A 72,089-nucleotide genomic window follows, 5' to 3' on the forward strand; every position below is an offset into this window, starting at 1 on the left:
TTGATTACTTAAAAAAAAAGAGTCAAGCCCAGGTTGCAACTGTTCAGGAGTCACAGATGAGGTCTTACTAGGGTCTTTGACCTACTAGCCTGTCCTGACTTGCCACTTCAAGTGTTAACTGATAAGGAGGTGTGACTAATAAAGGACATTCATTTTCACTGATTTATTTTTAAGTCTTTGCCTTTGGAACCATTGACCTTCTAAGAGCAAAGATATTTGCTTTCAACATACGACTTACCTCATGCCTTTTATAGTTCCTAGAAAGAAGAGAGAGAGGGAACCTTTGTGCTGCAAGTTTGATCATCTCTTGTGTCTCATTCACTTAGAAACTGCTTAACTTTTTTATTTTGCATTTTAAAAATGAGATTTCTATTTAAAAAAACAGGGGAAATAGCTTCTCTCTGACTCACTATTACCTCCATATATCTTGGGCTCATGATTTATGTGCCATCACTCTGCTTTCAAGAGTGAACTTTCTTGGATGAAAGCCTCTTATTTCCTCTTTTCTCCTGGGCCCGCTCTGAATCTTGTGTCTGAGTAACATTATAGAAAGATAAAACCTTTTTCCTTGATTGGAGCTGTCAGCTATCTTTAAATGAAAAGTAGAAAAAGAGGTAGAGGTATATAGTATACTATTTAAGAGCATTGCCTTTGGAGCCAGACTGCTGACGTTTAAATCCCAACACTGCCACAAGCTAGTTGTTTGATCTTATGCATGCTGCTTGACTTACATGTGATTCAGCCCTCTCACCTGTGGAATGGGGCCAATAACAGCACCTACCTTGTAAAAATTTCAGAGTTGATTGATAAAGCTTTCAGAACTGCATCTTAGATATACACCTGGGATGTGTATCCGTTGGGATTGGAATCAAGGTCTGATTTTCTCAGGATTCTAAGAGATAGCATAGGGGCTATGGTGTATGCCTGGCCTCTGACTAATCCTGGTTCGATCCCCAGCTCCACTGGTCCACTGGGTGTTGCTGGGATTAGCCTTGGGGGCCCCACATTGCACAGTACTTTGATTCTCAAATCACTGGGAGGCCCCCTGCCAAAAAAGAATTAGTAACACTTCCCCTTTACCCAGACTATTGTCTCCCCTCATTTTTCACTTATTATTCCACATAAGGATAACAGAAATAGTTATGAGTCTTAACTATAAAACTGATTCTACGAATGTGGAAAAGAAATTTCTCAGCTGCAAGGAAATGTGCTTTCTTTTAAATATGGAAGCTAGAGAAAGACTCATAGTGGTTCCACTCACCATAGGTCTCAAGTTTAATTTCAGCTCATTTTAATAAGGTTTTAAGTGCTAGACAAAGCTCCCATCTGCTCTACACTCATTTATTTCTTTTAAATAATCTTTTTTTTTATTTTTGGGTCACACTCAGCGATGCTCAGGGGTTACTCCTGGCTTTGCACTCAGGAATTACTCCTGGCGGTGCTTGGGGGACTATATGGGATGCCGGGGATCGAACTCGGGTCGGCCGCGTGCAAGGCAAACGCCCTACCCGCTGTGCTATCGCTCTGGCCCCTCTTTTGAATAATCTTTAGAGTTTAGTGAACTAATTTTTTAAGAGTGTAATTTGGTTAAATGAATATCCAAGATTAATACATCTTCCTTTCTTTTCACTATTTAGCTTTACAGAGGTTCAAGTGGTGGTGATATTCTCTAGATTGCGAACTGTAGCATTTCTGAGCATGAGACAGTAAAAACTGCCTTTGTTGCATGAACTACACAGACTTAGAAGAGATTGTTGTTGGCAGGAGAGGCTAGATGAAAGTGTTCTGCTCTAGCTTGATTTTCTTCCCAAGTATTCTGCCACTACATTTTTTTTAAATTTCTTTTTTAAAGATTTTATTGAATCACCGTGAGATAGTTAATTTTTTATATGAAGCAATTATTAGTGCTACATTTATAGCTTATTACCCTAACAGAGAAAAATGACAAGTTCAAGAAATTCTCGCATATTATTGATTATTGTCAATATAGTTAACCTATACAGAAAGTGTAGCTTCACTTGTCAGTGTCCTGATAGTTGTGACAGTGCTGCCCTCTGCTGTCATTTTGAGAGAGAGTAATCACTTTAAAAAAAAAAAGGCAATGCATTTAGGATTTATAGTCGGGCCCCCACTCAACGTTTGATTTTCTGTATTTTTAGGTACCTCCTGTCAACCAATCTGCAAATAGTAGGTACAACAAGATACTCTGAGGCCACAATTCATGTATCTTTTATTAATAGTATATTGTTATTGTTATAATTATTCTATTTTATTATTCTAGTCACTGTGCCTGGTTTATAAATTAAACTTTATCATAGATATGTATGTATAGTAAAAACAGTGTGTATATAGGAATTTGTTATTATCCACAGTTTCAGACATTCACTAGGGGTGTCTTGGAACACATCCTCTGTGGATAAGAGAAATTAATGCACTTATCTGGGAGACTGTGAAGAAATGAGTAGACAGTTAGAAAACAAATATATTCTAGTCTGGTTAAAAGAACTTAAACACTTCAGGGAACCTTAAACTGCTGCCAAGGGCCTGTTGTTAATCCATCCCTGGCTTCTTCTGCAGATCCAGTGCTACCTAATGCATAATCTTTCTTAAGGAAACTATAACACAGTCTTTAAGGGGTGCCTGGAAATGCCCAAGAATTTGTAAAACTCACCCACCTCACAGTCCTGACCCCAAACCATGAGAAACCACTTGTCCAACTTAGTAGGCCTTGGATTCAGATAACTAGTGGAAGTTTTCTCTTGATCTCAGCCAGGTCCTGGCTCAATTTTACTCGCACAAATCCCTTTGCTCCTTTCGCTGCTTCAGCTCCTGGTCACTCAGTAGGTAGTCATCAATGAACATGAAGATCTCTTCTGGAGTAACAGGTTCCACATAGCGTTCCCGGTCAATTCCTTGCTTGTCAATCAGCACCATGTTGAAGTAGGAGCGAGTGAGGCGCTGGAATTGCCTGTAGAGAGGATCCCAGGGAGGTGTGAGACCTTGTATAGGTTCCATCCCATCTGAGTTTTCACAGCTCCCCTGATGAACTAACTCCTGATCCACCCAATCCTTTATCCCTATTCTCTCCACTACCGATCTGAAGTCCCATTGTTTTTTACTGCCTGACTACCCTAGGTTTTCTGCCTTTATACATCTAACTCTGCAAGCATTTGCTTCCTCACCCCAGGTGTAACAGCTTTGCTATTACCAGGCTTCTATTAGAGATACTATATGTAGGGCTATTACATAGTGCTCTGTGGGATGCACAGAATAACTCTAGGGAGCACCAGCCACGTGTGATATGATGTGGACTATCGTTTCTAGAATTGGGCTTGGCATTAGAGAGAGAAGAGGAGATAAAGAGATAGAGGAGAAGGAAGAGGAGGAAGAGTAGGAGGAGGAGGAGAGGGAGAAGGAAGAGGAGGAGGATGAAGAGGAGAAGGAGGAGGAAGAGAATGAGGAGGAGGATGAACAGGAGGAGGAGGAGAAGGAGGAGGAACAGGAGGAGGAACAGGAGGAGGAGGAGGAGGAGGAGGAGGAAGAGGAGGAGGAGGAGAAGGAGAAGGAAGAGGAGGGAAGGGAATAAAGGAAGAAGAGGAAGAGGGAAGAAGGAAGAAGAAAGGAAGAAGAAGAAAAGCACCTGCCATAGAGGCAGGCAGGGGGTGGAAGTGGAGGGCAGTGTTGCTGGGAAATGTACACTGGTGGAGGGATGTGTGTTGGAATACTGTATGACCGAAATCTAATCATAAACAGCTATGTAAGGGTCTATCTCACAATGATTCAATAAAAAGTAAAGAAAGAATGATATAATAAAAGTCATATTTTCTTTAAAAAATAATTGGGCTGGGTATAATATGCAATACCATGCTTGACATCACAGATTGATCAGCTTTTCTATTTGTAGCTGCAAGTCTGCAGTCTTCCTCCTCTGAGTGTTCCCCAATTTCTACTGACTCTTTCTATCCCCACTAAGACTGAACCATAGATGCGAATATTCTTTATAGCACAGGAAATGATGATTTTATTGACCCTGAGTATGTGTGGAGGTATTGAAAGGATGATAATGAACAGATAAGGGGAAAAGTCAGCTTTTGCTATCTGTCGCTTATAGTCGTCTCTTTCCCCAGTTGGTTATGGAAAGATCGATATGGATACATGGATATGACTCAGATTTCAGTGACTTTTGCTCCTTATTTGGTGACTGAAAATGAAGAGAGGAAGGCCACGTGGAAACAGAATCAGAGTTTCTCTTAGTCATCGCTGGGTATAACTGCCTGAGCCCTGGTAGTTCTTCAGAGTCACCTGACATGCCTTAGAAAAGTATAGGCCTAAGTTGGTTTGATGTTGTACCTGGCCTTCTGTATTTGAAGCACCACCCCACTTGATCTTGACGGTCTGCCACTATTTTGTATTACCAGATGCATATGAAAAAGTTGCTCCCCAAGAGAGTAGTGTCTGCTGATTCTCTGCTAAGCCTATGTTGCCAGTGTCCTGCCAGACCCTTTCCTGCAGTTTCCCAGCCTGCACCTGAGCTCCTCGATGATGTTGGCTGACAGTTGGTGTTCCCGGATTCTCCCCACCTCCTGAGGTGGCTGCCCCACCAGCTCGATGATGGTCACGTGCCGCAGGTCCAATTCACAGATGGATTGCTGGAAAAAGAGAATGCTTTATGTCATAGGATCAACCTAAGGCTGCTTACTTGATTCCTTCTGGGAGCTTGTAAGGCAGTGTGGGAAAAGAGGGGCTTCTCCTTCAACCCTCCCACCAGGGGGTTTACAGAGTCCCCCCTCTGTCATTCCTGAGGAGCTTGCCCTATCTTTTTTTTTCTAATGAAGTGTATAAAACCAGTTATGTCATGCAAGAGAGAAAACAGAAAAGTAATTGAATAATTGCAGGAGTGTGATCTATCATTGCTTAGTTTTTCACAGGATTTAAAATGCATAGGATCGTAACAGTAGGGTATTTTGATACCACAATGGGTTTTGTTTACTGAACACATGTACCTAATACTTCACAGAAATAATCTGATTATCACAACACCCCAGTAAAGGTAGGTGGTATCCTGCTTTTTGTGTAAAGAAACTCATTTGCATAAATGTGCATGGCAATAATAAGATACTAATCCATGTTACAAACTGAGGACTGAATAGTTAGGTTGTGCCTACCTAAGTGTACAACCATGGACTGCATGACCAGGGTCATCTTCCACTCTCCAGAATTTATCTAGAATACTACTTTTCCCCCCATTATCCTTTGTTGCTTTTTCTCACACTGGGCAGTAATCTCTACCCTAGATTTTTGTCTTGCTTTGCCCTTTGGGGTTATGTACTTGCCATTTACCTGGGATAGGCTGAAAGAAGCAGCAGACATTTCTTGGTGCTCCACCCCTAACTTAATATGGGTTATTCCTATAAGTCTCAGAGTCCCTGTACTTACTGGGTGCTTCCTGTTCTTGTTCTTGGTAGCTAAGGTAGTGCTAAGGTAGTGCCTTTGCTATCTTTTTGTTTTAATACCCAAGGAACTAGGTTCTTTTTGTTTTAGACACCCAAGGTCATCCTTTTATTAACTACTACCAATAAGTGCTGCCCCATCAGCTCAATGAATATTGACTTGGCAACTTGCAAGATTCAATCTTTAGAATCCTCTCTAAATAATTTCTTCTCTTACGTGGATATGCAATCCCTTGAAGTTCCTCAGAGTTGACTCTTTTCGTCTTGACAGGGGTTCTTGAGTATTCTTTAAGAATCTATTCTGCACTTTTTTGAATTCCAAATGACCATATATGTTGTATCTTAGTCTTCCTGCTCCCACCAGTAGTTATGGCTAGGTATCTTGTAGTATTGCAAAACAACCATGCAACCCTCTCACAATTCTGAATATTACAACACCCTTCCTTCTCTTCTGCTACTGATAATGGTCCGAAGCACAGATTTTATAGTCAAACTGCTTGGGTTCAGTCCTGACTTGCCACTTAGTAACTAGTGATCTTAGGTAGATAAATGATTAGCCTCTCTATGCCTTGATTTCCTTACTTATAAAATGGGTACAGTAAAAGTTCACACATCACAAGGGTGGTTGTAAGAACTAAAGATGTGCAAAGCAGATACTTACATACTTGAGGCTTGTATGGTACTTACCATCTAAGTATTTATTAGTGCAATTATTTCTTGAAATAAACACAATCACATTTGAGCATATCAGTTTTACAAGTGTCTCCAGAGTACCTTGCCCTGTTCTTTTTCTATTCTTTTTTTCCAAAATCTTTTTCTATTATTCACTGATACCCTGTAAGTCACTCTCACCATTTCAGTGTCCTAACTACTTTTTCAATTAAAGATGTTGTAATTTCTTAAAGTGTGGTAAAATTCCCTGCAGAAAAACTTACCAGATTCTATCCACAAAAAGTTTGAAGAAGAGAGTTTCTGCCACAAAAAGTGCAAGTCTTTGACTTGGAAAAGGTAAGGGAATAAGGGTTAGGGGGAGGAGGTATATAATGTAGCTAAACCCCAATTAGGGGTGCAGGGGGGTCTCACCTGTAGCATAGAGATCTGCATTTTATAGTATCTGTTGGAGGAATTAGGAGCTGAGATGATGAGAAGCCTCTGTTTCTCATAAAACTGATCCAGAAGGCCAGCAGCTGAGTTGACATTGACATTAATCTTCATAGCTAGGACAGAAACAGATGGCCAAAGTATATTCTTTTTCATTTTTTGTTTGGTTTTTTTTTTGGGGGGGTCACACCTGTCATTACTCAGAGCTTATTCCTAGCTCTGAGCTCAGAGATTACTCCTGGTGAGCTCAGGGGACCAAATCTGGGTCAGCCATGTACAAGGCAAGTGCCTTATCCGCTGTACTATCTGGCCCCCAAAGTATACCCCCTTTCATCTCAGCATGGCTAACAACATCTTGAGTTCTGGTCTATTGAGTTAGCCTCCTTGAGGGTTTCCCACTTTCTTTGAGGGAAATCCCAAAAGACTATTTGGGAATTTTAAACTCTTCCTCTATAGAGTGGAAATAATCTATGGGGGATGGAGGTGACTTTGGCCTTTAAACTCACCACAGACCTCCCATTCCCACTTCACAGACATTGCTTTTGGACCCCTGTGCCACACACACCAGAAGATCCTCTAAAGTAGCCCTGATCTATCCACTCTTCCCTATTCCCTGGTTTCACTCACGAGCACAGGTAGGAGGTACTCCTGACCACTGGCGGCTGGACTGGCAGACTCGGGAGGGGGTCCCTTGGCGCTCATAACCTCCATCACAGTGGTATTCACAGACGGCACCATAGTTGTTCCCTGCTGAGGTGCAGATGAGGTAGCCATGCTCTGGTGGTTTCAGACTTGGACAACGCCTCACTGTTAAGGAGGAGTTCAAATTAGGGCCTATGAGATCTCTCCTAGACAAAGTAAAGGGCTAAGAAGGTGCCTATGATGAGTTTTCCAAATGTGGAAACCTAACATAGTCACTATAACTGACTTCCCTGTATTTCTAAAGTCCAGAATGGAGTCAGAATTTTCCTTTCTTAACAAATTAAATCTGAAATGCAGATAAGGATATTCAAAAATCTAAAAGCATGAGATTGTCATCAAAAGACCATGAATCTGTCATATATACATATATGTGTGTTTATATATGTATATGTGTGTACATATATGTAGCATTTTTTCAAATTTTGTAGATACTTGCACAAAGGTGACAGCTTTAAACATTTTAATTGTAAAAATATTTAGTGGTTACTTAAATTTTCACCAGTAGGAGAAGCATTAAGTAAATCATGATGTATTTTTAGAAGTAGGTTACTCTGTTATTAAAATATTTGTGGTGCCTAGTACGTTCAGGGCTCTGAATCCATATCCATGACATTACCAGTGTTGCCCTGATGGCCTTCAAACATCACATAACTGGGCATGAGCATTGAACTGTCATACCTGCAACCCTGGGACATCTACAGGAAGAAACTGAGGTGTGGCTAGAGCAATAGTACAGTAGGTAGAGTGTTTGGGTTTAATCCCTGGTACCACATATGGTTCCCTGAACACCACCAGGAGTACCAGGAATAAGCCTGAGTATCACTGGTACTCAGTGGACCACAGTGGTGGATGTGGCCTTCCAAAGATGAAACAAAACACAAAGCCCCACAAAAATTTAATTAAATAAAACTAAAAGCAGTTTCCTTTTTCTTTCTTTTGTGTGTTTTTGTTTGTTTGTTTTTATTTTGTTTTTTAAGTACTAGCAGCGCTTGGGGGCTACTCCTGGTTCCATGGTCAGGAATCACTCCCAGTGGTGATCAAGGTTCTATGCAATACTCGGGATCAAACCTGGAACTCCTGCATGCAAAGCATGTACTCAGCTTTTTGAGCTGTTTCCTAGCCCCTTGTTCCTCCTTTAAATGACTATCAGTGCAAGAAACAATGTGCATAAACTCTGTATTGTTTTCTAAATTTAAAAATATATATTTCAGAAGAATGTGTAAGAAACATGGAAAAATTGTTAGGAAAAGTTAAAAAGGGTGGTCTAAGATTAAATACATGACATTTTCTCAACTTTGTATATTTTAGGTGCGTATAGAAAAAACTATAAGGAAAATAAAATGATTAACAGCAGTTTACTTTGAATGACAGTGTAATAGATTTCCCCTTTGATTACTTCTGTCTAAAATGTTCAACAATGCGCATGATGTTTTTCATGTTACACTCTTTTTTACTTATTTATCTTGTTTGTTTCATGCTTTTCCATCTTTTTAATCAATTTGTATTGGTTTACAATGCCACACAAATTTAGCATCTCTGTCTATGTATAGGATTCACTACACCCACCACCAAAATTCCAATACCATCCTGTACACCATCAAAGGTCTTCCTACCCTCCCCTTTCTCCTTTGCTAACTATCATAATTTTTTTCAAACCAAGCCTAAGAGTTAGTGTTTTTGTTATTATTTAATCAGTTTGTTTTCTTTAGTTAAAATGAATCATTCTTAGTATGAGAACAACAAATCAAAACCATACAACACAAAGCAGGAAATTAAAGCGACCGATACCATCATTGTCAGCCTGGGATGAAACACTGAGAATAAATCAGTAACTGGAAGTCCAAGAAAAGAAAGAAACAGAGAAGTGAGTTTTATCTAGATTTAGGAAAAGGAGAAAGTCTTGAGAGTCAAGTTCAGAAATATGTGTATATGTATGTAACACAAACTTCCTGAATGACTCAGCTGAGTGAACTTGCTCTTCTCTTTTCCTAATATAAATGAGCTTTATGTTTCAGACATAGAGAGAAGATTGCAGTGGTCATCTAGAAGGTCAGGGGCAGGAGATGAAATCTAGTAGAAATGTAAGACTTCGTTCTGACCTTGTACTTTCACAATGAACTTGCAGCTGGCCTGGTTGTAGGCTTGGTCGTAGGCAGTATACCGAATCACATGTTCTCCTTCGGGAAAGTGAGAGCCAGGCTCAGGGCCCCGAAGTGTTACCCTGCATGGGACAGGTTGAAAGAGCCGCTGTGGAAACACACCCTTAAAATTGAGGTTTTGAATATAATCACTATAGCCTTAACTTGTGTAATTCACTGAGAGCAGCCTGAGAGTCTGGGGGAGCTGCAAGGGGGCACCGATTGACTTGAGCTCACCTGGTGATCGTACCATCAGCAGAATCCTTTACCAAGGGTGGGTCCCAGTATACTTGAGCAGTCAGCTTCTCTGGTTCTGCCATCTTCTCACGTGAGTGGGGACATCGGATCTTGGGAGGATCTATGTCTGCCAAAGTGAAAAACCCAAGACTACACTGGGGAGATGACTCAACAGCCCAGAGTGCATGCTTTGCCTGCAGGAGTCCTGAGTTTGATCCCTGGTTTCATATCTTTCTGAAAGTACCATCAGAACAATCCTGGAACACTGGGCTATGAGTATCCCACCCCCCCCCCTCCAAGCACTACTGGGTGTAGTCTCCGCAAACTATAAAAATCAAGTGCTTCATCTTTCCTAGATGCAGTTCCATAGATGCAATGTCATACTACTGTGTAGGCTTAAAACTATCAGTTCAGTGTGGAGGGAAATTGGAGAAGGAAGTGCAGCTCCAGAGAATGCAATCACTTTTTTAAGCATGTGCCTAGGGAGCCACCCTCATAGTGACCAGGAATGCATTCTAAGGGGAGAATTGTCATCCTCTAGAGGGCCAGGGCTCTTTGCAGTAGAGTGACTATAGCATGCAGCGCTTACCTACACATACAGGCTCGCCTCCACTCCATTGTCCATCTTCCATGCAGATTCGACTGCGGTCACCTTCCAGGTGATAACCCCTGTAACAGCTATAGTCACACCGGGAGTCGAGAAGCACCCCATTTGTGCAGCTGTAGGTGCCACTAGTGATGAACTGCAGTACATGGCATCGCATCTCTAAAAGAAAAACAAATAGCAAGCTCAAAAATGTGTGGGATTATGTGGAGATATGCCTGGGCACCTAACAGTGATATCAGTATCTGAGAAAGCAGAAAATACAGAGTCCCCCAATGGACCTGACATTTTTGCACCTTATTGCCTCTTTCGTGTTTTTATTTTTATAGTGTAAAACACCATAGTGCTCAAGGGGAAGCACTTAATGAATTAAAGTACTTGTCCAAGTACATGGACTTTGTTGTTCGTTTTTTATTGTAGTTTTGAGGCTACACCCATTGGTGCTCAGGGCTTATCCCTGGCTCTGCACTCAGAAATCACTCCTGGCAGAGCTCGGGGGATCATATATATGGGTGCCAAGAATCTCACCTGGATTAACTGTGTGCAAGGCAAGTAACCTACCTACTCTACTATCTCTCTGGCTACAGCCAGTACATGGACTTTGGAATCACATCGGAGTTAGTACCCCAACTAACCAGCTCTGTGATTTGTGCAAGTTATGTTATCTCTCTGAGTCTCAAGATTATCCTCAGTAAAATGTGACTACTTCATAGGATGGTTATGCAGATTGAAAAGACACTGCATTGAACCCCTTGCACTCATTTAGGCTCTCAAACATTGTTAGTGTTTGTCTTTTGTTCCTCAAATGTGAGAAGTCATTAAATAAATTCTAAACTCCTTTTATTGAGGGAGTATAATTCAGCTGTTTTCACAAGCATTTTTCAGAAATGGTTTGGCCCTCTACGTAAAAATAGACGTCTGACCAGAACCTGGAAGACCAGCTTTGTGGCATTTGATTCACGAGAAATTGAAGTGTTTTAGTTACTACGTGTGCCACAGCAGAGACTACTGCTGCAAATTGATTGTGATTCTGGGAGTGTCAAGTCTCTTTTGAGATACTTGTTACTTGAGAGAAATTGGTAAGTTATACATTCTTTTAGGTTGTTTAAGTTTTATTCCCACCCAGGTCAATTACTGGAGCTTTGAAGAAAAATTCTATATAAACCAAATGCATTTTGTTTCTTGGCCAAGACATATTCAAAGATTATTGCCCTCTATCTTTTCCAGCATCCTTTATGTAAAGATCTACACAAAAATAAGGTCCTTGAAATCAGGGCCAAGAAAAGGGTTTCTCTTTTCAGAGGAATTCATTTTCTTACTATTACATGATAGTGAACATGATAAAGTCTTCACCTTTTTGTCTCATGAGGAAATACAAAGCCATTTTTCAGTGCTCAATTATAGTAATTAACTCACCCCAGGCACCGGGAACTAAGTAGTTCTCATTTTCTTAACTGGATTTATGTTCACTTTAAATTTATCACATGTTACTTTAATTTTGTGAGGCCAACCCAAATTCGTTTTGGAAATAATGGGGTCTGTCTAAAAACAGATTAATTACAGCCATATAGAGGGGTGTGGTGGCTTCCTTTCTGGCAATCAAACTTCTTCTCCACAGTATCTTCTTTGACAGCACCATTTTTTCCCTCTGAATACTTAGCACTCTGCATCCAGGTACACTATATTCATGTACACACATTTCTGATTCTATCCCATTAACCTGCAATCAGCTTGGGGATAATTTAGGAATTGAGAAAGCTTCCAGAGTGATCAACATAATGGAGCCTGTCGAAAAACAAATTAATTACAGCTACATAGAGAGGTGTGATGGCTTCTTTTCAGGCTATCAAACTTCTCTTCTCCATATCCTCTTATTTGACCACACCATTTTTTTCTGAATAAGTAGCACTCTACCTCCAGGTACACTGTATTCATGCACACACAGGTGTCTAAAAATAGCATTCAGACTGATGGACAAATGGACACACAAAGCTCAAATGCTAAGAGGGTAAGCTGTGATTTGGAACCTATATAGTTTAGCATTCCTCCTTCTAGTCTTAAGAATTGATTTTGATTTCCAGAAGGAAATGAAGTACAGCATATATCTTATGACTTTACTGCCAAGGCTTTCTAAGGTCTTAGTCCAGGAAGTACAGCTGTTTACCACAAGTGGGAAGGAGTCTAAGAACCCACAGGCTTGATAGTTTCAGAGGCAGGCTCAGGTCCATAGGCCTTAGGCTCAAGTCTTAGCTTCTGAAATGCATTCCTGGGCCCCCTGAGCCAGAAGGGATGACTCCTACTGAAATGCCCCAAATTCCTAGGACAATAACAACAGGGAGAAAAAAATAGTTTGTTACAATAGAAGGTCCTATTAGAGGTCTATGGAAAGTTCTCAATTTGCAGTTTACAGAAGGCATACTTTACCACCAGGCATGTCCCTTCAATGATCAGTTGGCTTACCTCTCATATACACATATCGCATATGCACACACTTAACTTACGTCTGCAGTAGGCAGTTCCAGACCAACGGCGGTTTGGCAGGCATTGCACTGACCTCCTTCCAATCAACCGAAAGCCTCGGTCACAGGAGATCTCACAACGAGTGCCCAGGCTGCTATAATAGTTTCGTCCCCTTGGTGAGTAGCATGTGACTTCTCCATCCTGGATATTTAATGTATAACACCATCGGGGGACTGTAGCAATAGAAGAAAAGTAAGCACAGTAACCAAGACAGTATATTGTTGAAAAGACAGACACGAAGGTCAGTGGAACAAAATGGACGCCAAATTGATCTCTATAAGCATGCCAAAGTGATTTTGAAGAAAGATGCAAAAGAAATTCCGTGTAGGAAAGACAGTCATTTGAACAAATAGTGCTAAAACAACTAAACCCTAGACGAAGAAGAGAATGAGGGATGAAAGAAAGAGGAGAAGATAGGAAGGGAGGGAGAGAGGAAGAGAGAGAGAGAGAATTCTCATATTTTACACTAAAGTGGATTGCGACTGTTTAAATGCAAAGATTAAAATTATAACATGTTTAGAGCAAAAATGGGAAACCTTTGGATTCTAGGGCTTGGGGAAAAGTCTGAGACATATCTAAAACACAATTCATTACAGCAAAAGATCAATGAATTGTGCTTAGTCAAAGTTAAACTCTTGTTCTTTGAAAGGTTAAACTAGAAATTAGGAGAACATATCTGGAAACCATATCTTTGACCAAGAATTAATATCTAACTCTCAAACTCAACAGAAAAGGAAATAATTCATTTAGAATATGGGCAAAAGTGATACAATGATATTTCACTGAAGTAAATATAGTAAATAAGCATGGGAAAAGTTTTATTATTAGTTATTAGAAAAGTGACATTAAGGGACTGGAGTGATAGGACAGTGGATTGGGTACTTGACTTGCATATAGACTTGGCTTTGTCTATGGTACCTGGCTTTGATCCCTGGTACCCCACAAGGTCCTCCAACCCACCAGGAGTGATCCCTGAGTTAAGAGCACAGAGTAATCCCTGAGCACAGCTGGGGGTGGCCATCCTACCCCCACAAAGAAAAGTGACATTAAAATAACAATATGATGCCATTATACACACAATAATGTGTCTTAAAGTTAAAAATAAAACAGCCTTGGGGCTGGAGCGATAGCGCAGCAGGTAGGGTGTTTGCTTGCACACAACTGACCTGGGTTTGATTCCCAGCATCCCATATGGTCCCCTGAGCACCGCCAGGAGTAATTCCTGAGTTCAGAGCCAGGAGTGACCCCTGTGCAGTGCTGGGTGTGACCCAAAAAGAAGAAAAAAAACAGCCTCTTGCAGTACAAGTGTTGGAAAGGAGAAGAAACTGGAACTCTTATAATACTGCTGTGAGAAATACAAAATGAAATAGCTACTTTGGAAAATATTTGGTACTTTCATATAAAGGTCAGTATACCCTTATCCTGAAACTCTGCAGTCCCACTTTCAATATTTAGCCAAGTAAAATAAAATTGGCATTGATTCAAAATTCTATATACAAATGTTTAAGTTTCATTTATATGACATTCTGGATAAGGCAAGAATACAGGTTAGTAGTTGCCAAAGATCAGGGGTAAAGGTTAGAGATAAATAATCTCAGTGAGGCAGCCCTGAACAAATTCTTTAGGTGATAGAACTGTTTGAAGGGTCATGGTGTAATATGGCCTTTATACATATGTCAAAACTCATAGAACTGTTTGCCCCGAAAGAGTGAATTTTGTCATGTAAATTTTAAATAGTGTTTTAAAGCCACAGAAATATGTAAGCAAGTGAGAATAAGGAAATGCAACTTCAAAGACTGTTTAGGAATGAAAGTCCAATCACAGTTCACTACTGAGCACAGTAGGTTATGGGGTTATTAAATCATAAATACACCATAAAGATCTCTCATTGATGGGCTGGAGGAATAGTATAGTGTTTAAGGCACTTTGCTTGCTGATGACCCCAGATCGAGCTCTCTGACATTGCATATTGATCCCCTGAACATTGCCAGGAATAAACTCTTAGCACTACTGGGTGTTGCTCAATAACCACCCCTCTCAAAAATTCCCCTCATTGACTATATGAAAAATGACTCTTTACTGGATTCATATTTTATTTTATTTTTTGCTTTTTGGGTCACACCCAGCAATGCACAGGGGTTACTCCTGGCTCATGCACTCAGGAATAACTCCTGGCGGTGTTCAGCAGGCCATATGGGATGCTGGGAATCGAACCTGGGTCGGCCGTGTGCAAGGCAAATGCCCTACCCACTGTGCTATCATTCTAGCCCTGGATTCAGATTTTAAAGGGATACATATAATCAGGCGGAGGACCACCTGCCCAAAGTGATACATACTTGTTTGCTTGGGTTGGGAAAACTAAAGCTCCATCTGAGCTCATTTGGTTCCCAAAAATTGTAATCAGAAAGGAGGCTCTGACAAAAAGCATAGAAAGAGCTAAATTAACAAAAGTTAGAGCCTCTGCTTGCGGGCAGCTGAAGAACAAAGACAGATTGCAGTGAGAAAAACGCTCCTTCGAGCAGCAACATGCTTTTGGTTTCCAATGTTAGCTTTTGAGTTAGCTTTAGAGTTCCAATTCAACTCCTCTGAGCTATCTCCATAGCCCTGTGATGTTGTATTATTAACTGTAGTTACCGTGCTGTACATTTGATTCCCCAAAAGGAGGAAGGTAGGCTTTAGGAACTACAGGCTGGGAAAACCGACAGCAGTGAGAGCAACCTAGAATAGTTGAACCCAAGCATTTGACAGAAAGGGAAGTAGTAATCTTCAGCTGCCCTCAAGAATAATTCCACACTGATGTCATTTCCTTTGGGGATATTGTAACCACACTGGCAGAGCAGGGGAAATGGTAAGTTATACATAGAAGCATGTGGGAAATACCTTTTATACCATCAGTATAAATAGATGAGATGAAGAAATACAGGGAAAGTGACAGTACTGTAATGGAGATTTGTTAACTGGCTAACCAACCAGATCCAAAAACCGCTGGTGGGAAGCAAACTAAGAACATGACTAAATATGGTATGATGAAACATCTGGTAGAAATATGTGTCATTATAAAGTAGCTACTATATACAAGGCGTGATTCTTTATATTGTCATCAGCTCCTCTGCCTTCTAATGTTTTGATCCTAGAAAAACATCATGTAGCGATCATATACCATGTACATTTTTGTAAATCAAGGCAGTTCTCATTGAATGATACTTAGAAAGACATGGGGGGTGGGAGGAGATAGTACAGTGGGTAGGGTCCTTACCTTGCACATGCTAGACCTGAATTTTATCCCTGGCACTCACTATGTAGGTCACCCCGGCACCTATATATGTAGCATCACCCTGAGCTTACCAGGAGTAATGGCTGAGTGTAGAGCCAAGAATATTCCCTGAGTACTGCCGACTGTGGCCCAAACAACAACAGCAACAGAAAAGACATGAGAGTGGGGAAAGAGAGGAAGTAAGTGTACAAGAGAGAGCATAGCTTTGGAGTCAGACCTTGGTTTAAAATCCTTCTGCCACATTCAAGATCTGTGATTTTAACTTTTCTAAGCTTATTTTCCTGAAGTATAAAATAGGGAAAGCCAACCAGTTTTGTTTAGCTGTTTTGAAGAATCAAATGAAGCTACAATGTGTGAAAAACTTAGCCCTAAACCAGTGGCTTGTGGAGATACTATTTCCCATATTATCAAAAGTCTCACATACTACAGGTCTTCAGTGATTTACAATTTGGCTATATCCTGATTTTTTTTAGCACCATGGTTTACAACGTTGTTGACAATAGAATTTCAGGCATACAATGTTCCAACTCTAATCCCACCACCACTGTCCAGATCCCTTCATCAGTTATCCCAGATTCTTTCTTATCTCCAACCTGTCTCCTAGACAGACAAATTTTTAGGTTAAATTATAGTAGTTTGGCTACATACTTATGGTAGTGTTGGCTCTAGTGGTTAGGTATATGCAAATATCTCACCTCTGTATCACAGATGACTCCAAGGCCCATGACTTTTGACCCTGTGTTACCTCAGTATCATCAAAAACAGGGATAGGAGTGGATAATGAAATTCTCCTGATCTTAAATTGAAAATTGTTAGGTCAAAAATGCTGACTAGGAGCTATCCTTGCTGCCACTGTCCTGAATAACAAAACAACATAGTACTGTAATTTTGACTGAATGTCATAATAAAGTAAGAAATTTGTAAAATGAACCATTACACATCAGGAATGTCTGCACAGGGACAGAGATGCTTATTATTAGTCACAAAAACACTTGTAAGTGATGTGGAACCCCAGTTGTACTTTTCCGGCACACCCCTTGTGCCACTCATTGCTGATAACCCCACTTGATTAGCTTTGTGCTCTCATAAACATAATCATAAACATAACCAATGGGTGCATTAATATTATAGGACTGTCAGATTCCTTGAAATTAGCTTCTTCATCTGCTGTTTTTTCCTACCCACTTCTCCCAGTCTTCTGCAATCTGACTTTTGCTCCCAGGATGTGAATTAGCCAGTGCTTGTATGTGTGTGTGTGTGTGTGTGTGTTATAAATGGCTCCTTCTGTTAAATAGGTAACCATTTTGTTGAGGATAACAAAAAGTAAGTCAAAGAGGCAATAAACAAGGAGTGTCAAATGTATGGTCTCAATAGGCATTTATTCCAGAAGCACTTAGTAGGTACTCAATAATAAATATGTTTTGAATAAATGAATGCTAGAAAGGATGGATGGATAGATGAGGGGAAACTCAATTTGGATAAAAACAGGAATAGGAAAGAGTTCTACTAAATTGGCTGAAGCACAGATTTTTAAAAAATTTAAATATTGTAATTTACAAAGTTGTTCATAATACAGTTGTTTCAGGCATTCAGGCAATGTTTCAACACCAGTTCCATCACCAGTGTGACGTCCCTCCACCAATGTTCCCAGTTTACCAGCTCCCAAGCCTATCCTCTTAGCAGGTACACACAATTTACTTCATATGGCTTGATACAACAAATGGAAAATGGGATTATCAGAAAAGAAAAGTCAGGACTGGAGCGATAGCACAGCAGGTAGGATGTTTGCCTTGCATGCGGCCAACCCGTATTCAATTCCCAGTGTCTATATGGTCCCCTGAGCACTGTCAGGAGTAATTCCTGAGTAGGTGGGAAGAGCCAGGAGGAACCCTGTGCATCGCTGGGTATGACCCAAAAAGCAAAAAAAAAGAAAAGAAAAGAAAAAAAGTCAGTTTGTGATCATTGTTAGTAAAGTTATTGCTTGAGGATTTACTGAGCTGGTTGTTGCTGGTTGAGACTTGTGTTATTGAACTTCTACACAAGTTTCCCATCAAATTTGCTATGCTTCTACTGGGACATTAGTACTGTGAAACATGGAGGAGGTGTTACATGGCCATATATACAGCCATGTCACACATGAAGCACTGATTCTATGTGAGAAAATGATTAGTGAGTTATTAGACTGGACAGTTCATTGAGAATAAATTATTTTTAAAAACATGGTAGTGAAGAATAAGTGCCTGAACTAGAACTGCAGAGTTATAAAGCTTTTTTTATTCCCTCTGATAATCCACATCTTAAATTGCACAATTTTGTATGTAGGGCATATACATGTATATGTCACTTTCCATGCATTGTATTTATTAATTTAATATTGATTTAATATTATTTTAAAATAAGCTAGATATTAATAAAAACTTATTGTCTTTCCAAGGAATTTGAGTCTCAAGGATTAATAAAGAAATGATGATTTTTAGTAAATGGTGAGAGATGATGCAGAAAGTAGGGTTATAAAGGTGCCACTGAGATATTGCAGGTATTTCTTGAAAGGTCAGGTATTAGGGCCATTTTTCTTGAAAGATGACTTAATGTTAGATATCATCAAATAGAAGTGTCTAGCAATAGGTGGGGATATAGTTCAGGAGATTAGGTCAGATTTTCCCAAACTTCAGGTCTATACTTCATTATTCCCCTTGTCACCATCTCCTTTCTTGTGTTCAGTGCTAACCAGAAGAGTGAAATGTCCTGAAGGCCAAGGAAGGGAGATTAAAAAGAGAGGGATGTTATCACAGATGGTGATGGACTGAAAAGAATGAAGCTTTAAAAGGGACCATCTGGAATCTTAAGGGATTTAGGCACTTGCCTTGTAATGTGGTCTATCTCAGTTCAATCTCTGACATTGTGTATAGTCCCCAAGCATTGCCAGGAGTGACCCCGAGCCCATAAATGAAGAATAGCCTCTGAGCGCTGTGGACATAGCCCCCAAACAACAGACAAAGGGACATACTGATGAAGCAGTGTTAGGAAATTTTGAGCTTTAAGAGCTGTTAGGAGGGTATGTCCTAAGTGAAGTGAGTCAGAAGGTAAAAGACAAAAACCAGATAACCTTGCTCAAATGTGGCATATAAGGAAACAAAGCAAAGGATTAGACAATCACCAATGGAAACAAACCCCAGGGTATTATCAACAGAATTGTGAACAGAGGCTGCAAAGAGCTAAGTGAGAAGGGACTTAAGGATAGTGGCGGAGGGTTACTGTTGGTGGGAGTGGTGTTGTAGTAGGAGGAAATGATATGGAAATGGTTACAAACCACACAACCTCAACTGAAAGAGAAAACAGAGGTGTTGTGCTGACGTGGAGATTTGTGGGTGGGAACTAGACTGTGGAACACAGAAGTTAGTAGATGCTGAGTCAGAAAGACAGAGGTGGTGGACTGTTTGATAGTAAAAAGATAAATAGAAGATAGAAAGGAAGGTACACAGAGGAACCCATAGCTCTGATCACTTTTTTTTTGGTCAAAACTGTTTTCTCAAAAGTCACCATTTAATTCCTCTTGCCAAATATAACATTTGGTCTATCTTCATTTCAGTCTCTGACATTGTTGTAGTTTATCTCTGCATTATATGACATCGTTGATCTTTACCAAGTCCTTCCCCTTCCTTAAAATGTTCTTCTGTGCCCCATCCTGGAGGTGAGTGCCTGCCTGCCTGCCCCCAGTCCCTGCTCGGCCTTACTCTCACAGAATTCGTTTGACATCCATAACTGTGTTCATCTGCTTTGCTTAACACTCTGCCTCCTTTTCCAGTTCTCAGAGTCTACTCATTATTTAAGGCCTAACCTAAATTTCCCCTTGCATGTCACCCTTCCTTCCTTCCTTCCTTCCTTCCTTCCTTCCTTCCTTCCTTCCTTCCTTCCTTCCTTCCTTCCTTCCTTCCTTCCTTCCTTCCCTCCCTCCCTCCCTCCCTCCCTCCCTCCCTCCCTCCCTCCTTCCTTCCTTCCTTCCTTCCTTCCTTCCTTCCTTCCTTCCTTCCTTCCTTCCTTCCTTCCTTCCTTCCTTCCTTCCCTCCCTCCCTCCCTCCCTCCTTCCTTCCTTCCTTCTTTCCTTTCTCCCTTGATCCCTCCCTCCCTTCTTTCTTCCTTCCTAATTAGCATGTGCTATCAAGCCAAACGTCTGGTCACTGACTTCTTTTTCTTAGAAAGAATTATTCATCACTATAACATTTACCTTGCATGTGTGAGGCTCTGGATTCAACCCCAATCACTCACACACACACACACACACACACACACACACACACACACGAGAGAGAGAGAGAGAGAGAGAGAGAGAGAGAGAGAGAGAGAGAGAGAGAGAGAGAGTTACTGAGCTCCTTGAGGGAACAAACCCCTTTCTTAGATTTTGTATCATGCACTGTCTTATCGTACAAAGCATTAGTCATATAATAGCTAACCAGTCTGTCCTTAATGATTACTAATAGATGGGCTGTTTTAGTGCTAGAAAGCTGATACCTACCGCATAGCAAGTCAATAACCAAGTTTGTGTTTAGAAACCACAGTTCCTAATTCACTGAGTAGTCGTTTGAATAAATAGGAACCAAGCTTGACACTTCACAGAAGGCTTAGGCCTAGGGCCAGCAAAGATTGCTCCCGAAGAGTGAGAATTACCTCTGTAGTCTAAGGCAGGCGCACGTGGAGCTGCTTCAGCATATACTTCATTGTAGCTTTCATCTGGAGAGTAGCCTGAGCCTAGAATAAAGAAAATGATATCATACACAATGGAATACTACTTGGCTGCAAGAAAAGATGAAGTTATGCAATTTGTTCCTGTGTGGATGAATCTAGAAGGTTTCATGCTGACTGAAGTTAGCTAATAGGAGACATACAGAATGATCTCTCTCACAAATTGGAATGCCCCGCCACAGAGGCGGGGTGGGGTGGGGGGTGATGGCATTGGGGGGGTGGGAGGGATACTGGGTTCATTGGTGGTGGAGAATGGACACTGGTGGAGAGATGGGCTCTCAAACACTGCATGAGGGAAAAACAAGCACGAAAATGTGTGAATCTGTAACTGTACCCTCACTGTGACTCACTAATTAAAAAATAAATAAATTAAAAAAACACAATGATCTCTCTCAGATGTGTGATATTAAAAACACATAAGAAGAGAACAACAAATCAACAAAATGGCTAAAAGAAACAGAATCTATTAACTAGTATACAGAATGGAGCTTAACAAGGCAATGAGATATGGGGGTACAGTAGGGATATTTTGGTAGGAGCTAGTGTGGGGGGTGAATTCTGAGACAGTAGTGACAGTAAGTAATGGCACAGTCACTCTGGTGGAAGGGGTGGTGTTTGAATTCTGTATGCATGAAACCCTGTAATTGACAGAATTGTCACATAGTTGTGGTTAAAATTTAAAAAATTAAAGAAAGCAGTATCAATATGATATATTAATTTCTCTCAAGTTTTTCCTAACCTTTCCCCCTAAACAGCTTGGTTCTTTCTTGAGGATATGGATAGGAAGACAGGGAGGCAATGGGGAAATTTCTGCCTAGCATAGCAATAGAACTGTTGTGGGCCAACCTCATCAACTCAGGTTGCTGGGTATTTCAGACATCATTGGTTAAAGCAGCATGGCCAGTGTTTACTGATAGCACTAGAAGCTAATTTTGAAAAAAATGAAAATTTTGACTGTTCATTATTCTCATTAATCTGTGTTATAAACGATCCATTTACTTGATGCACTTCACAAGCCTTGATTGGTGAGAACCTTGTCATCAGGCACTGGGGATGGAATGTTTTCTCAGATAGGAAGGAAAAATGGAGCCCAATTAAGGGTCTTTCACTAGGACAGGCCTATTTATGGTCTTCAAAATGAAGCAATTTCTCAGATTTCCGTTAGCTCACTGACATGAGCTTTGTGTAACCTGGTTGCTGTTGCTAGGGGTAGCAGGCTGAGGCAGAAAAGGAAGGCTCACAACACAAGGAAGAATAAGAATAGTTTTGTATCCTGAGCAGATGTTCCTGGTTTAAAAAGAATTTAAAAACGAAAAAGAGGCAGAGTCCTTCGGAATAATTTACGTTTCCTCTGATCAGGAGCTTTAGGAGGGAGCAGCCTCACTAGAGAACTTTCCCAGACCACCCCCATCTGGGTAAGTGGCCCAGTCCTTGGTGGAGACAGGTCTGCGGCTGTCTAGGAGACTAAACAATGTGTTCCACCAGACGGCAGGAAATCAGTTATGAGCACGAACTAATTGGAAAACAACTAGGTTCTTTCCGGAGCAAGTTTTTAGGAAGCCCTTGTGCACGCACAGGAACATAGCCGCCAACCATGTCAGAATTAGAAGACAATTCTTCATTTCCTGGGGCGGGTGAGCTTCCAGGAGTGTTTTGGTTCTGGAGCCTTTGGGCTTGTGTAAACACTCAGACCACAAACCAGCCCGCCTCTTCCCAGGGGAGAAGCGCAGGGCCCCCACTACTAAAGGGTGGAGTAGAGGGTTAGCTGATGAAGCTCCTTCATTTGCCACAAGCCCCTCCTGAGGGTTGGGAGTGAGGGTGGAAAACCAGTCCAACTTGATGGACAAGAGAATGAATCAAATTGAAGGGTTGACTCATGAAATCATGTCCTGCTTGGTTTATCCTCATTCCAGAAGCAGGAGTTCATTTTTCCTCTTTCCCTTTTGAAATCCTGATTAGTTCTTCTCCTGACTTGCCTTTCTTCTTTTTTTTTCAGCAGAAGGGGTTGTGGGATTGCACATTCAGCCATGCTTAGGGATTAACCTAGCAGTGTTTGTGACCAAGGGATCATTTGGGGTGCTGGGGATGGAACCTGGGTGGAATTGCATGCAAGAAAAGCACCGTGCTCACTGAATTCTCTTTCCAGTCCCCTCTATTTCTTCTCAGACCTCATCTTCCTTATTCTCCCGTTCCATATGGGAGCTTTCTTTGTGCATGTGTGTGGGGGGATTCTCTCAGCTGTTTTAGGTTAGTATCAGCCTCAGGGCCTTAAAACTCCTGTAATGAGGTCAGATATGTGTGATTCCCTCAAATATTTGGTCCTACTACTCTTGTTACAGAGCTTGTTTGAGAAGAAATCTGGCAATAGTAAGCTTCTGTTTACCATAGTAACACATAGGGGTATGAAGGGCCTACAACTGAATAACAGCACAACAAACATTACTGACTGCTAGCATCCATCACCCAGAATGTGCTCTATGTTCAACCCATTACATATGTTATTTCATTATGGACCCTGACATCACAGAGGTAGATTCCCTTATTGCTGTCTATTGTTCAGATCAGAATAACAAGTTGGGAGGTCTGGGAATAGATCAAAGTCTCCCAGTTAGTAAGGAGCAGCGTAAGCATTCCAGTCCAGGATTGTTTAACCCCTTGATACCAACTAAACTCAGATACTTCAGTAGAGATGGCAGTAGGGATTAAAATCCAGAATCTTTCTTGCAGCTCAGCTTTTTTACTGAGTGTATGTGAGAGAGAGGTGAGGAGGTGGGCGATATGGGGAGGTAGAGATCAAAGGCCATCTGGATTTATAAAGATTATAGGGGATGTGAGAAAGTTGAGGGGAAGATTCAATTATATAATTACCGTTGACAACCAAATGCGAAGGCAGGTAGAGTAGTGCCAGTTTTGCCTAATAACAGGGATGGACTTGGTCACCTTACTACTTTAAGCCCCCTTATTTCCCCTCTTTGTTTTGGGATATTTTTTCAAATAATAGGATACTGAGATGAGGCATAAAATTAACATGGATTTACCCTTTCTAAATTTTACTATTGCCTTGGTCCTCTTGGGTCCCTCTTGGGTTGGGGGGCAGGAGTTTGGGCAGTTCCTTTAATCAGTGTGAGGTCTGTTCCTCAGTTCCTCCAATTTCCATAGCACAGTCAGACCCCTAAGCCCTCCACTTCACAAAGATACAATTGGAAATGCAATTGATGATATAACACTATAATGCTTAGCTCATGGTGACAAGTACAATCTGAGTGCCTGAACTGTGAAAATATGTTAATACACACTTTTGGGGAGCTTTTGGGCCACATCTGGTGGTGCTCAGGGCTTACTCCTGGATTTGGGATGACCCCTGCTGGGGCCATATGTATGGAGTCCCAAGGATCGTACAGGGGTCAGCCACATGCAAAGCAAGCTCGCTGCCTGCTGTACTATCATTTAGGCTCTTTTAATGTACACTTTCAACCAACTCTGCTTTACTTATATTCTTAACTTTTCCCAACCCATGCTTATTATTCCTGGATCCTTTTTCCTATCAACTTTAAATTCGCACTTTGTGCCTATCTTTGTTCTGTTTCCATTTAAGACAAGGCTAACTATAAACAAAAAACGAGTGGGTAGGGCATCTGCCTTGTGCGGGGCCAACCAGGATTCAATCCTTGACTTCCCTTATCATCTGCTCAGCACCACCAGAGTGATCGTTGAGCACAGAGGCAGGAATAGGCCCTGAGCACAGCTGGGTGTGGCCCCCAAAATTTTTAAAAAAGTGGTAGATATATAGAATAGTCAGTAAGTATTTGTTGGATGAGTGAATTAATTAACAGATGAACATACTATGTTTAGATAGCTGAATTAGAAATATATGGGAGAATTAAAGGAAAAGTCCCATATTTCTCCATCTTAAATATTCCTAAGTATAGAAGTATAAGATGAGTGGCTTTGCAAGACTATCAGAGACCTCCCTAGCTTAAACTGCCTAGAAGTGGTGACCTCGGTGATTTTTGTTGAAGTGTAGAATGCCACCTTTGCAAAAAGTCCTTTGAAAGCCTCATGTGAATCTAGGATTTTAAAGTATTGCTCTGTCTTCAAGATTTCATAACTCAGACTTCCATTAAGGGAAAGATAACGGCTTTTGAATGCCATGAAGTTTTTCACATTTGTTTAAATTCTATTTTAAGTCAAGTAATCTTTACTAACTTGTCCTGTGGGTTTTGGCCAGAATTTGGGATTATATATTTGAACTGAAGCTAGGAGAAGTTTGGAGAGGACCAATATATATATGCTGTTTTTTGAGACTTGGAGCTCCTTTAACCCTGAACATTGAGTAATCTGCCAAGGACTTGGCTTTAATTTCTTCATCTCAATGTCAGCCCTTGTGTGTCACCCCCTACAGAGTCATGTTAAGCCAAAGAGTTCGGGAAGAAGCTTATTTGTTTGGAAGCTTGATGCAGCTGTTCCAGATAAACAGAACTACTGCCAAAAGGCCTCCACTAGAAGCTAAGGGCATATGGAAAATTTTAACTGCAATGACTGTGGCTGTGATGGCAGTAGTTTGTTATTTACTCATCTGGATATCTTCCTAGCTCCACTGGTTGAGTCTGTCTCCATCCTCTACTCCCCCATCCTCCACGGGAACAGATCATGCAGGCCACAGAATATTCTTAGCAATTGAAATGCCAGCTGGACCCCATAAAAAACCTCTATTTGCCACCTCATTGTCCTTCCCGTATTCCTCCTCCTCCTTATCCCCTCTCCTCACTGAAACTGTTCTCTTTGGCTTCCTGTGTCTCCAGGGGCAAAGAATGAAACATTCAGGAAATAGAAATCTCCATCTGTTCTGAAGTAAGGAACAAGCCAGAGATCTTGTTTAAGAGAACGTGACCTGTATTTCTGCATTGCCATTATCGCTTTTTTGTGGAGATGGGCTATAAAAATCTTATCTTATAAATATCTTGGGGAAAAGAGAGAGAGGAAGAGGGTGGAGAAAGAGAGAGAGAGGTAGTTTTAAGGATTCTTTATTTCCTTAAGATTACCTGTCTCCCATATTTTTTCCAAGTAGGACATATACTAAGTTCTGTATTTTTTCCCATTTTTAGTTACAAGTTTTTTCATGATTAGGTTTCAGTCATATAATGATCCAACACCCATCCCTTCACCAGTCAGTGTACATTTCTCACCACCAATGTCCCCAGTTTCCCTCCCACCCAACCCCCCACCTCTGTGGCAGACACTTCTCTCTCTCTCTCTCTCTCTATCTATCTATCTATCTATCTATCTATCTATCTATCTATCTATCTCTCACACACCCTCGGTATTTTTGTAGTCTTGACAAGGGTATTAAGATTGAAATACTCATAAAGCAATTAATATTCAAAAATGGTTTTCTGGGGTGGGGGGCTGGGGAGGTGGGGGTAAGGGGGGAGGTATATCGTGATTCTTGGTGGTGGAATATGTGCACTGGTGAAGGGATGGGTGTTTGAGCATTGTATAACTGAGACTTTAACCTGAACGCTTTGTAACTTTCCACATGGTGAATTAATAAAAGAATTTTAAAAAATGGTTTTCAGAAACTAAGCTCAAAAGCAAGTGAAACAGTGGCTATATATCAAAGGATATATTTTCTTCTCATTTTGCCCCTGATGTTATACTTTTATATACTTTTATATACTTTGTTATATATTTTATTTTCCCCCAAATCTCCCTTGGTAGCCTGTTACAGTTTTTGCTTTGGGGCCACACCTGTTGGTGCTTAGGGTTTACTCTTGTCTGTGCACTCAGAAATCACTCCTGGCAGGGCTCGGAGGACCATATGTGGTGCCAGGGATCAAATCTGGGTTGACTGCATGCAAAGCAAGCATTCTTCCCTCTCCAGCCTTGCCTGTAATCATTTTACCAACTTTATTGTTAAGAATAGTTATTCTCAGTATCTAATTGCAGTATCTCTTATTGCAGTCTAACTTTTGCCTCCTCCAGGAGTTCGTCTAGATTTTGTCCTTCTTGGAGGGAAGACGAAAATATTTCAAGGCATAGCTCTGGAACTTACCTGCATACCATGTTGGTGTCACTACATGAATAAGGAATAACAGCAGATATAGAGCTCCTCTTTGAATTAGTTGACTTGCCATTGTTGAAAGGTGTTGTTGTGGTGTCAGGGGGTTGAGACAAGAATGTGTGGCAGAAGTCCCAGGGCAAAGGAAAATAACTTTCAAAAATAAGCCATCAATGAACTTTGAAGAGTAAAGGGAAATACAACTGCAAGATCTGCAAGGAAAAAGAGATCTTAAAATTAATGAGTTCCTATTTTAATGTTCAGCTCATAACTATCTCCTAATTTATAGAATAATAAGACTCTATTTGTTATTAATGGTCCCTTTTACTCCTGGGACATGGAGAATGTAAAACAGTAAGTTCTCAATTGAGGCACAGGTAAATATCTCAGAGGGTAGGAATGCATGCTTTGCCTATAGGAAGCTCAGATTCAATCCTCAGTGCCTCATGCTCCCTCTAACACTTCCAGGAGAAACCTTTGAGTACCATTGGGTGTAGGTTCCAAACAAACAAAACTTTCTCATTAGACCCTGATGAGGTCAGATGCAAATATTATGTGGTCCAATTTATAGAGAGGGACATTAAAGTACCAATATTAGGAAAACACATACATAAATTCTTATGAAGCTAAAAGGGGATCCTGTGATTGACAGGCTGCCAGTTGATGATTTAATTCATTGAAATGTTTTCTAATCCCTAATCTGGGAAAGCATTAGTGTGGATGGATTAAAAGCATGAACTCTGGATTTACACAGATCCCATGTGTATACAATTCTACTCTAAGTTTATATAGGGAGTCTTGGACAAATCCCTTCATTCCCCACCTTCAGTTTAATAATTTACAAAATGAGACAAACAATATCTACATTAGAAGAAATATATTACCACCTTCCATTTATGGAAGCCATCAATATATATTTAATATAATGACTAACTTTTTGTTGAATATAACTGGATTCCTCCTTTTCCAGCCTCTCAGGCAATAACTGTACCCTGACTCTGTTCTTCAAATTCAGAGGTTTAGTGGTTTGGTGGTGACTTATGACTTTCAAGTAAACCTTTACCTACTAATTTTACCCTGATGATCCAGCAGGAAGTCAGATTGGAAAGAACTTACTTTGGTAAGTGTGGAGAATGTGTGCAAACTCCAATTGGCCTCACAGTGTATTCTGTCCTCATTCCATTGGGATGAGAATTTTGTGGTCCTGCAGCAAGCAAATGCTTTTTTTTGGGTCACACCCAGTGATGCTCAGAGGTTACTCCTGGCTCTTCACTCAGGAATTAGTCCTGGCGGTGCTTGGGAGAGCATATGGGATGCCGGAATTGAACCCAGGTCAGCCGTGTGCAAGGCAGATGTCCTACCCACTGTACTGTCACTCCAACCCCACAAGCAAATGCTTTGTAATTGACAGCAATCAAATCTTCTTCCCATTGGTACAAACTGAGCCTTTCAACAAGCACCCATTCATCTACATGCCTTCAGTTAAGTGCGTGCATTGGGGGAGGCATCAAACCTCAAAATAGAGAAACAAAAAATATGGCTGATACTTTTTCTTTTATTTAGTAACCATGAAAGTACAAAGCTATTCTTGATTTGGTTTCAGGCATACGGTGTTTCAACACTGATCCCTTCACCAGTGTCTACTTCCTGCCACCAAATTCTCCCATATTTCATAGAAGCATACTGGTAGATGAGAGGCACTTTTTAAAAAGTTTTTGCACTGTGGCTTACAGTACTATTGCTGATTGGTTTTCATATATAACATTTTACCACCTTTCAGTACCACTTCCTCCTCCTGGTTGAATGCTTCCCTCCACTATAGGTGTTTCCCCCTCCTTGTCCTATCCTCAGCCCCCTCAATGTTTCAGATTCTGCCAGCCACCCTAACAGATGTGAGAATGTAAGAATGTAAGAATGGCAAAAATTTATTTTCCAATTCATTGCTATTTGGCTTCTATGTTATATTTAGAGTCATAGGGAAGAAGGATGGAGAAAACAGATAGCAAGCCAGGGAAGCAAGGAAAGTAGAAAGATGTAGTAAGAAGGTGGAAAGAAAAGAAAATCTATGAACTGAAGGAAGTAGAAAGAGGAAATGAGATGATGAAAAAGATATTAAAAAATGTCAGGAAAATAAACAGCTAGATAAAAAAAAAAAGAATCACTGACGTCTGTTCACTTCTAGTCTCAGTCCCTGTGGTTTTGGAGCAAAGGCTTTTCTTTTCAGAATTAGTGCTAAGTTGGGGACCCTTCCCTGTCCACCTTCTCCCTAATCCCATATTGTGGAGTCAGCCACTCCTCTGGTGCAGACCAGGAATATAGTGAGAACGCGTGCCTACATTCTGACCAAGCTCGTGTGGAAAGCAGTATGTGATCCAGTTTTACAAAAGAACATCTTCCTCAAGTCACCGCACCTCGCCAAGTATTGCCTAAGGTCTAGGTCTCCTTACTCTCACCTCCCTGGATAGGGCAATTGGTAGCAGAGTATGAAGGGGTTAAGTAGCAGATCTTACCTGTTTTATGTGTTTCGGTGCACTCTTTCTCTCTTCTGGTCTCTCTTCCTCCTTCCTTTCTGTTCCTCTCATCAGTTGGAAAAACTTTAACATTCCTAGATGAGTGGCTCCTGGTCTGTCCGGACCTCTGGGATTCGGTTAACACTGCCCAGATGTCCACAACTGCCAAAAGTTTCCTTAAAGCTATATTATCCCCAAAGCCATAGCCGTTTTTCCCTCAAAGAAGGGTTTTAGAGAAATGAGGGAAGAAAAGAACACAAGGATTAGAGGAACTCTGTCTGCCTACTGCAGAAGAGGGAAAAGTGTGAATGGAACTGGCCCTGTGCCTATGAATATAGTAATGACTAACAGAGACTGGTTAAAGGGCCCCCAGAAATGTGGTACACTGAAGCCTCCTTTTTGTATGAGTCAGCATGACTCCAGAAGTGAATGAAAAGAAATTTCACAAACTTTAAAGCCCGGAGAAGAGTGTCTCTGAGTTTGCCATTCCCTGGAGATTTCCCTTTTCACTGCCCGAGTTGCTGTGCTATCCATGTGGTACTGGGTCAGACGCACTTATGAAACCTCCTTTCTGATGATCTAACTTCTGTGGACTTCAGTTTCTGATAATATTGTTTACAAAACTTACCACAAGTTGCCTGAAGAATCAAGATGGATTTTTTTAATAAAAGTTGAGAAATGATAGAGGCAGGCTGGGGGTATGGGTGGGGGTGAGAGGAGGGAAACTGGGGTCATTGATGATGGCAAATGTACACTGGTGGAGGGATGGGTGTTGGAACATTGTCGCACTGAAACCCAATCATGAACAGCTCTGTGACTGTTTATATCTCATGGTGACTCAATTTTAAAAAATGAGTTGAGGGATAGCATGCTTAGAAAGGCTTTAGCAGAAGACTGTTTAAATGAATGTAGGTGATATGTACATGTGCATTTTATAGCCACTGGTAAGCTTTTTCCCAGTAGTTTCTGATGGAGGGATATGTTTCTATTCACTAAGCCAGCTTTCTTCATTTTAAAGTCTGGTTATGAGACTATTCTACTGCAATGTAGGTCAACTCCTTACATTCTTCCTTCTCAGAGTTGATCTATTCAGCCTTTCAAACAACACCAGTTGTAGACAAAATTGGTAAGCTGTGTTCAAATTGGTAACCCTTTCTTGGTTATGAAGAGGAAAATTGTCCTTACCATAGTAACATTTCAGTGAAAAGCATGAGTCTGCTTTGTTTTCCAGTTCACCAATCACTAAAATATGTTGTCTACCCTGCTTTCAGCAGTGGAAAGATGTATTAAGTGGTACATTGGTGTAAAGAAGAGGATCAGGTTGGTTCCTCAAAGTGGTATAGAAAGTATGTAACATATGTGAATCTTTGGATTCAAGTTCTTGCAGGAAATGACCCTCAAATCACCATTGGGGTAGACTATATACAGAAGAAGGGGCTGGAGAGATAGTACAGAAAGTATGTTCCTATCCTAGGCACTACATATGATTTCTTGAGGACCTTCAGGAGCAACTCCTGCTCACAGAGCCAGAATAAGCCCTGAACATCACTTCCAGGTGTGGCCTGGCCAAAAAAATAATGAAAGAGAAAAAATCCAGAAGATCTTGGCTTCATTCATTCAATATGTCTATCAAGCCTCTTCTTATATAAGGATGGTGGATATAGTGAGGAATAAGACAAACAAAAATCCCTGGCATCTTTAACCATAATTAACACATATTTTTGAGCATTTATTATATGCCACATGCTGTTCAGGTGGTCAAGAGGCAACAGTGAACAAAATAAACCAAAAACACTTGCTTTCATTGAAGAGAGGAGTCAGATATTTAACAAAAATATTCTTAATGACAGTGGTGTGCTTTTAGGGAACTAAACTTCGCTGGACATAAATGACATGCTAAGAACTGGGGATAGATAACAGCAGTAAGAACAGTGTGATTCATTATTTTATGGAGCTAACTCTGCAGTTTATAGAGAGTTTATGATTAATAAGAGGAAGAAGGATGAAATAAAGTAGAAAATAATAAAAGACTCAGTTTTTAAAAAGTGTGATATAGACCATAAGGAAGTGGTATGCCATAATGTGTTCACAGGCAGAGGAAGTGAAATAAACAAGAACTCACTGATAAGTCAGAGGGGCACGGGTGGGTGGCATGAGAGCTTCAAGATGGTGGTAGAAAATAGACTATGAGGTCTTTGAAATAAAATACAAGATTTGGCTCAACTCATGTGTCATGAAATATTTAATAAGTGCATTTGTGTGAGAGATATGAGTGTAAGAAACACAATGAATGGAGAGAGAGGGAAAGAGAGGAGGAGAGAGAGTGGGAGAGATAAGAAAAGGAGAGAGAGAAGAAGGGAGGAAGAGGAAGATGAGGAAAGAGAGTGAAGGAGAGAGTAAATTTCAGGTTTTTAGAAAACAAAACAAAACTACTTCACTGGTTTTCTCTTGGTAAACTACAGTCCAAGTTCTTAACAGAGCCTGCTAGGTAATTCACAAGGATACTCCAGGTTTATCCTGAGCCTAGTTTTAAACATTCACTCTGTGGTTTCCTCATTCTGATCACACTGATTTCTGGTATTCATTTCACATCTTGGTTCCTTTACACAGGAACCAAGGGTGGTAGGGTAGGGGATGTTGGGCCATACCCCGGTGCTAGCCTAATCCCAGCTCTGTGCAGGGGGACCATGTAAAGGCAGGGATTGAATTAGGGGGAAACATATGCAGGGAAAAGTGCCTTCATCCCTGTGCTATCTCCAGACATATTTATTCTGTCCTATATTCTCTTTCCTCTTTTCTTAGCCATTTGAAACCAGTCCATCATCACTGCTGAGAATCTTCCCTCAGCCCACTCCAGCAAGACATGATTTACTTGGCCTTCTTTTTCTTCCATACAACTTTTTACCTATCTTAATGATAGGACTTATTACATTTATTGTTTTTACTCATGTCGAACAATTTCTGCCACTTATTGTATTAGTTTGTTCTCTTCAAATTCATGTCTGTTTCCTACTAGACTACAAGTGCCCAGAAGATTAGAAAATTGTTTCAGTATTAATCATATCGCTAGTACTTAATCGCAGAGCGTGCACATTCTAAGATGAGAATGCTGTGATCGGCCTCACATCACACTTAGAACTGGAAGGAGCAGGACAGCTGAGTGGTAGAAGGTTAAAGTGAAGGGAAGATTATGGAAATCACAGGGAGCTGAGAGTAAGGGGGTAAATGAGAGAACAGAATTTCTGTGAAGCCCTGGGATGGTTAATATGAAGAGCTCACCCACATCAGGTGGGGTTAAGCTACAAAAACAGCAACACCACTATAACTACCAGTAAGAGCATTTCATTAATAACTGCTACATATAGATCACACTATGTTAGACATTGTGGGGTTATATAAAACGTAAAACAAAAATCCAGTTACATAAAATATCTCGTCATATTTTTGAAGATAGTACAAAGGCATATAAATAGAGTTATTACATCTTCACATATAAATATAAAACTGTTATTGGTGCCTCCACACCTCATGTGACACACGAGTAGAGGGACTGGCATAGCAGCACTATAAGTATAAACAGTAATTTCAATAATAATGTAAACTATGAAACCTCAAAGGAAAAACAAATGCATAAGTTAAATGCTTAAAAGTATAATCAAAATGTAATCAAAATGGTACTAGTATGGTGTAAAAAACTAAAGCACGCCGAGGGGCGTGTGTACTTGCGGGCTCTCCGAGCGGCTGTCTCACTGCCCATGTTCCGTGCCCTGGAACCACTGTGTGTGCTGTCGGTCAAGGGCAGGCGACGGAAGGAAGAAGGCCAAACTGGTTGCTCGATCAGTTTATTTCATTCTCTCTCTCTGCTTTTCTCCCGGCTCTCCATCTCTCTGGATCTGTGGATCTGGCCCCCCAACCCACTCTTACAGCCTAGTTAAACCTCGCCGCATGAGGGGGCTGGGGCTTACACATAGGTGTGGTCACCATCAATAGTAGTAAAGTTCCTTTACCTCAGGGGATGCTTCTCCTAGGACTGATTCTCTTTCAGCAGGAGGATCCACCCAAGGGCGGAGTCCCATGAGTGTGTTTCTCCTCTCCTCATCCAGCAAACATACAAGCATTCATGATATTAATCATTTTGTATGGACACAAAAAGAAAAGCATTAAAGCTTATAGAATTGCTCTCCTGGGGCCATCTTGATCTCAGACTACAGTGCTCAGGCCACATCAGTCTTTCCTATCCCTAGCAGGGTCCTAGTCTCATCATTACTTTTGGATCATGACAGCATTTGTCTATGATCAAGCTCTTAACTTATAGTTAAGAATTAGGCACTTTGGCCAGGCCCATCTTGATGCCAGGGTAGCACATAAATCACCGCTTGCCCTGGATCCGTCCCGTCCCTCGTCGGGACCCTGCTTTTGGGGTGTTAGGAACTGAGGGCAACTGAGGCTTAAGTCAAGAAAGCAGATGCCCGGGAAGGAATAATAGTCGAGGCCAATTAAATCCCAAGTTACAAAAGCATAATATTGTCTTCTTGTGTCTATACAAAAAGGACATAGCTTTGAATAAACTATGCAAAGGACTCAAGGAGAAGAGAAAAACAATATATACAAGTCAACAGAACATTAAGAAAGATGCTACAAATAAACACAGAGGAATGGGAGCACTGTGGTGGGAGTAACCCAATAAACCTAAACTACCTGAGGCTATGCTATCCTACAGTATGGTAAAACTTAAATGGTAGTTTAAATGGTAAGGTACAATTTATTGGCAAACTCTCAGACCACTAGAATGCAATAGGGAGCCCAGAGATAAACCTTCAGATTTATAGACAGTTAATTTATGAAAAAGAGGCTGGGAGAAATTAAAGCAGCTAAAGGTATCTTCAAAGATGATACGGAACTAAGCAATCAAGGAGAAACAGAGATAAACAAATGGGACTATATTAAACTAAGAAGCTTCTGCACCGCAAAAGACACAGTGACCAAATACAAAGGCAATCTACAGAATGGTAAAGGATATTCACCCAATACTCATCCGATAAAGGGTTGATACCAAGGGTATATAAAGCACCGGTTAAACTCTACAAGAAGAAAACAACCAACCCCATCAGAAAATGGGTGAAAGAAATGAACAGAAACTTTTTCAAGGAAGAGATCCAAATGGCCAAAAAGCACATGAAAAAATGCTCTGCATCACTAATCGTCAGGGAGATGCAGATCAAAGCAACCATGAGATACCACCTCACACCACAGAGAATGACACACATCCAAAAGAACAAAAGCAACTGCTGTTGGAGAGGATGTGGGGAGAAAGGGACCCTTCTACACTGCTGGTGGGAATGCCGATTGGTCCAGCCCCTTTGGAAAACAATATGGACGCTTCTCAAAAAATTAGAAATTGAGCTTCCATTTGATCCAGCAATACCACTTCTGGGAATATATCCCAGAGAAGCAAAAAAGTATAGTCGAAATGACATCTGCACTTATGTGTTCATCGCAGCACTGTTTACAATAGCCAGAATCTGGAAAAAACCCGAGTGCCTTAGAACAGATGACTGGTTAAAGAAACTTTGGTACATCTATACAACGGAATACTATGCAGCTGTTAGAAACGATGAAGTCATGAACTTTGCATATAAGTGGCTCAACATGGAAAGTATCATGCTAAGTGAAATGAGCCAGGAAGAGTGGGACAGACATAGAAAGATTGCACTCATCTGTGGAATAAAAATAACAGAGTAGGAGACTAACATCCAAGAATAGTAGTATATAATACCAGGAGGTTGGCTCCATAGCTTGGAAGCTGGCCTCACATGCCGTGGGAAAGGCATCCCAGATAGAGAAGGAAACACCAAGTAAATGTGATTGGAGATCCCACGCTGGAAGGGAGATGCATGCTGAAAGTAGACTAGAGACTGAACATAATGGCCACTCAATACCCCTATTGCAAACCACAACACCCAAAGAGAGAGAGAGAGAGAGAGAGAGAGAGAGAGAGAGAGAGAGAGAGAGAGAGAGAGAACAAATTGAAATGCCCTGCCACAGAGGCGGGGTGGGGTGAGAGGGATAGGATTGAGGGGTGGGAAGGATGCTGGGTTCATTGATGGTGGAAAATGGACACTCTGAATGGATGGGCTCTCGAACATTGTATGAGGGAAACACAAGCACAAAAATGTGTAAATCTGTAACTGTACCCTTACGGTGACTCACTTATTAAAAAATAAATTAAATTAGAAAAAGAATCTCTAGATTTGACTAGAAGTGAAAAATATATTAAGCAAAATATTGACAAGATTCCCTAGGATATGGAATTTAGAGATGTTTTTAATGTGTATGTTTTTATTCCATTGGCAAAGACAACAATAACAACAAAATAAATGGGACTAGGTCAAATTAAAAAGGTTTTACATGACAAAAGAAAGTTAGATTAAAAATTAAGACACAAGGGGCTGGAGTGATAGTATAGTGGGTATTGGTGCTTGTCTTGAATGCAACCACCTGTGTTCGATCCCTGGCACCACATATGGTCCACTGAGCCTACCAGGAGTGATCCCTAAGTGCAGAGCCAGGAATAATCTCTGAGTACTGTCAAGTATGGTCCCAACCCACTCCTAAATGAAATCATTTAATGAAGACATCTCCCAACTGAATGGGAGAACATATTTGCAAATGATATATCTGATAAAGGGCTAATATACAAAATATGTAAAGTACTATCGAAGCTCAGCAACAGAAAAATCTTGTAATGCCATCATAAAGTGGGTTGAGGAGAGGGACATGGGGATGTCCAATAGGCACAAGAAAAAGTGTTTATCTTTACTTATTATAGAAATAGAAATCAAAATGACAAGATAACATCACACAGCAGTAAAAATAGCATATATAAAGAAGGCCAGAAATAATTAGTGTTGGCAGGAATGTAGTGATAAAGGAACCTTATTCACCATTGGTAGGAATTTTGTCTGTTTCAGCCTCTATGAGAAATAATACGGAAATTTCTCAAAGTAAGTATAGAACATCCATATGACCCAGTGATTTCATGTCTTGGCATCTATCTACCCCCAAAGAAAAAAGACATTGGTTTGAAAATATATATGCACACCTATGTTCATTGCAAAGCTTAGTAGAATAGTCATGTTATATAAACAATCTAAATGTCCAATGGCAGATAAATGCATATAGTATATATGTACCTTTGAATACTAGGCAACTATATATATAAGAAATGATGAAATCTTTCAGTTCATTGCAACTTGGACAAAACTGGAGGGATTTATGTTAAGTAAAGTATATATATATATATATATATATATATATATATATGAAAGGAAGGTTTCGAATGATGAAAAAGCCTTGGCCCTGGATCACAGAACTGAATTTTCAAGGGGTAAGGAAAAAAGATGGTAGGGAATGATGAAGTAAACCAGAAGAAAACATCAGATCACTTTGGAGTCTTGGGTGCTTTGGTGGGGTTGGGGGGCGTTAACTTTGTACATAAAAACTATAAGCAATAACACTATTATAAATATATGAAATGAACTATAATAATTACATTATAAAAAAGAAGTTTACAAAGGAGGTGGATGAAGCATATGGCAGGGTGCTCAGGGGAGGGACATTGACACTATGGTGGGTGTAGAGTTGAAACATATTTTACCTGAAACAATAACAAAATTGCAAATAATGGTCTAAATAAAAATTAAATCTTAAAACGCCTTTAGCATTTTCAACCTCAGGGTTTTTTTTCTTTTAGGCCGTACCTGGTGATACTCAGGGGTTTCTCTCCTCCTGGCTCTGTGCTTAGGAATTACTCCTGGTGCTGATTGGTGCTCTGGAGTCCTTATGGGCTGCTGGGGATAGAACCCAGCTTGGTGGTTTGCAAGACGAATGCCCTACCTGCTGTACTATCACTATGGCCTCCAACTTCAAGATTTAATATTAAACTGATCAATAGTCAAGAAGATATTACCTGAAGAAATATAATATTTGGGAACTGACTTGATTCACTATTAAATGGCTACTCTTAGAGACCAGCAATGAAGCAAGGATCTCAATAGGGATCCTTGGGGTGTTAAGTATAGTCTTAACTATATGTATATATGTGTGTGTGTATATATATATATATATATATATATATATATATTAGAATGACAAGATAGCATCTTGCCATATCTAATCACTGTCATCCCGTTGCTCATCGATTTGCTTGAGTGTGAACCAGTAACATCTCCATTGTGAGACTTGTTATTGTTTTTGGCTTATCGAATACGCCACGAGTAGCTTGCCAGGTTCTGCTGTGCGGGCTCGATACTCTCAGTAGTTTGCCAGGCTCTCCGAGGGGGGTGGAGGAATCAAACTCAGGTCCGCCGCGTGCAAGGCAAACACCCTATCCGCTGTGCTATCACTCCAGCCCACATAATATATATCTAATATAATATCTTGTCTTATATATTAGATCATTTCCTATCTAATATAGGGAGTGAGGGAGTGCAGGAGCCCTATTAAACTGACTCTTCAATGGTTTCTGAACATCTGGACAGCAATATGGTGAACAGGTAAGTAGAGAAGAAAGCAGGTATCAGGCACCACAGTAATTGGTTATGGGCCTAGGTTAATTTGAGTGGTCAAACTATAATTGATGCAAGGTATGGGAGGCAAGAAGGAGAGGGAGCTGTGTGGGTTGAAATGAATCAATCTTACATAGTAATGGGAAGTAATTTTGAGTGAGGTTTCAGAGTGGGGAGGGAGAATAAGAACCAGATCTTGGTTATTGGAAAGAGAAGCATAGTAGTCTATTGTGGACAGAAAAATTCACATTGTAAATGTATTAGGAAATAATTGTTAGTCTCAGCAGATTAACAGGGGTATACCAGAAACAATTTTCTTAGAAAATAGACTAAAATGAATTGGAATGAATTGTGAATTTTAATACCATTCAAAAGTATTTCACATTTCTATATGTCATAATAAGTATGTTATTTTTTAAGAAGAAAAGATGAGAGATTCTTGGAGAGTCTGAAGGGAGTGAGTGGTAAAAAAGTAAATAAATTTTATAGAAGAGAACTTCAGGGAAGAAATAAGAATGTATAAAGACAGTAAGAAAATGGATAATCTTATTCCAGAAACTGACTTTTCAAAATGTAGATATGAATTATATATCTAAATGGTTGTATGATCTGTTTAAGTGATATTATCTGATGATTGTAATGTAAATTGTCAAATTTTAGGAAAATAAGTTGAAGGTACTTTTAAATTTTCTGATAAGAACTTAGCCAAAAGTATTTGATGGGATTCTGTGAAAGTAATTGAAAACTGAAAATGGTAAAGTTGCTATGTGAATAAGAGGTAAGACAGAGTTAAATAGTTATCTTCATTTTGTAATTTTGTTAGTTTTCTTTGATTATTTGTATTTCATATAAGAGAGGGATTATCAGTTATTTAATTTTCTGACTTACATTTCTTAGCATAGTTATGTCAAGTTTCATTCATATTGCAAAGGGCACAATTTCATGTTTTAATATCTGATATTCCATTGTCTATATGTATATATGATATCTTCTGTATCCATACGGAATTTTGTGTCTTTTATTTTCCACATCATGTTAAGTTGTTGAATAGTACTACTATGAACATAGAAGTGCACATATCTTATGGAGTTAGCCTTTTCATATTCTTTGGATGAATACCTTAAAATTGTATTTCTGGATCATATAAAGTGTTGGGGTTTATTTTTGGTTTTAACTTTTCAAAGAACCAACACTATTTTCTTTCTTTCTTCCTTCCCTCCCTCCCTCCCTCCCTCCCTCCCTCCTTCCCTCCCTCCCTCCCTCTTTTCCTTCCTCCCTCCCTCCCTCCCTCCCTCCCTCCCTCCCTCCCTCCCTCCCTCCCTCCCTTCCTTCCTTCCTTCCTTCCTTCCTTCCTTCCTTCCTTCCTTCCTTCCTTCCTTCCTTCCTTCCTTCCTTCCTTCCTTCCTTCCTTCCTTCCTTCCTTCCTTCCTTCCTTCCCTCCCCTTTTTCACTTTTAGGTCAAACCCAGCTGTCCACAGGGATCACTTCATGTGGGTTCTGGGGAGCATATGAGGTGCCAGGGATTGAAACCGCGTAGGCCATAATCAAGTCAAACACCCTGCCAGCTATACTATAACTCCAACCCCTCTACACCATTGTCTATATAGGCTGAACCAATATTTTCCAACTTGTTATTTTTATCATGTGCTGACAACTTTTAATGAAGCACAGGCAGAAGTAGCCAGGGGAAATTTCCTGGCAAATTTTGTGAACTCAATATTCACATAGCAGTAAGAATACCACTTGTCTATGTAGCTAGATTTTTAAAAATGGAGATAAAAAGCCATGCTGTTTCTTAAAAGAATTGTAAACCATTTTCTTTCTTTTTTGTGTGAAGCAAAATAGTTTTCACTGAAACTTTCTTAGATATTAGGGGAGAAAAAGAGAAGAAATATGTGTTCAGCAGAGAACACAGGCTTGAGGTGTAATTCAAAAATTGTAAACCATTTTCAAACATTAACATGTGTATTAATATTATCAAATAAATAATTCTAGTGTTTTCTTTATATAATTATGATTTATAATAAAATGCTGGGTGTTAAAAGAATCCTTCATTATTATCTGTAAACTACCCTCTGAAAAACAATTAATTAACTTTACAAATAATTATTTTGTATAGTCTTATTTTGCCTGGTTGTCCATTCTATTAATTTTAATTTATTTTTGAGGTACAGAAGCTTCTTAGTTTAATGTAGTCCCATCTGTTTATCTTTGCTTCCACTTGCTTGGTCAGTGGTAGTTCATCTTTAAAGATGCCTTTAGTTTCAATGCCATGAAGGGTTCTGCCATATGATTTCAGGAGTGTTTTATCTATTTATTTGAAAAATGTCATGTATATGCTTATAGGGACCACAATGAACTTACAATGCTTTGGAAAGTATTGCCATTTTGACTATATTAATCCTTCTGATATTTTTTTTTTCTTTTTGGGTCACATCCGGCTGTGCACGCACAGTGGTTACTCCTCACTCTGCACTCAGGAATTATCCCTGGCAGTGCTCAGGGGACCACATAGGATGCTGAGAATTGAACCTGGGTCGACCCCGTGCCAGGCCAATGCCTTACCTGCTGTGCTATTGCTCCAGCCCCCAATCCTTCTGATTCTTGAGGAGGATATGTGTCTGAATTTTCTTGTGTCTTCTTTTATTTTTCCTGAAGTAGTGTTTTGTAGTTTTCTTTGTACAAGTCCTTCACCTCTTTAGTGAAGCTGATTCTGAGGTACTTGCTTTTCTGAGGCACAGTTGTGAACAGGATGTATTTTATTTTTATATAGTTATTTATTTTGCTTTTTGGTCATACTTGGAAATACACAGGTGTTACTCCTGGCCCATGCACTTAGGAATTACTTCTGGTGGTGCTTGGAGAACCATATGGGATGCTGGGAATCGAACCCGGGTCAGCCGCATGCAGGGCAAACACCCTACCCACTGTGCTATCGCTCCAGCCCCAGGATGTATTTTAAATCTCTCCCTCTTCTCTTTCATTTTATGTATATAGAAAACCCAGGGACTCAGGGATAGATATTGATTTTATAGCGTGCCACTTTACTATATAAACCTATATGTTCCTAGGAGCTTTTATTTAGAGTCGAGGATTTTCTAAGTATAGTATCATGTCATCTGCAAATTGTGATAGCTTGACTTCTTCCTTTCATATCTGGATACGCTTGATATCTTTTTTTTGCCTAACTGATATGGAAAGTACTTCCAGTACTTTCCAGTACTAATTGGTGTGAGTGGACTAAGATACAGAGACAGCCCACAGAATGGGAATATTATTTACCAAATACCCATCAGATAAAGGGTTAGTCTCCAACTTTAAAACTTTATAAGAAAAAATCTTCAGCCCCATCAAAAATGGGGAGAAGAAATGAACAGAAACTTCCTCAAAGAAGAAATACAAATGGCCAAAAGACACATGAAAAAATGCTGTACATCACTCATCATCAGGGGAGATGCAAATCAAAACAACCAGGGGTATATCAATTTACACCACAAAGACTGGCACATATCAAAAAGAACAAGAAAAACCAGTGCTGGTGAGGATACAGGGAGAAAGGGACTCTCATTCATTGTTGGTGGGAATGACAACTATTGGTCCAGACTTTTGGAAAACAATATGAGCATTCCTCCAAAAACTAGAAATTGAACTACCATATGATCCAGCCATACCATTTCTGAGCTATACCCCTGGCTTGCAAAAACACACAGAATAAATTACATCTGCACTAGTATATTGATTGCAGAACTGTTAAAGATAGCTAGCATCTGGAAACAACCTGAGTGTGCCCTAGAACAGATGATTGGTTAAAGAAATTATGGTGCATTTACACAATGGAATACTATACAGCTGTTAGAAAAATGAAGTCTTGAAATTCGCTTATAAATGGATGGGCATGGAGAGCATCATGCTGAGTGGAATAAGTTAGCAGGAGGACAGACATAGGATGATTTCACTCATTTATGGGATATATATTATATATATATATGTATATACTTAGTATGAGACAATCACCCAATGACAGTAGAAACAACGACCAGGACAAATGGTCCAGGGTTGGAAGCCTGCTTCAAGGGCTAGGGGAGAGGACAGTTGGGATAGAGTAGGACCATTATGACAATGTGCTGAAAGTGGATAAAGGATCAAACATGATGGCTTCTCAGTATTTGTATTGTGAACCATAATGCCCAAAAGGAGAGCGAGTAAGTGAGTGAGTGAGTGAGTGAGGGAGGGAGGGAGGGAGGGAGGGAGGGAGGGAGGGAGGGAGGGAGGGAGGGAGGGAGGGTGAGAGAGAGAGAGAGAAGGAGAAGAAGAAGAAGCAGGTTTGGGGGATGACAGGGATATGGGGGATATTTATTGGTTGTGGGAAATCTACACTGGTGGAGGGCTGGGTGCTGGAACATTGTATGACTGAAACCTGATCAAAAAAGCTTTGTAACTGTATCTCACAGTGATTCAATAATTTAAAAAAAAATTTTCAAAAATTTCATATTTTGGCCCACACCTGATGATTTCCAGTACCCATTCCTTGGTCAACGCTGTGAAGTTGTTCCTGATTGTCTTTGGAGGAACAGTTGATGCTAGGGATGGAATCCATGACTACCTAAGGCAAAACATATGTTCTCGTTCTTTGTGCTATTATCTCCTTAGCTCCAAGTCTATTTTTGAAATTTTATTTAAATACTGTGATTTATAAAGTTGCTCATAATAAAGTTGTTTCAGGCATTCAATGTTCCAACACCAGTCCCACCACCACCAGTGCATTCTTCCCTTCACCAATGTCTCTGGTTACTGTTTTTGTACTGATTTATTTCTAAGACAGTGAATAGTAACGGTCTAAGAAATTAACCAGGAGCTCACCTCAATATTTCTGTTTCTTTAAAAGGATGGTACTGGAATGGCTTCAACATTTATTATTTAACTTAATTCACTACCTAGTCGCTACACTTAGAGACAAGCAATGACCAAGGATATCAACAAGGATTAGATAAGCACCAAATGTGGTCATCACTTGACCATTGTGTCCTAGGCTGTTAGGAGAGTATAAAAGGGAGTTACAGGGATCCTACCGAACTGGCTCTTCAGTAGTTTCTGAACATCTAGATGGCAGGACGTAGGACAGGTAAGTAGAAAAGAAAGAAGGTACCAGGCAACATAGTAATTGAGGGTTAATATGAGTGGTCAGACTATGAGCATTGGTATAGGGTGCAGGGTGTGGGAGACAGGGAGGAGAGAGAGCTGTATAGGTTAAGATGAATGTTACATAGTAGTGGGAAGTAATTTTGACTGAGGTTTAGGAGGAGGGAGAATATGAAACAGATCTTGCTTATTGGAAAGATTAGCATAGTAGCCTATTGTGGAACAGAAAATTCATGTTGTAAATGCAATAGGAAATAAACAGGTTATATTTACAGAGAGAACAGTGTTTAAATGCTAAAGAAAAACATCTAAATATGATTTTGAAGCTTACATAAAGTTAATAATGAATAAATGCAAATCTACTAAATTTTGAATGTTGAAACAGGCCACAGCAGTATACATGTGTTGTAACCTGAAGGGTTGAAAATTATAATCTGTAATTATAATCTGAAAAAGGGAAAAAACAGAAAGGAAGTGAAATAAGAAAAGTATTCTTTTTTTTCTTTTTTGTCACACCCCATGATGCTCAGGAATTACTCCTGGCAGTGCTCGGGGGACCATATGGGATGCTGGAGATCGAACCTGGGTCGGCCGTGTGCAAGGCAAATGCACTATCCGCTGTGCTATCACTCCAGCCCCTAGTAAAATTATTCTAGACCTTTCCTTCTGGAACTAGCAGGGTTAGGTGATTAGGCTGTTGAAATGAAGGCAAAAAAAACCCCTTTACTAAGCACAATTGAGGAATTCAAAGTTCTGCTTCATAGAGGCCAAAGAGACCTTGTTCTGGCTAAATATCTGCGTACAGCTGAAGTTTTTTCAGATTAATCTCAGCTGAGACAGCTGTTTATATGGCAACTGTGTCTTTTGACAGAGTGAGGTGTCTTTCCGATGAAGGAAATAGCATTTGTTAGGACTTACTTCTAGTCAGATGACTTAACCTCTTTGCACCTGTTTTCTTATCTGTAAATTGATAGCAATCATAGGTGCTACCTCATAAGGGTTTTTGTGATGTATGCATGAAGTAATTAGTGATGACTTCACTTGGCAATGGTGGTTGCTATATAGTTAATGAGCAATGATGGTTAGTACATAGTGTATGATCCACCTTATACTCATAACATTAGTGAGTAAATTTATGTTAAGACCTAGAGAATTACTTTTACACCATCTTTATTCAGATTAGATGCCTCATTGCTGTGTAGGTGGACCCAGTCCTAGGCCTACACTTACATTAAGTTGAGCTTCTGGTTTGTTGGCATGATGGTGGGGTTAGGGAAACATAGCAGTGTGGGAGGCAGTGGTACAAGGTGTTGTTTTCCATAAGAATATTAAATTTCATGTCAGCCTTTGGTTTAATTTGGCTCCGTTATTCAAACAAAGCAGTGTTATGAGTGGCAGAGGAAGAGCGCAAAATAAAATCAACACATTCTTGGAAATAAGTGTCATTTGCCTAGACTATTTTGCTTTTTCTTCAGCCACAAAAATATTTCTTTGCTCTGTGGCTCACAACAAAAATCCCTTTCAGGACAGGGTACAAACCAAACCTTCAGAGGAAACTTCCATTTTAGATGACATGGAGTTAACAAATAATTCACTTGGACTTGTCTTAATATAAATTCCCCCTTAGTTCTTTTTGCCCTGGGGAGAAATCATTGCATATGTGAAAGACTATTCAACTTCATTTCCCGTAACTTAGGCATAACTAGGACTTTAAACATTGATGTCTGCTAGATTTCCTAAACTTGCCTCAATGTTTTCAGGTCTGCCACTTATCCAGTAGTCCCATGTATATGTGTTAGATTTTTCTTTTAGTAGTGCTAGCTTAGTAGTGCAAAAGTTTCTCCAATAATTCTATTAGATCCCAAACATCTAGCATGATGGTACAGAAGCGGATTTTTAAGTCGATATTCAAAGCACAGAGAAGCTCTATGTGACCAAGTCAATGGAACTTTCCTGTTTTCTGGTTCAGTGGTACATATTTAAAAGCAAGTTTTCAAAAGCAGAAAGTTCAGGCATCCACCTTTCCTTTACTAATTCAGGACTTGGGCCATTTGTGATTCAAGGCCGGTGTCAATGATGATGCAATGAGGCTGGATAAGAAACTGGGAGTCTTTTAATCCCATTTCTCTAATGAATAAAACTCATTCTATAGTTTATTTCCCTCAAAGAGATTACACTGTAGTTGAGAAACCAGTTCCTAAAACATACTGTCACTAAAAACAAACTCTTCATGATACATGACTTTGAAACATGGAGTTTCTTGCATGTAATAGAATCAAAAAGGAAAACTTCAATACTTGAAAGAATAGGTGATTTTTTCATATATGTGTATATATATATATATCTTTGCTTTTTGGAGCACTCCCAGCAATCCTCGGGGGTTACTCCTGGCTCTGCACTCAGGAATCACTCTTGGCGGTGCTTGGGGGACCATATGGGAAACCATATGGGATGCTGGGGATGGTTGGTACCCAGGTTGGCCGTGTGCAAGGTAAATGCCCTACCTGCTGTACTATCACTCCGGCTCTATAAGAATATATTTTTATGGAGGGAGCAAGAAGGGTTCGATTGGAAAGAGTGTGATAACCTACTTATCTTTCTTTTGTTTTTGTTTACACTGTTCTTGAAGTTCAAGAATGATGAAAGCTAGGAATTTAACTAATGTCCTGATGAAAATGCTTGTATCACTTCATTGATTTGTTTGTATATAAGTCGCTTTGTAAATGTGTTTTGAACCTAATTACATGAAAAAAGAGAATCCTTTCCAGTATCCTTGGATTCCTGTGAGAAGCAAATGACCTATTTTTGAGGACAATAATTGGTCACTCTTTTCCTTTTCTTTTCTTTTTTGTTTGTGGACCACACCCAGTGGTACTCAGGTTACACCTGGCTCTGAACTCAGGAATTACTCCTGGCACTTCTCTGGGTACCCTATGGAATGTTGGGATCGTACAAGGCAAGAGCCCTACCCAATGTACTATCTCTCTTTCCCCATCTTTTGTTCAAACTTCGACTTAAAAGGTGTAAGAATGCTGGAAAAAGTGGAGATCTATAGCGTCCAGACTCAATTCTCCTCTCATCATATGAAATTTAGGACTAGCCGTTATATTATTTGTAGTTTATACTCCCATTTTGTCAGTGTATCAAATAACTAAATACATTGAAAAAATCTTTTGATTCATATGATTTCTAAGTTTTCTAGGCTTTCTAAGTTTCTGAAGTCTTTTGTTTTGTTTTTGGGCCGCACCCGAGTGCTCGGCGGCTCTTCCTAGCTCTGTGATCAGGAGTGACCCCTGGCGGTGCTCAGGGTCCCGCATGCAGTTCCGTGATCAAATCCTCTGGGGTTGCGTGAAAGAAAAGTACCTTGACCCTGTACTATCGCTTTGGCTCTACTCGGAGTCTTCTAAGCATTCCTGAAGTTAAGTTCACACAAAAAATAGCTTTAGTGTTTGGTCACCACTGTTCGGAAGAGGGCTGCATTTAAAAATTCCACACGACTCTTGACTACTGACTCATGGACGCATCACCCATAGTTCATGATTGAATTCTTAGGCCCCTTCCTCACTGAAAAAAAAAAAAAAAAACCACCAGGTTTAAAAATTGGGAAAACACCGACCAAGGGAGAAAAAAAAATCAGCCTGCTTGGTCAATTTCACTTCTCCTTTCGGTTCTTGTTTCAAACCGCGACCGTAAGTATTGCTTTGCGATCTCCTTTCTCTTTGGCAAAGATAGTCGCTGGTATTTTTGCCTCTTTCTTAGGTCACTTTTGACTTATTTTTCCCCCCTTTCCTCTAGGGCACCAGGGGCCAGCGAGGCCGAAGCTCAAAGCGCAGCTGGCGCTGCTGGTGATCGAATCACAGTTTCACCTGCGAGGGATGGGGTGGGGGGTGGGGGGTGGGGGGGAGGGGAAGGATTTCTTTCAAGGGGGAAAAACCAAAAACCCTGACGCTTCGCTAGATCTAAGAAAATTCCGACACTAGAACCTTTGTATATAGTTTTCGGTCCCCTTCGGCAGGGGGCGCCGGGAAGCGGCTCCCGGGGCCGGGAACACCCTCCCGGACTTCAGCCCTGGGGAGGACCGCGCGGGGCTTCCGGCTCTGCTCCCTTGTAGACGCTCGTAAGTTTTCGGCCGTTTCCGGGGCCACTCGGGGCCTCCCGCGGCCCGCTCCCTCGCTGACGAGCACCCCGCGGCGGCGGGGCCGGGCCCGGGGTGGTTCGTCATGGCGTCCCCGTCTCGGAGACTGCAGACCAAACCGGTCATTACTTGTTTCAAGAGCGTCCTCTTGATCTACACTTTTATCTTCTGGGTGAGAGCAGACTCCCCCGGGCACTGGACAGGGAGTCCCCGGGCGGGGGGGTGGGGTGGGGTGGGGGTGGGGGGAGGGGACCCAGAGCTGAGCGAGGGTGGGGTGTTGCGGGCCTCCCCCCCACCCCCGGCGGCGGCGGCTGTCGGGGACTCCCCGCGCAGGCACAGAGTTGAGGGGGTGGGGGGGTGCGGGTAGGGGTGAGGGCCCTGGTGTCTGTCGACGGCAGTCGATGATAGACGGAGATCCAGATGTGCCTTGCCGTGCAGTGTAATGCGGGGAGAGGGAAAGGGACGCTGTAACCCCACCAGACCATGCAGAGAGTCATGTCACTCCCCCCCCCCCCCCTAATCCATTCCCCTGCCCCAACCGTTGGAGAGGGGCTAGGCTGGCGCGACTTCTCAGAGGGTTCACTTGCATAATAGTCTCTTTCTTTTCACTGCTTCATGAGAGGGGAGTTTTGCATAGGTAAGTACGGGCAGGGACTCCTCTCCCACCAGTCTCGGGCTCCCTTTTGTGTACCCTCCCTTTGTCCCTGGCTCAGCGCCCAGCTGGAGGGGAAGAGGGGAAGATGTTGGAACTCCCAAGAAGCACCCCCCCTTCCCCGTCACCCCCCCCCCCCCCCCGCCTTTCCAGGAATGTTGGCCGTACCAAGGCGGGAATAAAACAGTTCTTCGGAAAGTTTTGAGTTCCTAGAGGGCAAAGAAGTCACGGCATTGTGCTCACACACAGAAACGGATGCCATTAAGAATTTGCTTGGGGAACAAAAAGAATTTGGTTGAGCCCTGTTTGCAGTGGGCCCTCTCCACTCACCCCGTCCCGGTTATGGCCCCAGTTGCCCTGTGACCCAGCTTGTGGAGTTCTCCAGGCCTCCCCTTGGGTGCAGTTTCCCTACTTCCTCGCCTCTATTGTCCTCCCTTGCCTGCCATATTCCACCCACTGAAGGCTAAATCCTCAGTCCGGTTGTTTCTTCGACAGCAGATTGGTTTGTGGTTTGAAGATGCCGCTGTAGGCATAGCATAAACGTCTATTCTCTGCTTTCCCACATAGATCACTGGTTTTATCCTTTTTGCTGTTGGCATTTGGGGAATGGTGAGCCTGGAAAATTATTTTTCCCTCTTAAATGAGAAGGCTACCAATGTCCCCTTCGTGCTCATTGGCACTGGCACTGTTATTATTCTTTTGGGCACCTTTGGCTGCTTTGCTACCTGCCGAGCTTCCGCATGGATGCTGAAACTGGTGAGTCCATGTTTTCCTTTGAATTGAAGCATGATTTCAGAAAAGTCTTGTATATTGTGCTCTCGTTTTCTAGGAACTGGGGATTGCTCTTTACAGTTTTTCCTGTTCCTTCTGATAATTTACCAAGTGCAATTTGGCTGACAGTTGCCTTTTGTTGTGTTTTTTTTTCTGGCCTTTTCAATAAAACATCTCAAACTGAGTAAACCATTTCACCCCTTTTGACTCAACCCTTTGAGACTTTGAATGTATCTTACTTATACACTAATTGTGCTTTCTTTTCATTCTGCAGTATGCGATGTTTCTGACTCTTATTTTTATGGTCGAATTGGTTGCTGCCATCATAGGATTTGTTTTCAGACATGAGGTAACTTTGTCTTTGAAAACCTCAGTATGTTAAAATATATTCTGATAGAAAAAAATGAATTGATTTAATAGAGTTGATGACAACTTTTTATTGTTTAAACCCTCACAGCTATGTTTAAGACTTACTTTTTCAATTTATAGCTCACAATTATTTATTATAAATGACTTTATTATAGAAATTATAGGCCACTTTTTGTATCAAAGAAAATACATTAAATTATAAATAATTAATCACCAGAATATTAAAGTGTCCATAATTGCTTGTAGTTTGTCTGTGTATAGTGACGGTAGTATAATTTAAAACTATAGAAATATGTTTGACTAAGTATTCATGCCCTTGAACATAGTCCCATAGTACTTTCTATTTGCAGTGATTGTAATATTATGCTGTGTTACTACTTACTCCTTTTTGTCAAGGTATCATCCCTTTAGCTAGACTATATTTCTTAAAGATAGTATGGGACCATAGGAGTCAGTTATATTTGCTGCTGTCAGAAATATGACCGTTGATGGGCAGGAGAGATAGTACAGTCACTAGAGTGTTTCCCTTGCATGTAGCTGATCCAGGTTCAATTCCCAGCACCCCATATGCCCTTTCAGCACTGTGGGCAGTGAGTAATTACTGAGTGCAGAGCTAGGAGGAACCCCTGAGTATCACTAGGTGTGGCCCAAAAAGCCAAAAAAAAAATGACCATTGATCAGATGTGATGATCTCTTATTTGATCTAGAAACTAAAGGAACTTTCTAGACTGTTTATTGACATTGTGTTTCTTTCAGATTAAGAACAGCTTTAAGACTAATTATGAAAAGGCTTTGAAAGAGTATAATGCTACAGGCGATTATAGAAGTGAGGCCGTAGACAAGATCCAGAGTACGGTAAGTGGCTTTTTAAAGCAGAGCATATATTCTCTGTCCCCTTAGAGAAGAGGGTAGGATTCTGGAAGCTAGCTGTCCAGCCGTGTTACTGTATGTACTCTTAGAGTAGCAGAAAAAGGAAATGGGGGCTGGAAAGTATGGTGTGACATGCACACCTCTTCTCTTCATTGTAACTGCCAACTACAGCAGGAAAATAAGGCTAGCCAACAGTGACAACTGTTTGGTGTTAGTATTCCCTTAAATTATGCCATTTGAGGGCTGGAGCAACAGTGGTTAGGGTGCCTGTCTTGCATGCCGTTGACCGGCTCTAATTCCCAGCACTGCATATGGTCCCCTAAGCCCTGCCCGGAGTGATCCCTGGGTGTAGCTCCAAAATAAACAAAATTATGCCAGTTGAGGGTACTCTCTTAAAAAGTTAGACTATAGTAAATGTTTTAAGCACAAATTGCAGTCTATGATAATACTGTGTTAAATATTTGATAAAAAGTTATAATATGAACTGCAGATTCTCATGTTGATTTTATTTTTCAGTTGCATTGTTGCGGTGTCACCAACTATACTGATTGGAAGGATACTGATTATTACTCAGAGAAAGGATTTCCTAACAGTTGCTGTAAACTCGAAGATTGTTCTCCACAGAAAGATGTAGATAAAATTAACACTGAAGTAAAGAGCCTCTCGTATTTTTTTTATTATTGGAAATGTTAATTGAAATCAGAGTTAACTCAGTTTTACTTAAAACATAGGTCAAGTGCATTAGTACAAAGTAGATGAGGAAACTGAAGCTCGGAACTTGTGTCTTGAATTCATATAACTAGCAAGTAACTTTGAGATTTGTAATTTACATAGTGGAACCCTGTGTTCCCAAACTTCCTTGAAAATGTTAAGATTGAAAGGAGACCTGGTTTATTACATGAAAGATAATACATTTTAATAAAATTATTGTCAGAAACTCATCTTTTGCAGAGATGTTTTAAAGTATGATTGTTTTTGCTATACTTATTTTTTTTTTATTCTTCCTTTAGGGTTGTTTTATAAAGGTAATGACCATTATAGAGTCAGAAATGGGAGTTGTTGCAGGAATTTCTTTTGGTGTTGCTTGCTTCCAGGTAAGTCTTCGTAGTTATGAAAGAGTGTGTCATCCTTGTAGGTTATAAGCTTAGAAAATTGCCAGTTTGAGAAGACTTGGTTTATTTCAGGGGCTTGGATAGCAGGGGCATTTTTAGAGGAAAGTCATTATTCTCACAAAACTGGGTTGCTTATCACAACATAGAGTCTTTTGGTATGAAGCGTATATGTAGTCAGTCATTTGTGATTGGGTCTTTAGTTTTTATTGGGAGGGGAGATTGTCTTTCATTTATTCCATTTTTTAGTGTGTCTGATCTTGTTTTTCCCCATACTGTTTCCCACAATTTAAGAGCTCTCAAAAAGTTGCAGTCCCCAGCCAGTGAGATACTATGGCAGATAAAGCGTTTATCTGACACTCAGCCAACCCAGGTTCAAGCTCTAGCACCCAGCGTGGTCCCCCAAGCACTGCCAGGAGTAATCTCTGAGCACCACTGGTGTGTGCCCCCCAAAACAAACAGAATTCAAAAAAAGTTGTAATCCCTTTTCTCCTATCTTTTTTTTCCCCGCTTTTTTGGTCACACCCGACAAAGCATAGGGGTTACTCCTGGCTCTGCACTCAGGAACTACCCCCAGTGGTGTTCAGGGAACCGTATGGGATGCTGGGAATCAAACCCAGGTCGGCTGCGTGCAAGGCAAATGCCCTACTGTGCTATTGCTCCAGCCCCTCCTATTTTTTTTAACTGTGGCTAATCATGCATTGAAAATCAAAAACCCCAAATTTAGAATTGTGTTGTAGAAATACATGTCATTTTTCTAGAAAAGGAGATGGGTACACTGGGGATGGGTGTGGTCTTAGGCTTATGTCCATGAGAAACCATTATTGTCAATGAGTCAAAAAAATTTTAAGAATAATACCTAATTTTTAAAGCATTTTAAAATGTTTTATTTAGACACTGATATACAAAGTTGTTTACAATAAGGTTGCAGGCACACAGTGTTTGTTCTACAAGCAGTCAACTGTGGAAAAATCTGGTATCCTCTTCAGTTCTGGTTTCTCTCATCTGAGTACTAACTAGGCCTGACTCTGCTTAGCTTCTGAGATCAGATGAGATTAAACCCTTTTTTCTTGCCAGCATCACTGTTCATTAACTAAAACATCATATAGATGGGAACATTATTTTGATATGCAGTCAAAAATTAGTATATGGTTGCAATTACCTGATTAGGAGTACAGATAAGTTTGGACCTAATAACATTTAGATCATATAACCGCACAGCATTGTATATGCGTATGTGGTAAAGATGCTAATATTGTGTTAGGAACCAAGTTGAACTTAAGGACGTGAATTAGAAGTAAAAGAGGAGGTCTTTTTGCTACTTCCCCCATGTTTAATTTTGCTTTTGTTCTGTTTCTAGCTGATTGAAATCATTCTAGCCTATTGCCTTTCTCGCGCTATAACAAATAACCAATATGAGATAGTGTAACCAGCACATCAAGGACCGACCCTCTCCAGCTTAAGGTACATTCATTTCAGTCTTCAGTTCTGTCAAGGTTGGTGTTTACTCTGTTTGCCAAGACCCGTAGCATATTTATATCTTGTTGATGCCATATTAGCCCTGCATGGGCAAATGATCTTCACATTCTAGGCATGGTTAAAAAAGATAGTCTGTCTTTATACATCCTAGTCTAAAGAGCCGGAGTGTCATTTTTTTCACACAAATTTGGACCTAGAATGATGAGAAATGAACCCAAATAGTGACTTTACTGTGATGTTCCCAATATTGGCATTTTCCCTAGTCTAGTCTTTTACTTAGTTCTATTATTCCATAGTCCCAGTAGTCTAAAAATGGTAGATTATTGTTGGCCATTATCTCATCTGATCATACCAGGAACCAGATTTTTGGGAAGTAATGTGTTTCAGTGACTTCAGTAATGAATGATAAAGCATGAGAACCATTTCTTTCAGAATTCATCCATAGGGTACCCTTCGTGTTTTATTTGAGCCACTGAACTAGAACTATTTCTGAGTAGTGAAATAGATTAGATTATAGTATGTTTAAGCAAATGCATGATATATTGATATATTTGGGGTTACCATGGATTAACTTTCTTCTCCCTTAATTTTAGGACAATTAACATCCCTCTCCCCTCCATGTGAACTATAAGATCACCTGCATGGAAGACCAACTACCAAAACACTACGCCCATAGTCTGATTCAATCAAGACAGTTGTTCAATAATTCTAATGTCCATCTTCTGAATCATTCGTGTTAGATCATTGAAAACACTTATCACTCTGAAACACTGGAAGAGCTAGTAAAATATAGATGAAGCAATACTGTGTTCCTCTTTTCCTCAATGTGGGGCTTTTGAAAGACATTGTGAGTTTGATATTGATGTAGTAGGCCAGGAAATTGACCCTTTTGAAGGTTATCTGATTTCATTGTATAATTTGCATTTGATAGTTAAACCATTAGTTTGTTTTGCTGATAGGCAGAATCACATTGTGAATTTAATTTCAACCACTGGTTGGATTGCATCAATCATCAGAGCAGCCAAATGGTGGTAATGATGCTTTGTAACGTAAGTAATCCAAGACAAACATCAAGTTGCATCACAGTTAGACTTTGCATTTCTTTGCCTACAAATTAAGGTGCTTCTAATAATGTTTATATTTCCCCTATTGTTTGAAAGGTTCTAATAATTAATGGTGTCGGAATTATTGTATTTTCTTTAGAAACTTAAAGCAACTAAAATTCATTAGATATAGCTGGTGTTTTCTTACCAGATTTATAGGACTTAATTGTCAATATTTTGATCAACATTTAATAGTCTTTGTTTAGGTGTGTACTTTTGATTAATAAATATAAATCATATAAACAGTAAGTTTTGTTTCCCTCTCAAATTGTTTGTAACTTTTGGAAAATCTGGGATGGTTCTCAACTGGGAAAGTTAAGGTCTATACTTTTACTTGGAATATAGTTTCTTATAGGAATTATAAAATGGGTTTTGCTGTGTCATTAAGAATAATCCTTGGAAAAATGAAGCTATGAAAGCTGCTTATTCAAGGAGAGTATCATGCTGAGCGAAATCAGTCAAATGGAGAGGGACTGATTAGAATGATTGCACTAATTAGCAGGATATAAAAAACATAGTATGAGAATAATACCCAAAGAAAGTAGAAATGAAGGCCAGGAGGATTGGTACATGGTAGGAAGCTTGCTGCAAGTTGTGGTGAGCGCAATTAGGACGGATAAGGAACCACCATGTGACAATGATAGTTGGAAATGATCACTCTGGAAAAGAACTAAGTGCTGAAAGTAGGTAAAATGATGTACATGACAATCTTTCAGTTACAGTATTGCAAACCACAGTGCCTAAAGGGAAAGAGAGAGAGATTGAGAGAGAAGAAAAGTGCCATAGGTAGGCTTCGGGGGGAGGAGGGACAGGAGGGAAACCGGGAAAATTGGTGGTGGGAAATGTCCACTGGTGAAGGGATGGCTGTGGGAACATTGAAACCCAATCATAAACAGCTTTGTAACTGTCTCACAGTGATTCAGTAAAATGAAATCCTTGAGTCTGAGAGATAGGCTGAGCACATATTCATATGTGGGAGGCCTGGTTTTAATCCCCAGCAATACCTGGTCTGAGGAGTGACACCCGAACACCAACAGAAGTTGTCCCCAAACCAAAGATAAAATTCCTGTTAACAAAATTATTCCTTGTTATAAAATAACATGATTAGCATTCTGGAGGTCAGAATGATTTTCATAAGTTTTATTTAGGCATCATGATTTATAAGGCTTTTAAATAACAATTTTGGGCATTCAATATTCCAACTCCAAAGCCACCACTAGTATCAGCGTCCCTACAGCATCGACAGGATTCCCTTCCCTCTCCCTGTCTCCTTAGCAAACTATTTTGTTAAGGTTGCTTATACTTTGGGTCACATGCTTACTCTAGTGCTGACGTATGGTTTTAATACACTTCATTGCATTACCTCTAAACAACTGAAATGCCTAATACCCTTGACCAATACCCTTGTGTTACTGCCAATCTGGAGTACTTAGGCTTTTTGCTTGTACGGTTTGCATGAAGAAGTTAAATAGGGGGGCCAGAGCAATAGCAGAGTGAGTAGGGTGCTTGCCAGGATGCAGCTGACCTGGATTCAATAATCCCTGAGCACAGAGCAAGAGTAATCCCTGAGCACTGCTAGATATGTCCCAAAGTCCAAAAAAGAAAAAGAAGTTGGGTAGGGAGAAATGTAAAAGGAAATTAAGATTTGCATGGAAATGGGATTCTTTTCGGTTCATGTTTTCTTTCCACACCTATTAGTAGGAGGTAAGCTCATTTTTGCCACACAGGCCTTTAATTTGATAGTAAGGGAGAGTCAGGCACAGTTAAAAGTGGACAAAACCTCATTAAATGAGATGACTTTAAGGCACATGTTTGGAAATGCTTGGAGTTAGCAGAAAGAGGAGATTTGAAACACATTGTGACTTTAACATAGGAGGGTAGAATAATAAAATTTTTCACAGCTGAAAAATCATGATTCTACAAATCAGTTTGGCTACTGGAATTAGTGAACCCAGAGGAAAAAAATGTTTTTAATGGAAAGTAATTTTCAATAGGTATTTCCATTAGGATGAACTTAAAGAACCTTTTAAGGTTTTTTTTAAGTATTTTTAATTTTTTGTTCAGAGCCTGGCAAGCTACCCATGGCATATTCGATATGCCAAAAACAGTAACAACAAGTTTCACAATTGTCACGATGGAGACATGACTGGTGCCCGCTTGAGCAAATTGATGAACAATGGGATATTAGTGCTGCAGGGCTACAGTGCTTTTGTTTTTTTGTTAAATTAAAAAAACTGATTTACAAAGTTATTGATGGTTGAGTTTTAGGTATGTAATTTTTAAAAAGTTTTTACATTTAATTTTTCCCAGTATTAAAAAAAAGAGAAACTATGAAAAGTAGAAATCGGAAAAAAAACACATCATCCTTAAGATGAGTTTATTTTGGATTGCCAGTTACAAAAGTCCCTTATAGTTAATGAGTGCATGTGCACACGTACTTGTAAAACTCACCTCCCTCTCTGGTGCCAAAGGTATGCTGTGGGTTGTCTTACTTCCAGGCACAAGTTTCTTACTGCCAGGTGGCTATAAACTCCACTTAGAAAAGCTAAGCTTCATGGGTATATTTTTTGACGGTAGAAAGCTTGGCAGCTTCGATCTATTCCTGTGGAGAGTTGGATTTATGTTGTAGGTGTCAAAATTTTGTGGAAATAAATACCGAATACCAGGTATAACTACCACTTTGTGTTTTTTCATTTCTCAGAGATCAGTCAGAATGTTTTTTGATGTTTTCACTCTTGATGGAATCCAAGTTGGTACTTGGTACTTTACTAGTGAGACAACTGAGCAAGCTCACTGAATTATGAGATGTAAAGCAGCGTATGAATTTTTGTGTGAAACAGGAAATCTTGGTTTCCGTGGACTATACTGTATAGACACTTGTAGAAAAAGAACTCTAGTAAATGTATAAATACCATTGCTGCTTTTCTTCCCAGAATACATAAATTGAGATGTGATTGAAATTTGATGCTCAGGTCTAACTTCTGGCTCCATGCTCGGGAATTAATCTTGGTGCCTTAACTCTTGTACTATCTCTCCAGAGATTTGATATATTTTTAAAGTTTATTTCCCTGTAATATTGTCTGCCATAGAGGCAGGGGAAGGGTGGGAATAGATAGGTGACAGAGGGATGAATAGATTGAGTGAGACAGAGTTCGAGGAAGGTTGAGGGAGAAGCACAGATGGAGAGAAGAAAAGACACAGGGAAAGGGGGGGTATACCCGGGATATTGGTGGTGGGGAATGTGCACTGGTGGAGGGATGGGTGTTTGATCATTGTGAGATTGTAACCCAAACATGAAAGCTTGTAACTATCTCACGGTGATTCAATAAATTTTTTTTTAAAGTTTATTCCCGGGGCTGGAGAGATAGCACAGCGGGTAGGGCGTTTGCCTTGCACGCGGCCTGACCCGGGTTCGATTCCCAGCATCCCATATGGTCCCCTGAGCACCGCCAGGGGTAATTCCTGAGTGCAGAGCCAGGAGTGACCCCTGTGTATCGCCAGGTGTGACCCAAAAAGCAAAAAAATAAAGTTTATTCCCCTGTAAGATGGACACTTTATGTGAAATGTGGCAATCAAATTTGTATTTTTAACTTAAAAGGGAAAAATAAATGGTTAACTGTAGGATAACATTGGTTTGCCCTTCTTGCCCTGGCCTCTGGGAGCTTGTGTTTGTTGATTGCTCCCTCGACCTGTCAATTATCTTTGTCTCCTGATCAGACTCTGACTTGTAAATATTGTCTTTCTCTTTTCCATACTGTCCTTTGCACAGTTACGTATTTCAGTGCAGTTGCTTTTTGTATGGATATAGGAAAATAGTTAAAAAGACAAGCCTGTGACTTGGGAGTTGATTGACTCCGGATAATATTACCTCCTGGACATCTGTTCTCTCAACTTAAGCCTCAGTTGCTCTTACTTCCTAGATTCCCAAAAGCAGGGTCCGACGAGGGACTGGATGGACCCAGGGCAAGCGGTGAGCTAGCTACTCTGGCATCGAAATGGGCCTGGCCAAAGTGCCATAAATGCTTAACTATAAGTTAAGAGCTTGGTCATGGACAAATTCTGTCATGATACAAAAAGTGATAACTAGAGCTGGACGCTGCTGGGGTTAGGCATGACTGATCCGGCCTGAACACTGTAGTCGGAGTCTGTGGTGAGATGTCCCCAGGACAGTCATCCTACAAGCCTAAAAGTGTCTATTACTGTGTCCATACAAATGGTAAATATTAGGAAGTAGACTTAAAGATGTTAATTAAGTTGCTGGTCTAAGGAGAGGAGAAACATACCTTAAGGGCTGTTTTGCCCTCGTGGGCTGCAGATGATCGGGAAGACTGGAAAAATATTTTGATTGCGCTTCCTGTGGGGAGGTGTGGTTGGGGAGGCATGGAGAGAAGAAAAAGAGTGGCAGCGGGGAGGAAAAGGAAGAAGAGGGAGAGAGGGAGAGACAGAGATAGAGGAGATGGATGCAGTGGGAAGGAATAAATTGCAAGGAGACAGAGTTCGAGGAAGATTGAGGAAGAGAGAGACAGAGAGGGAGGGAGATGGTGACAGAGGGACAAATAGATTGAGTGTGACAGAGTTCGAGGAAGATTGAGGGAGAGACAGAGATGAGGAGAAGAAGAGACACAGTGGAGAAGATTGTGAGTTAGAGAGAAATCTGAGAGCTGAGAGTAAGAGTGGCTTGGGAGATTGGAGAGGAGTCACAGAGAGAGTTGTAGAGCGAGTCAGAGAGAGGGTTGGAGAGAGCTGAGAGAGAGGAGAGATTGAATAAATGGCAACTAGTCAGCAACCAGTTTGGCCCTTGTTCTTCTGTATCCGTCCAAGGCAACAGCTGTCTCGGGTGGGAAAGCATTTCGAGAGAACTGAGAGAGAGCCGCTGGGAGAGCCATCGAACATCCTTTCACGTGTAATCCCCGAGTGAAGGAGTTTGCACAGATCCACGACAGAGAGGGGTTGTCACAGCCCGAGAGAGGGGATTTCACAGTTAACAATACAGAAAAAGAATATGTAAACAATTTCAATAAAAAAAATTTTCATTTACGTTTTAATTTTAGAAGTAATTTTGATTGCTGTGTTGGCTTATTAGTCTTACGGATCGCAAATAAAAGTTCCAGAGAAAAATCAGAATTTTTACAATTTGCACCAAGGAAAACCAAGGAAAACATATCTTACTTTGAAACATCTTTGCTTTTCAATAATGCAAATCAGAAATATATTGTTATGCAATTTTACTTCAGTAAAACATAAAATCATGTTTTACAGGTTGATGTACAGAGAGTGGTTAAAATCTGTGCTACTTCCCCCAAATAGTAAAAATTGCTGGCATTTATGGAGCACTTACTATATGCCAGACAATGGGGTAGGCACTTTTATTTTTACTATTTTGGAGAGGGTTTGCTTCCAAGCAGTGCTCAGGCGATCCAAGGTCTGGGGCCCCATCTGTGATTCTCTACCAGTCAGGACCTCTGCTCAATGCGAGTGCCCGAGACTGTGAGATTGCTTAAGTTCTGGGTTGCTAGAGATTCCTGGGTGACCAGGCAGTGCTGGAGATTTTCATGGACACAGTTAGTAGTGCTTGGGGGCCTCAAGACAGGACCCCGTGATGCTCAGGGAACCATGTGGTTCTAGAAATAGAATGTGGGTCAGATCGGTGTCGGGCACACGCTTTATCTTCTCTACTATCTCTCAGCCCCATGAGGTAAGCGTTTTAATTTTGCTGTTCCTTACAATGAGGTAGGTATTAGTAATATCACGTTGGAGGTACAGAGTTGAAATATTTTTTCACTGTTCCTTTGAACCTGAGGATGCGGTGTTCCCCAGGCACTGTGGTACTGGGGACCACCATGGTCACCCCAAATGTTCGTAGGGGCCTACAGCTTGCAGTGCTTAGGACATCTAGAGTTATACCTAGCAGTGCTTAGAGGGGAGTGTTCTGGGCAAAGCATTGAACTGAGGCTCCAGGCATGCAAGGTGTGTGCCCCTGACTCCTGTGCTATCTGCCTGGCTGGCCCTTGCCCTCAAAGTTTCAATTGAAAATAAAACAATTGAGGCTGGAGAGAGAGAGTACATAAGGTAGGCACATGTCTTGCAGGTGGTAAACTTGCATTTGATTCTTGGCACCATATATGGTCATAGTAAATCCTGAGCACCATCAGGTGTGGCCCCAAGTCTCCCACCGCCAAATAATACTAAAATAATTGCAATTCATTGCTATGTGGTTGGAACTGGAGGGTACTGTGTAGAGTGCATCAGATGGAGGGGGACAAATACAGAATGATCCTTCTCTCTCTTTTGTTTTTTTTTTTTGAAGTAAACAGATTTTATTTAGAGGTTTTTTGAGGGGAGGAGGAAGGGATAAGAAAGAGGGAAAAGTAAGAGTAACATGCTCAAGAGAGAACGCGGCCTTCTCCAAGGTGGAGAGAGCTCTACACACATCCTAGCTCAAGACACGAAAGCATGAAAGTACACATTTCAAGAGGGGGGAGGCGGGCGACACATGTGCTCGGGCACCGCATGTGCTCGGCCACGGGGGCGCAAGCAGCACATGGGCTCAGGCAGCATATGCGCTGATCCTTCTCAAATGTGCAATATGAAGTAACTTAGTAGCACTGTAGCACTGTAGCACTGTCGTCCCATTGTTCATCGATTTGCTGGAGCGGACACCAGTAACGTCTCCATTGTGAGATTTGTTGTTACTGTTTTTGGCATATCGAATATGCCACAGGTAGCTTGCCAGGCTCTGACGTGCGGGTGGGATACTCTTGGAAGCTTGCTGAGCACTCTGAGAGGGTCAGAGGAATTGAACCTGGGTCAGCCGCATGCAAGGCAAATGCCCTACCCGCTGTGCTATCGCTCCAGTCCTAGTAAGGGAATAAAAAGCAAACAGATAACAGACCCAAGAACTTACCTCCAGAATTGAAGTTTGCTAAGTGGGGTATGTATCGCAAGAGATAGTGGTGAAGGGGCACAAATACTCTGGTCATGAATGTGATATAGCAGCATTGCATATATGAAAAATTGCCTGTAACAGCACTGTGTATCTTAGTGCTTAAATAAAAATTGAAAATAAAATAAACAAATAATTGAAGTAGTCACTTATAAAGATTTTTCTCTCTCTCAAGAGAAGTTTCTCATCACTTTTTCAAGGAAAAATGCAATCCTAGTAGAAATAGTCCCAAAGAAAGTTAGACTGGCATTTGTTTATATGTTGACAGCCGACTTTTATATGGGTACATAAAAACACTGAAGTGGGTGATGTAGCTACTCAGAAATATTGCTGGAAATCTAGTAGTTATCTTATGTAAACAAGTTAGGGAAATTAACTTGAAACAGAGTAAGAAGAGATTTTCAGATATGAGGTATGGTATTTTCACTGTGTACAAAAAGTCTATGTGCTTCCTTAGAAGGAAAATTACATCTAAGGAAATAGTATATATGACAATGTGGACTCTGGCATCTGCTGCTCCCCCTCCTCCCACTTAGTCCTAATTCTTTCTCACAGAAGGAATAATAAAGTATAAGAAAGTATTTATTGAGAATTTAGTAATTCACAGAAAATATGGAAGGCACTTCAATCTATCTTATATAGTTACTGCAATCCCCATTTTTCATTTTAGAAATCCAACCACATAACTGAAGACTAAGTTAAATTTCTTGACAAAATTCACAAAGCATCTGGAATTTGAACTTAAATCTAAGTTGAAACCTAGGTGTCTTTCCTTGAATTTTGTCGCTTCTTCTTTCAATTACCCACTAAATATTTATTCATTGGTATATTCGCAGGGAAGGCACTGCCATATATGACCCTAGAAAGAAATAAAATGAGGAAATTTTGCCAGTGATTTTACTAACCATGAAAAAACAAACTTAATGTTTCATTAATTTATGTTGAATTTCTAACAAGTTGAAATTATTTTCAGCATAACTATTATGTAACTCACATCTAATATATGACTATAAAAATTATTTGGATTGCATTATAAAATTAGCACTATAGATTTTTGTTTTGTTTGAAACAGAAAAATTCTTTAAATAGCAAAAACAGGGGGGAATGAAGGTTAAAGTCTCAGCTTGTGCTGTTTTTATATAGTCTACATATTGGTTAAATTAGCTATTGGCATTATGGCTATTACTAGTAATTTAAAAAGTCCAGCTAAATATGAGACATTTTAAGGCTTTTCAAAGAAAGAAACATTATATAGACTCATTACAGATTTTGTTTTGTTGAATGTCTTGGATGAATCTTTTCAAAACCATTGTAGAAATTTATTCAATACAGATAACATTTTGTTTCTGTATACTTATCTTTGGCCATATCTATGGTTTTTCCCTCCAAAGCTAAAAAAAATTAGGTCAAGTATTTAATTAAAACAACAATGAGATAACATCTCACACCACAAAGACTGTTACACATAAAAAAGAACAAGAACAACCAGTGCTGTCGTGGATATGGAGAAAGGGCCTCTCATTTATTGTTGATGAGAATGTCAACTGGGTCCAGCCTTTTGGGAAAGTAATATGGGCTTTCCTCAAAAAGCTAGATATTGAACTTTCATATGACCCAGCAATACGACTCCTGGGAATGTACCATAGGGACATAAAACCACAATGCAAAAAAGCCACCCGCACACCTATGTTCATTGCAGCACTATTCACAATAGCCAGTCTCTGGAAGCAACCTGAGTGCCCAAAAACAGGTGACTGGATAAAGAAACAGTGGTACATCTACACAATGGGATACTATGCAGCTGTTAGGAGAGATGAAATCATGAAATCTGCTTATACATAGATAGACATGGAAACTCATGCTGAGTGAAATGAGTCAGAGGGTCATCTGTGGAATAGAATGGGAGACTAACACCCAAGAGTAGTAGAGATAAGGACTAGGAGGTCTGCTCCACGGCTTGGAAAACGGTCTCATATGCTGGGGGAAAAGGCAGCTCAGATAGAGAAGGGAATACCAAGTAAAGGATGTTGCCAGGACCCATTCAGGTTGAGATATGCGTGCCAAAAGTAGACTATAGACCAAACACAGTGGTCACTCAGTACTTCTATTGCAAACTACAACACCCAAAAGGAGAGAGAACAAAAGGGAATTCCCTGCCGCAGAAGTGGTGTGGGGTGGTGGGGGATGGGGTGGTCGTGGTGGGAGGGATATTGGGAACGTTGGTGGTGAGAATGGGCACTGGTGGAGGTATGGGTGAACGATCATGGTATGACTGAAATGCAAACACGAAAGTTTTTAAGTTTGTAACTACTGTACCTCACGGTAATTCACTAATAAAATTTTTTTAAAAAATTAAGAAAAAGAAATGAGTCAGAGGGAGAGGGACAGACATAGAATGATATATACATATATAAAAAACATAGTATGAGACTAATACCCAAGGATGTAGAAACAAGGGCCAGGAGAACTGTTCCATGTTTTGTAACTTGCCAGAAGGTGGGGATGGGGAGGTGTTCAGTTAGGACCAAGCAGGGAACACTTTGACAATGATAGTTGGAAATGATCATTCTGAACAATAACTGAGTCCTAAAAGGAGGTAATGAGACATGAATAATTACCTTTCAGTACCTGTATTGCAAACCACAATGCCTAAAAGAAGAGATGGAGAGGGGCTGGAGCGATAGCACAGCGGGTAGGGCGTTAGCCATGCACGCGGCCGACCCGGGTTTGATTCCCAGCATCCCATATAGTCCCCTGAGCACTGCCAGGGGTAATTCTTGAGTGCAAAGCCAGGAATAACCCCTGTGCATCGCTGGGTGCGACCCAAAAAGCAAAAAAAAAAGAAGAGATGGAGAGATAGAGGGAGGGAAGGTGAAGAGGGAGATAAAGGATAGATGGATAGATAGATAGATAGATAGATAGATAGATAGATAGATAGATAGATAGATAGATAGATAGATAGATAGATAGATAGAAAGAAAAGTATCTGTATTCCATAATGCCATAGAGGCAGGCTGGAATGGGCAGGAGGGAAACTGAGGACATTAGTGTTGGGAAATGTACACTGGTGAAGGGAAGGGTGTTGGAACATTGTACGACTAAAACTCTATCCTGAAGAACGTTTTAACTGTGTATTTCACAGTGATTAAAAAGATGACTCCGGACTCAGAAAAATGCACATTACAGTTTTGGTTTAGAAACACAGAAAATTTATACCTTCAAACACATCAGTTATTTTCTTTGGTCCATAACTCCTCCGAACCGAAGATAAACAGGCTGCAATATATTCTTTCTAAGGACATTTCAATGACTACCTTAAATTTCTAGATCATGGTGATTTAAAAGAATGAATTTTAGAAACTGGCTGATGCCTGTTGCTTAGAAATGTGGATATTTACAAATTGAAGCTAATGAAGAATAAATTTTATTTAAATCACTAACACTGTAAGATCTCTATATTCTCTCTCTCAGAGCGCTTGTTAAGAAATAGGAAATAGGTAAAAATTAAATAAAACAAAAATCTTCATGGGACCTTGGGTATTGGGTCCTCTATTTGTCAATTGCAAAGTGTGGCTAAATATAAGTGACATCCTTCTAACTCACTCAAACATCCTTTTCATCTTTGGGTGTACTTGCAGAACTATCATTCCTGGGATGTGCTCCCATGAAAAGAACCAATAAGTTTAACACTTTCTTTGTCCTAGAGTCCTGTATAAGAAACTGTCTATGTGAATAATCACCTCGTTTGCATAAGATTAATCATTTTTAGTCTGATCAGCTTAAATTTAAAAATGAAGTGATTTTTTAAATCACAACATACCATGAAGGAAATACCACCCCTGATATCAGTATCTGCCAAAGAATCATTCAAACATATGGAAACTAACCACTAAACAATTATGACCCGAGAAATTTCCATGAACCTAGATACTATATAAAATAAAATGCTGTTTCTATTGGACTCAATTAACAGAAATTCAATTTCTAATATCTTACGTTTGCTTCCTTCTTTTGGTGTTTTATTGCAAGGTAATAGCATTTGAAACATGTTTTATTATGTGGGAAATTATGTAGATATTAATAGTTTCTTATGGTCAGTGATACAAGAAAACACTAGAATACTGTTTTTGCAAACAGTATACTGCAAATACTCAATTTTGCGAAACATAATAAATCAAATGAAGTATATATATTTCTAAGGACAACAAAAACTATATAGGATCCGTAGTTACTAATACATTTATAAAACTTGTTTGAATAAAGTTTCCAACTTATTCCAAAGCAATTTGGCCTAGCATCAAAGTGTAATAAAGAGGCTCTCAGGACACCACCCTCCAGCCCCAAAGGGCATGCAATACACATCACAAAGCCCATAACAGGAAGGAAAGTTAATGCCCTGGAAGGAGCATCTGGAGTTTTAAAAGTCCATTATATATCGATGGAAAGAAGGGGAAACAAAGTCAACTATAAAGCAATCTTAGGAGGAGCAATGAACTCAGCGCTAAGAAAATAAAGACAACAGACCATGTAGAAACTGAAGAAATCTTCAAACTATACATATGTACAACACTTCAAAATGTCAGTAGGAAAATTAGGCTTTCTGTTTTAGTTTTTGGTCTTCCTTTGAAGCATCGAGGATTAGAGACAGGACACAGGTACAAGGAACTGGTGACCAATGGTCTGATGCAGCATCACCCACAAGAACTGCTACACTCAGTATAAAACTGTATGAGTCAGGATTTTCTTGGTTCTTAATAGAAAAAAAACAACCTTTAAAGATTATGTGATGATACTCTATACTCAGAGAACAGAAGAAAAGATGTCCTCAAATACTTTTTAATCAGCACTTTTTAATGTTTATTTATTTATTTATTTATTGGGAGGCACACTCGGCTGTGTTCAGGGTTTTCTCCTGGCTCTACACTCAGGCATCACCCCTGGCAGGCTCAGGGGATGATATAAGGTGTCAGTTATTGAACACGGATCAACTCCCTACCTGCTGTACTATCACACCAGACCCCTTTATGAAATATTTAAAAGGCTAAACTTCACAAAAAAGTGTATTTTCTCACAATATGCTTTTTGTCTAGTGTTGGTGTATAATAAGTACATATTTTCTAAAATTTCCTTTGTTCCTCCGCACCCCTACAACACTGTTGAGCCAAAGAAAGAATTATAAAGAGTTAATTACAATCTAAACAATTCTTTCTACTTTCTTTTAAGCACCTTGTAACGCAACTTTATGCTTCCTAAAGTTTGCAAGTTAATATTTCCTATGTTAGTAAGGATACTGCACAACACTTGGCTGCTTTCATAATGTATTCTCTTGAGAATATCCTTAAATATTAAGTGGGAAAACTCTCCACCAAAACAAGTCTGCTGCACAAAAACAGACATATGTTGGAGGCAGAGTTATTTGCAGCCTATAGGCACAGATGCAAAGACATACTTGCTTGCATTAAAATAAATTTGTTTGCACATGTACACATGAATGCAGGTATATTTCTTCCAAGCATGTACCAGTAGTTTCTGTATTGCCAATCATCACAGTGCACTCCAGGGTTCTTAGGGAGTTAATTTAAAGCTGCTCATCACCACTCAGCGCAGGCTTGAATGCAGGCTACCTGTAGTCTGGACCAGGCAGGGAGCAAGCAACACAAAGCTTTCAGAGAACTGGCCCAAACAGTTTAGCCTGAATAATTTAGAAAATATGAAAAAATAAGGTAAAGCAAAATTGAAAAAAAAAAACAAATCAAAGTTATCCTTCCTTCCTTCCTTCCTTTCTTCCTTCCTTCCTTCCTTCCTTCCTTCCTTCCTTCCTTCCTTCCTTCCTTCCTTCCTTCCTTCCTTCCTTCCTTCCTTCCTTCCTCCCATCTTTCCTCCCCTCCTTCCTCCCTTCCTTCCTTCCTTCCTTCCTTCCTTCCTTCCTTCCTTCCTTCCTTCCTTCCTTCCTTCCTTCCTTCCTTCCTTCCTCCCATCCTTCCTCCCCTCCTTCCTCCCATCCTTCCTCCCCTCCTTCCTACATTCCTTCCTTCTTCCCCTTCTTCCCTCATTCCCTCCTTCCCTCCTTCTTTCCTTTCTTTCTTCCTCCCCTCCCTCCTTCCTTCCTCCCTCCCTTCTATCCCTCCCTCTCTCCCTCTTTCCCTCCCTCCCTCCCTCCCTCCCTCCCTCCCTCCCTCCCTCCCTCCCTCCCTCCCTCCCTTCCTCCCTCCCTCCCTCCCTCCCTTCCTCCCTCCCTTCCTCCCTCCCTCCCTCCCTCCCTCCCTTCCTTCCTTCCTTCCTTCCTTCCTTCCTTCCTTCCTTCCTTCCTTCCTTCCTTCCTTCCTTCCTTCCTTCCTCCCTCCCTTCCTCCCTCCCTTCCTCCCTTCCTCCCTTCCTCCCTCCCTTCCTTCCTTCCTTCCTTCCTTCCTTCCTTCCTTCCTTCCTTCCTTCCTTCCTTCCTTCCTTCCTTCCTTCCTTCCTTCCTTCCTTCCTTCCTTCCGTCTTTCTTCCTCCTTCCCTCCCCCCTCCCTCCCTCCCTCCCTCCCTCCCTTCCTTCTCTTTGTGCCTAGGGATTGAACCCAGGTCCTTATACATCCAAGTCAAATGCTCTGCTGAAAAACAAGTTCTTCTTATCTACAAAGAAAATACATAAATTCTAAAACGAATTTTAAAAGTCTAAAATGATATAGAGTGTAAATTTTTCTTCTTTTCCTGCCCATAATCGTTTCCCAGAGAAAATGACTGAATAAAGTTTCTTGTGATTCCTTCTACATATTGTCATATGTATGTGTATCTGTATATTCTTTCTTCTTTTTTTTAACACCCACAAGTGGAAACTGTGGTTAAGACCACAGATTGTGGAGCCAGACTGACAGTTTTCAACACATCTCTACTGGCTATGTGCAAGTTACTTAATTTCTCTGGGTTTCCTCATTTATGAATCTGTGGGGGAGAGGGAATGTTGAACAGTTTTGCTTGCTTCATAAAGCTGTTTTATACGGACTAAATGAATTGCTGTATGCTAGGCATCTAAAAACAGTGTACAAAGCATTACTAACTACCTCATAAGTGTTAGCTGCAATTAAATAAGTAATTTTATTCAGATATATCTTATGTGACATATAAGTGTATAATTCAATGATAAATAATGTTTTCGGGGGTTTTGGGACCACACTCAGTGATACACAGGGGTTACTCCTGTTTCTGTGCTTGGGGGTTACTCCAGGGCTGTAAATTCTGCTTTAAACATATTGAAGGAACATAGATTGTTGGAAATAAAAAGACTGACAGCTAAAACATTTTGAATGCAGCTAAATTTAGAAATAACCAACAAAGAAATAACCACTGGAATAATTAGAAAATATTGATAACTGTGATATAAAAATGAACTCTTAATTTTATTTTGGTTTACTTGTTGCTTGTGTACAGAAATGCAATGGACTTTTATATATTAATCTTGATCATACTTCTTGCACACATATTTTTTGTTTTGTGAATTGTCTACAATTTTCTATATTACTCAAAATATTCTTATTTGGTTTTGGAGGCCACACGTGGCTATCCTAAGGGTTAACTCCAGACTCTGCTGTCACGTATCACTCCTGGAGGGGCTGTGGGGTGCCAGAATCTATCTCATATTGATTGTGTGCAAGACAAAAGTGCCCGATACCTGCTGGCTCAAGTACTATATTATGTTTCATACAAAAGAGGTAGTCATACTTCTACCTTTTCAGTCTCAATATCTTTTATTTTTTCTTCTTTCATAATTTTCTTATTTAGAATACCCCGTACAAATTTAAGCAAAAGTGACTGAGAGCAAATATATATATATTTTGTTATTTTTAGGGGAGCCACACCTAGTGGTGTTAGAGAGGGCAGGATAATCAGTGGTTCTGTGGATTGAAAGCAGAGCATGTGCTCTATGAATTGAACCACATCCCTGGTGGCAAATATTCTTGGTTTGTTCCTGATCTTAAGAAGCAAATATTCTTGTTTCTTTCCTAGTCTTATATTCCACATGTAAATATAATGTTAAGTGTGTATTTTAAAAAAATAACTACTGTTTCATTCGATTAAGGAAATGACATCCTGTTTTTTTCAGTAATTATATTTTAATCATAAAAATGGTGTTGAATTTTGTCAAATCCTTTTTCCCTTTCATTGAGATAATCATCTTTATTAAGATGATGATTTTTGTGTAGACTTTTGATTATAATTTTGATCTCCTCAAAAGTTATAGATCTGTTCAGTTGCTTAATGTCTAGTTGGTGCAGCCTTGGGAGGTTGTAGGAATCCAAGAATCTATCACTTGCTTCTAGCTTCTCTTTTTTTGTGGTATAAAGATTCTCAAAGTAATCTCTGATGATCATTTGAATTTCTGTGGTATCTGTTGCGACATTTCCCTTTCATTTCTGAGTAAGTTTGTTGGGTTTTTCTCTCTCTTTGTGAGTCTTGCTAGTTGTTTAACTATCTTGTTTACCTTTTTCAAAGACGTTGCTCTTGTTTTATTTTAATCTTTCTTTTCCTTTTTTCATTGAATCACCATGAGATGCAGTTACACTCTTTCATGGTTGAGTTACAATCACACAATGATCAAACACCCATCCCCCCACTAGTGCACATTCCCCACCACCAATCTCCCCAGTATACCCCCCTTTCTTACACTCCCACTGCCTCCATGGCAGGCAATTTCCCCCATACTCTCTTTCTACTTTTCAGCATTATGGTTTGCAATACAGATACTGAGAGGTTATCACGTTTGGTCCTTTATCTACTTTCAGGGCTCATCACCCATCATCACCGATCCCTCCAACCATCATTTTCTTCGTGATCCCTTCTTTGTCTCATGAGGCAGGCTTCCAACTATGGAGCAATGTTCCTGGCCCTTGTGTCTACTGTCCTTGGGTGTCAGTCTCATGATGTTATTTTATACTCCGCAAATGAGAGCAGTCCTTCTGTTTCTGTCCCTCTCTTTCTGATTCATTTCACTTAGCATGATACTCTCCATATCTATCCACTTATAAGACGTTGCTCTTGGTTTTATTGATATTTTGTATTAATTTGTTTTTGCGTTTTTGGTCATACCCGGCAATGCACAAGGGTTTCTCCTGACTCATGCACTCAGGAATTACTTCTGGCAGTGCTCAGGGGAACATATGGGATGTTGGGAATCGAACCAAGGTTGGCCACAATCAAGGCAAATGCCCTACCTGCTGTACTATTACCCAGTCCCTGTATTCTTAATTTTAGTTCAATAATTTCTGCTCTAAATTTTATTATTTTCTTTCTCCTGCCTGATCTGGGTTCCTTTTGTTGGTCATTTTCCAGTTTCTTAAGTTGGACAATCAAATTATTTATGCAGTCCCTTTCTTCCAACGAATACTTGCATAGCTATGATCTTTGAACTTTCCTCTTAACACCACTTTTCTGTGTCCTGAAAATTCTGGTAGGTCATGGCCTCATTCTCATTTGTTTCCAGGAATCTTTTTATTTCCTCTCTGACTCACTTGTTGTTGAGTAATGAGTTGCTTAATTTCCAGGTGCTAGAGTTATTTCTCTCTTTTTCTTTGTGATTAACTTCTATTTTCAGTGCATCATATTTTGAGAAATATCACAATTTCTATACTCTTGAGTTTATGGAAGTACTTTTGTGTCTTCGCATGAGATCTAGCTTGGAGAATATCTCATGTGCATTGGAGAAGAATGTGTATTTATTTTTTTGAGGATCTAAAGTCAGTATATACTCACCACAGACACACACACACTAAATTCATATCTTCCATTTCTTCCTTCAAAGCAAGTATCTCCTTACTGAACTTTAATCTAGGTGATCTATCAAGAAGGCACATAGTGGCGTTGAAGTTCCCAACTATTATTGTGTGGTTATCAATATATTTTTTCAAGTGTATTAGCAGTTGTTTATGTATTTTTTCTGGTACCTCATTAGGTGTATATATGTTCAGGAGTGTAAGTTCTTCCTGATGTACATATCCCTTGATCACTAAGAAATGATCTTCGCTCTCTCTATAACTTTTTCAGCCTGACTTTTATGTTGTCTGACATTACTATGGCTACCCTGGTCTTTTTGAGGGGTTCTATGCTTGAAGAATTCTCTTCCAACCTTTAACTTTGAGCCTGTGCTTGCTCTGACTGTTTAGATGTGTTTCGTGTAGGCAGCAGAGTGTTTGGTTCAATTTTCTAATCCATCCTGCCATTCTGTGTCTCTTAATTGGTCTTTTTAGTCCACTGAGACTATTGTTATGGGGTTTTGTTCCATCTTTCTGCAGGAGTTTGGTATATTTCTGGGGCTGGTCTTATTTTATAGTAGTTCGTTTAGTTCTCCTTGTAATGATGGTTTTGAGTCGATGAACTCACTGAGTTCTTGTTTCTCTGTGAAGTTGTGTATTGTTACTTCAAATCTGAATGAGAATCTGGCTGGGTAAATTATTCTTGGTGAGATGTTTAGTTCATTGAGTTTCTTCACTATACAGTCTTTGGGCCCCGAGGGTTTTGTCTGATATGTCTTCTTTAAATCTTAAAGATGCTCCTTTGTATTTAATTTCCTTCTTTGATATTACTGCTTTCAGTATTCTGTATCTATTCTGATTAGGATGAATCTAGGAATCTTTTCATTTGGATCGCTTTTAGCTGGTACCCTTCGGGCCTCCTGGATGTAAGTGCATGCACTCTTCAGCTCTGAGAATTTCTCAGCAAGGGTGTCTTTGACTGCTGATTCTTCATCAGGGTTGTCCTCTGGGAATCCGATTATTTTATGTTGTTTCTTTTGAATTCATTTCAAGGTTTTTCTGCCAGTTTTTTATTGATTTTGAGGCTTTCTGCCACCTTTTGCTGTTGTAGGGAGGTTTTCTGTACCTTGTCTTGGAGTTCACTGATCATGTTCACAGCAGCTGGTGAGACCTTCCAGTGTGTTTTACATTTTGCCTACCAAATTTTTCAGTTTTAACAATTCAGTTTGCAGTTTTATTATTACTGCCCTCATGTACTCTTGTCTTGCTGGCTTTCTGTTCCGTTGTTTCTTTGAGCTCATTAAACATCCTAAGCATTTCCACTCTAAATTCCCTTTCAGGAGCTTGTATGGGTGGATATTATTGAGTCCTCAGGACTACAATCTTTGCCTGCTACTTTTGGTGGGGCTCGGCACTGCTTTTCCAGGGCCTTATTTTGTGGTTTAGAGGTGGGTCTTTTTTCACTTCACTCTCAGCATCCTTCCTACTGACAGGGTCATTCTCTAGAGGAGCTTTATTGAAGTGGAAGATTATCATGTGGCCGCTTTAGTGGTCACCCAATTGGGACATTGAGCGTCTGCCTTCTGATCTTTGGGCAGAGCCAGTTTCCTCAGTGAGTCTGCTCTGTCTTTGGCAAACCTCTCCCAGAACAGCAGGGCAAGTATAGGTTCAGGGCATGCAAGCACTGGGACTCCAAAATGATGTTTTTTTTGAAATGAAATAATACCTTCAGTTGATTTTTCATATCTCGAGCCACCAATGCATTCTTTGGGTAATTCCTTCTTGATGTATAAACTTATCCATATAGTATTAGATGAAGTTTTCTGGTATTTTGTTAAGGATTTTCTTTTTCGCCTATGGTCTTAAGAAATGTTGGTCTTTAGATTTCTT

The 72,089-nt window shown here is 40.2% G+C and overlaps 2 protein-coding genes across 3 annotated transcripts; one reads left to right on the forward strand and one right to left on the reverse strand.

Moving 5' to 3' along the window:
• Positions 1-2,165: 2,165 nt before the first annotated feature.
• On the reverse strand, positions 2,166-29,419 carry SRPX2 (sushi repeat containing protein X-linked 2). The gene is made up of 11 exons (XM_055122361.1): positions 29,335-29,419; positions 26,819-27,036; positions 20,692-20,772; positions 12,734-12,925; positions 10,218-10,394; positions 9,629-9,755; positions 9,353-9,474; positions 7,179-7,358; positions 6,534-6,667; positions 4,528-4,649; positions 2,166-2,968 (listed from the first exon to the last, which is right to left on the reverse strand). Exons 2-11 carry the CDS (start codon positions 26,898-26,900, stop codon positions 2,788-2,790), a joined length of 1,398 nt encoding a protein of 465 aa, XP_054978336.1. The 5' UTR covers positions 26,901-27,036; positions 29,335-29,419; the 3' UTR covers positions 2,166-2,787.
• Positions 29,420-46,974: 17,555 nt separating this feature from the next.
• Positions 46,975-53,777, forward strand: TSPAN6 (tetraspanin 6). Of its 2 annotated transcripts, XM_055121836.1 has the most exons (9): positions 46,975-47,347; positions 47,796-47,812; positions 48,395-48,583; positions 48,873-48,947; positions 49,724-49,822; positions 50,354-50,488; positions 50,848-50,931; positions 52,307-52,410; positions 53,019-53,777. In XM_055121836.1, the coding sequence occupies exons 3-8, from the start codon at positions 48,434-48,436 to the stop codon at positions 52,373-52,375; spliced, it is 612 nt and encodes a 203-aa protein (XP_054977811.1). In that variant the 5' UTR covers positions 46,975-47,347; positions 47,796-47,812; positions 48,395-48,433; the 3' UTR covers positions 52,376-52,410; positions 53,019-53,777. The 2 variants fall into 2 exon arrangements, with proteins under 2 accessions (XP_054977811.1, XP_004611706.1); XM_004611649.2 differs by lacking the exon at positions 47,796-47,812.
• The last annotated feature ends 18,312 nt before the right edge of the window (positions 53,778-72,089 follow it).

The sequence above is a fragment of the Sorex araneus genome, chromosome X (genome assembly GCF_027595985.1).
Source record: "Sorex araneus isolate mSorAra2 chromosome X, mSorAra2.pri, whole genome shotgun sequence".
In the NCBI taxonomy this organism is placed as follows: domain Eukaryota; kingdom Metazoa; phylum Chordata; class Mammalia; order Eulipotyphla; family Soricidae; genus Sorex; species Sorex araneus.

What these genes read in the sequence shown, in the direction of transcription:
- SRPX2 (XM_055122361.1), bottom strand. Translation starts at nt 26,900, where the DNA reads ATGGCAAGTCAACTAATTCAAAGAGGAGCTCTATATCTGCTGTTATTC. An exon ending in GACACCAACATGGTATGCAG is followed by an intron (nt 20,773 to 26,818) that starts GTAAGTTCCAGA and finishes TCTTTATTCTAG; the next exon opens with GCTCAGGCTACTCTCCAGAT. An exon ending in AGGCGAGCCTGTATGTGTAG is followed by an intron (nt 9,756 to 10,217) that starts GTAAGCGCTGCA and finishes TCACTTTGGCAG; the next exon opens with ACATAGATCCTCCCAAGATC.
- TSPAN6 (XM_004611649.2), top strand. Translation starts at nt 47,261, where the DNA reads ATGGCGTCCCCGTCTCGGAGACTGCAGACCAAACCGGTCATTACTTGT. An exon ending in TCTACACTTTTATCTTCTGG is followed by an intron (nt 47,348 to 48,394) that starts GTGAGAGCAGAC and finishes TTTCCCACATAG; the next exon opens with ATCACTGGTTTTATCCTTTT. An exon ending in CCGCATGGATGCTGAAACTG is followed by an intron (nt 48,584 to 48,872) that starts GTGAGTCCATGT and finishes TTCATTCTGCAG; the next exon opens with TATGCGATGTTTCTGACTCT.